This window comes from Tuber melanosporum, assembly GCF_000151645.1.
Source record: "Tuber melanosporum whole genome shotgun sequence assembly, scaffold_45, strain Mel28".
NCBI lineage: Eukaryota > Fungi > Ascomycota > Pezizomycetes > Pezizales > Tuberaceae > Tuber > Tuber melanosporum.
This window is the reverse complement of record NW_003299090.1, coordinates 1-61,683: the sequence shown is the minus strand read 5'-3', so window position 1 is coordinate 61,683 and position 61,683 is coordinate 1. Positions and strand designations below refer to the sequence as shown.

The 61,683-nt window shown below is 48.5% G+C and overlaps 7 protein-coding genes; 5 read left to right on the top strand and 2 right to left on the bottom strand.

Moving 5' to 3' along the window:
- Positions 1–341: 341 nt before the first annotated feature.
- GSTUM_00008325001 (uncharacterized protein) lies at positions 342–5,182 on the bottom strand. XM_002839987.2 has 11 exons: positions 4,283–5,182; positions 4,092–4,203; positions 3,783–3,919; positions 3,679–3,724; positions 3,448–3,598; positions 3,271–3,383; positions 3,078–3,212; positions 1,528–3,026; positions 1,277–1,437; positions 1,062–1,165; positions 342–903 (listed from the first exon to the last, which is right to left on the bottom strand). The coding sequence occupies exons 1-11, from the start codon at positions 4,691–4,693 to the stop codon at positions 863–865; spliced, it is 2,910 nt and encodes a 969-aa protein (XP_002840033.1). The 5' UTR covers positions 4,694–5,182; the 3' UTR covers positions 342–862.
- An 8,036-nt stretch (positions 5,183–13,218) lies between these two features.
- GSTUM_00008324001 (uncharacterized protein) lies at positions 13,219–15,668 on the top strand. XM_002839986.2 has 4 exons: positions 13,219–13,465; positions 13,541–13,839; positions 13,905–14,054; positions 14,116–15,668. The coding sequence occupies exons 1-4, from the start codon at positions 13,403–13,405 to the stop codon at positions 15,515–15,517; spliced, it is 1,914 nt and encodes a 637-aa protein (XP_002840032.1). The 5' UTR covers positions 13,219–13,402; the 3' UTR covers positions 15,518–15,668.
- A 19,406-nt stretch (positions 15,669–35,074) lies between these two features.
- Positions 35,075–35,989, bottom strand: GSTUM_00008323001 (uncharacterized protein; the record flags this gene model as incomplete). XM_002839985.2 has 3 exons in its annotated part: positions 35,075–35,238; positions 35,299–35,405; positions 35,465–35,989. The coding sequence occupies 3 exons, from the start codon at positions 35,987–35,989 to the stop codon at positions 35,172–35,174; spliced, it is 699 nt and encodes a 232-aa protein (XP_002840031.1). The 3' UTR covers positions 35,075–35,171.
- Positions 35,990–36,999: 1,010 nt separating this feature from the next.
- Positions 37,000–37,924, top strand: GSTUM_00008322001 (uncharacterized protein). XM_002839984.2 has 1 exon: positions 37,000–37,924. The coding sequence occupies exon 1, from the start codon at positions 37,142–37,144 to the stop codon at positions 37,805–37,807; it is 666 nt and encodes a 221-aa protein (XP_002840030.1). The 5' UTR covers positions 37,000–37,141; the 3' UTR covers positions 37,808–37,924.
- A 946-nt stretch (positions 37,925–38,870) lies between these two features.
- Positions 38,871–40,397, top strand: GSTUM_00008321001 (uncharacterized protein). XM_002839983.2 has 5 exons: positions 38,871–39,474; positions 39,544–39,714; positions 39,780–39,984; positions 40,069–40,138; positions 40,227–40,397. The coding sequence occupies exons 1-5, from the start codon at positions 38,992–38,994 to the stop codon at positions 40,327–40,329; spliced, it is 1,032 nt and encodes a 343-aa protein (XP_002840029.1). The 5' UTR covers positions 38,871–38,991; the 3' UTR covers positions 40,330–40,397.
- A 1,058-nt stretch (positions 40,398–41,455) lies between these two features.
- On the top strand, positions 41,456–42,581 carry GSTUM_00008320001 (uncharacterized protein; the record flags this gene model as incomplete). The annotated part of the gene is made up of 3 exons (XM_002839982.1): positions 41,456–41,711; positions 41,815–42,014; positions 42,081–42,581. 3 exons carry the CDS (start codon positions 41,456–41,458, stop codon positions 42,579–42,581), a joined length of 957 nt encoding a protein of 318 aa, XP_002840028.1.
- Positions 42,582–44,266: 1,685 nt separating this feature from the next.
- Positions 44,267–45,329, top strand: GSTUM_00008318001 (uncharacterized protein; the record flags this gene model as incomplete). XM_002839981.2 has 1 exon in its annotated part: positions 44,267–45,329. The coding sequence occupies one exon, from the start codon at positions 44,267–44,269 to the stop codon at positions 44,450–44,452; it is 186 nt and encodes a 61-aa protein (XP_002840027.1). The 3' UTR covers positions 44,453–45,329.
- Positions 45,330–61,683: the final 16,354 nt, after the last annotated feature.

Genomic DNA, 61,683 nt, shown 5'->3' with positions numbered 1-61,683 from the left:
GAGTGGAGTGGAGTGCCCGGCACCAAGTACGATAGGTCTACGTGCAGATAGACTTGTGCTTTGATTTGCTTTGCTGTGCAGTGCGGTCGGGCCGGTGGATGGGTACCGGTACTCGAGTACCGTAGATGGGTGGGCGGGCTTGTGCGGGGGCTTGCTTAGCGTATCATACTGTATGTATGATAATGGTGGAGTCTCACAGTAGTCTACTCGAGTGCTGCTGTCATAGATTTTTTGTTCAAGTGGCTAGGCGGTGGGAAGGTGGTTTTACTTTACTCGAGTAGTTCAATGTCGGATGCATTGTATCTTACTTGTACTTGTGCAGGGGTACATGAGCATTTGTATGGTATCCGAGGAGCCTTTTGGGCGCAATTTAATCGGGTGCTGTTTGGTTCAATTCGTTCAGGTCTGCTCACCCACCACCATTCCGCACCCTACCGTCCCCCGCACGCACAAAAAGAAACGAAGGAAAAAAATGGACCGAAATCCCACCAAACGCGCATGCAATCAAGGGAATAATAACTAGAAGCAAGGGATCGGCCCCCCTCTCTCTCAAGCTCCCTCTGTCCCACCGACCAACTTTTCCCCCAACGTCAACTTACTGTAACTTGCACCTGAATGAACCCTACTGAGATTCCCTCATAAAATTACCGTATACGGAAAGTCCACCACCATACATGTCTAGTCCATGCCCGCTTCGGGCTTCCTTTTCCCGAATAGACTAGCAGTGAGAGAAGAAAAGAAAAAAGAAAGCCAGGCAGGCAGGAAAAGGAAAAAAGATGTGAAGGCACACCGACCGAACAGCCGCCCTCTATTGGATAGGTTGACAGGTTTATACCGTATCATAGCGACCTATCGAATCGAATCAAATCATGAAGGGAACAGATCCTTCCACAAGTCCATCCGCTAAAAATCAGAAAAAAAATCACCGCATCTCAATTAGCATCCGAAAACTGGTTACTGAGGGGTTTGACCCAATCCAAATCCTCCCCAGGTACACCCTTTTTCCTCATTTCGGGGAAAAAGGAAAAACGAGGGGAAGAGAAAATGACAACTCAACTCACCCAACTTGCTCGCAATGGCCCAAACTGGCAGATACCTCCTTATTTCGTGCAATGCAGGGATCTCGTCAGACACCTTATTTCCATCGCTCCACAGGCAAACAACTCTACCATCTAGACCTCCTTTAGAATCGCCGCTGCCTTCGCCTTTGTTTCTGTCACCGCTTTGCCTCTTCCGCACCGACCTCAGCTCTGTGATTGCGACCTTGTTAGTAGACATAGCTGATGAATGGCTATCCTTGTTTTCCTCCTGATCCTCTTCCTTCTCCCAAGTCAGCTCCACACTCCACCCTCGTTCCCAATCTCTACTCCAGAGCCGCAGCTCTCTAGTATTCGGGAACCCCGGAATGGGGTTCCCAAGGGTGGGGGATTTGGCAAGCTTCGACTGTCTGTTATTCTGCCCGATGGGCATGCTTAAGTTGCCATATGGGGGCTGTTCTCCATGGCCGTTCAAAACCTCGATCCCGACTGGCTTGTTAAACAATAGTTTGCATGCCCGGGTATTTCTCCCCCTGAGTTTTATCGTCGCTTTTCCGTCCCCAGTCTTGGTGACATTGTAAGAGATCCAATCACTGAAGCCGTATTCGGGTGGCATGCCACCAGGCGCTTGTGGCACAACTCTTGGTGCTATCCCCTTCCAGGAACATCTGCGTAATCCAGATTTGAGCTTGTCGGCTTGACATATATCAACTTTACCTTTTGCGCTAGGAATGTGTTTTGACACAATTCTGTCGATATAATCCGGATGTCCGACGAGATGGACATTGTTTTCTCCTGTTTGAAGATCTACTGTTTGCTGAAAGTAAACCTTCAATCTCGCGTTTGGCGAGAAAGGGGGCGCTGCTAGGTTGTAGATAAACGTCCCAACGAAGATCACAAATATAAACAACGTGACGTGGTAAGTGATACGGTGCAAAAAGGGCGCCACGGGTAGTAACAGAATTATCGAAAATACCCCAAAACCTAATAATACTGTAAGCATGTCGCTTCCATCAGCCCCGGTCTGCGCCAGCGCATTCCCAAGAAGGAGCGCCACCGAGCCAGCCAATACTAGTTGTAAAGGTACTGTCGCCAAGAATTGTAGAATCCATGTCCATGATGGTAAATCCTTGCTCCACCCTTGTTCACCCCCATAGACCGCCTCATCCTTCTCCTCAACAAGGATATCCCCACTATCGTGATCGCCATTGTCGTATCGAGGGTTCCTGTGGGGAGCAAAGGACAATGGTCTATTGGGTCCACGAAAAAGCGGTGTCTCTTCAGTAGCGTGTTCGCCGGCATCGTCATCGTCGTTGGCGGCGCGGTTAGAGATATTGCCCGACGCTCCAGTCTGAGAATGTTCTTCCGGGGGATACGCCTGATCATCTCCGCTGACAGCAATCTTAACTTCACTCTTCTTCTGAAGTGCGGCCATCTCTAAAAGGGAGATAAAAGCAGAAGTAAAGAACCCAGAGTAGAAGACGAGCACCCAGTATCCGCTGCCCAAATGCGACTTTCCGATACTTATAGCGACCCCGATCATAGCCACAAGCCATAGTAACCATTGCTCAAGGAATCCATAGCCCCTGGCCAACGCCGTGGGTCTAACTGCATCTGCGCCCCGGAGGATCACCCACGCGATGATCCACCAGGTGGATAGGAAACAGGTCCAAACGGTATATTGTGAGGCATAAACAACCATTGGATTAATCTTATTGATTAGGAAGGCCATTCCTACAACACCGGCACTGGCTGCGACGAACGCCACTGGAAAACGTAGTACCCCACGCCATCCCTGGGTCGTTCTCGAAGCGATGGAGTGTTCTGGTGGGGGTGGTATATAGGCTGTGTTTGAAAAAAAGTATAACTTGTCGAAATGCCCGAGAGCCCACATGGCTACTAGCACCACAACAAATGGAACAACAATCAACGTGATGGTGAAGGCAAAAATTGTGTGTAAATGAAGTACCGAGAAAGCTCGGCCGAAGACTAATGATCGTTAGAATTGACCTGAACTTTGGAATTCGGCTGAGATCATACGATCAAACCAAACCGCGTTGTGACCTTTCCCGGCGCTTCCATTTGGTGAATCAAAGACTTTGCTAGTATCATCGGTCATGCCTCGTAGCGTAGCCAAAGATCCGCCAAGCATGTGCCAAAGTGACCTTTTGCTTGCTGTAGCCGTCGTCAGTGGGTTACTTTAATGTGCAATTTCGCTGTGGAGGAGGCTTACAGTGTCTGGCGTCATCTTCTGTAGTGTGGTACCGACTCCTGGGTTGATAGAATGCTACATCGAGACCCCTCATTCCAAGGTTCTCGACGAAAACAGAGTAGTCTGTACCGCTCCTGCGGGTAGGAGAAATATATTTAGTAATTCCTGATATGCCTTTAGGAGAATGAAATCTTATACCTGATAAGTCCGGCCTTAAAGCCATCACCGCTAACGATGGTTCCAAAAGGTCTTTTTGCTCTTTTGTAGTATTTCGTCACCTCGGCGTCGGTGGATCTGAAGAGCGTTGCTCTCCCACCAGCGCCAGCGCCTTCCAAATTCAAAAACGAATCTGGAACCCCAGATTTGTTAATAATTGCAGCTCAGGGGCGCCACTGCGACCCAGCTAAGACATGGGGAATGGTGTCGTACGTGGTAGTTTGGCCACGGGATGCATGGCAAATGCTCTTGCTCCGTTCTAGACTCCTGGAATATCAGTGAACACTCTGTCAGGCATTGTAATAAGTTCTACCAACCAAGAAATCCTCTTCTCCATTATTCAACAAGGCTACCAACCCACGTTTAGGTCTCTTCCCTCCCTGGCTTTCAGGGCGAGTAAATGATTTGATTATCTGTAGAATCGAGACAACGGCAGCACCATCGTCGGTTGCACCTGAGGTAAACAAGCCAATCATTCAGCATACATCTAATCAATTGACATCACAGGAGCCGTGCATAGAAGTTGTGCCCAGCGCAGAGAGTCTCTACACTTTGGTATCGCAGGTTGATATACTGCAATAGTTCAATGCATGGCGGTAAATTGAAGGCTGAAAGTAGGTACAAACCATAACCAGTGGAGACACTATCATAATGAGCACTGACAAGTACGGGTGACAATTCGTCGGCGGGCCGTTCTCCGTGAATATAAACAATTATATTGGTTCCTTCAAAGTATACCTATCGTGATGTCACCACAGATGTCAATTTCTGCAACACACCACCTCGGGCGAATTAAAAATACGGGGGCCTGGAATACCGTGAGATCTTCGCTCCCGGCGCCAACAAACGTGACATTACTACCAGGCTTTCCTGGAATTCCATCATCGAATAGATCTACCGTTCCCGAGTACCCGGACGATTGGAGTTCGTTCCCAAATCCTGAGACCCCGTTCCGACTTAATATTTCCTGAACCCTCCCCAGTAGATAGGCTCGAACATCATCATTCGGTCGACTATTGTACGGATGAAAGTCCCTCGTCAATACCTCTAGATCACTCCAGGCCTCCTCAATATCTACTCCCCAGTAATCCAATTCTCCCTTCTTCGCCACCGCTGGTGGCTGTCGATCGATAAACAAGAGAGCAGAAAATAACGAGACGTAAGTGATAACTGTGAGGAGTGTCACCGGAATGGGACGGAATCCGATGATCGAGTTGACGCGCGTCATTTTAGGCCTAAAGGAATGCTGTCCGACTCGGAGGGGATGATGATATACGGAGGCCGTAGTGAAGGGGAATAAAAGGTCGGAGGAGAGACTTGAAACGGTGGGAAGAGTGGCAGGACTCGCGTATGGAGTGTGTGGATGAGGTGTTGGTGCCAGGGTGATAATGCAAGGGGCAAGAACAGCTCGGGACTATCGAGCTGAAGGCTTGCGGGATATTAGAAACGGGAGGCCAAGAAGACCATCCCGGGATGGGTGACTGGGAGAACTGGGGTATGGTTTGGGTGCCTCGAGATGGCGGATGTTGTGGTTGGAGTGACGATAACAAGGGCAATATGGTATGGATGTAGTAGAGGAGAGGTGGATAAAGAGCTAAAGTGGAGAAATAGACAAAGAGAAGGGGGGAAGAAGTCGAGATGGTCAATACTGAAGGAAGGGAAAGAAAGGGTCAAGGTTGTTTGATCAAACACAGGATGAGGATGGAGGAGAATTGGGTGTGACGTCTGCAAGCATCTCACCTCTCACCTCTGAGGGTTGAGCTGCAAGCCCGATAATCCTCCGCTGTGATCTTATTCGTAGTAGCAACCTAAGCGAGAAAGTCTACTCGAGCACGTTATGGTGCACGGTCCTTATGCCAAGACTTGGATATAGTACCGCTATTGAAAGGTAGAGGGCCATTGATAACTTTGATTGTCAGAGTTCCTTGTCTATCGGCCCTCTCGGACACTGCGGTGCTGGGGAATGTCGGGTACGATATATTGCCATTCTACTCTTTATCTGGTCCGGGGAAGTCCATCCCTCTGCAGTGCAACCCCGGCGCCCGGTTGAGATCCGAGTGATGGTGTATGTTACCTCTAGCCAGCTGAGAACGAATGTTCTGTTGAGATTATCCCCGCCTACAAGTACTTGTAGTTATGTTTTGGGCTCGTGGAGTGCCGGTATATGTAGAATTTGTGACAGCTTGTACCACTAATTTACCGGTACCCCAAAGAGTCGAGTGGCTCCGAAGCACTTCCATGATCACCACCCTTCAAATGAGACATGTCTGACATCGAACGTGGGAATAGCGGAGACCGTGGTAGCGAGTGTTTGGAATATGGGAGGTAAAATGACTTATGCGGTGATTGCGTTAATAAAATATCCGGAACCTAATAAATCTATGTGAATACGCCTATGAGTGTAAGGAGTATGTACTCGAGTACAAATAAGTTACCGGCGTAGTGGACAATCGTACATCATATTATGGCGCTCGTTTGGAGATAAATTGAAACCGGGGTCTAAAGGGCCTGGAAATAGGGAATCAGGATGCACATGGAACTCTGATTCACTTTAACCTCTACGAGAAGTGTCAGCTGGAGATAGCTAAGATTAAAAAATATATTGTTCCCCTTCTCAAACTTGAACAATCTACACTTCTTCACAAACAATTTCTTTAGTTATGTCGGGAGTTCTTTAAACCGGTCTTGCCTCGAGAAAACTTTAAATGCACCTTCCACCCACAAAAGAGAAAAAGGTGTAAAGCCATTCGCCCTTTTTGCCCCATCTGGTACGTTGACAAGTGGTCTTGTTTGTAGGGTCATAGGTCCAGCAACACTAACAGGTCATGCGAGGTCCTCGCTATACCCAAAATTATTAGAGAACAAAGTTTTCCGTAAGTGGTATCGACTGTATGCCCATAATCTTGGTATGATATACATTTTATTCCAGGAACAGCCACCATACCAGTATTCCTAATTTTCCTCCAGCAGTAAGCGGAGAATTTGAACGGTTTTCCATTTTTTCCCCATTTTCTTTCTCCCTCGTATGGCAATGTGTTCCTCCGAAAAAAGTGTTTCTAAACCCTTTTGGTGCATGGGGAGCACGCTACTGTTGTCCAAACGGACCATATCCTTTGCCTCTTATCCTATACATGCCTTCCCATTCGCTCAGCGTCATAGATTCCATGAATCCATACAGCTAATGGGCGGGGATGCCGGTACTTCCGCCTAATTATATTTATGGTAGGATTTGCTTCTCTTTCCTTTTCCACCCTGTACTTGTGGTTTTATGATTGGTTGCGGAATAGCCCTCTTGGGTTAAGTTATGGTATGATAATGGGTGAAATTAGTTGGGCTTGGAACTTTTCTTCGCCCTGGTCTCATGGGTTGGCAGATTTAGAGGTACCGTGGCGAAGGTGCACTCTCCTGTATTACTCGCTTTCGTTTGTTCTTAATATCAAGCTCCATTCATGTTTTTGTGGGATAATACCGCGCCCCACCAGCAGATTAACGTTGCGGTATGACTTCGTCAGGGACCCGGAAGAAATACCCGTCCGGCGGCAAACTTGCTGTGGTGAGCTTAACAACCGTCACCCTTTTTTACCATCCGGAGGTAGAATACCAGAATTCCTCTAGGATGTAGGGGACATGTTTGTTTTAGCGTCAGGATCACCGATGTATCATGTAGTATCACTCGAACTCTCCACTAATATGTAATTTCTGTGTTAGGTTCTTTTTGGTATCCTCAGGTCTTCCTGACTAACGATTTCCTTCGCTACTTAAACGCTGATTTCTCCGTCGAAGGCCAGGACTTGATCACTATAGTTTTTAGACCTGTAAAACTTTGTCTGAATGTCGTCTATCTTCCCTTCTCTTTCCTTGAGATGTCTCCTGGGTCTTAGGTTGGGACTCGCCCACGTGTACGTCCGTTGCGCGATTAGATTTCGCGTCTCAGTGGTTTATTGTTCAGGGTCGGTTCCCTTCTATAGCTCACATTATTCTATCTGGGAAATAGGAATATGGACAAGTTTATTGTATTGGAGTCCTGAAATTTATAGCATTGAAGTCCAAGGGTATTGGTACGAGCCAAGCCCGGGTGGTTGTGGAAGTTTTATTTGATTCGGCGGCTTTCTCTGAAGAAACTAGTATGACTTATCACGCCGACTCTTGAATGTGCCTCGTTTGTCGCGAGTTGTGTCCCCAACACGATTTCGGGTGTTTATGAAGTGGGGGGCCTGCCTTCCTCGCTCATCCTCAACCATTTGCTCTTGTCACTGACATATAATAGACATTTATACGTGATTGGCACTCCATAAATCCTGGCTCTACTCACGTTACCTCCTCAAGTAATCAATCCTCATGGTTTCTCACGTCGGTGGCTTATGTCACCTGGTCCCATCGCTCCTCATTGCTTGCATTGCGACTCGTGGCCTTTAGGCGGCTGTTCTACCCCCCGGCCACACCCTCGTTACCTCCACTTTTCCATCCCTGGCTTCCAACCCACATCAACAAAAAGAGCATTCGCTCACTTAAAATACGCCTCCTCCCACCTCGAAATTTCCTTGTCGCGTGTGTACCAGCCACACTACCTTGCCCCCACCAAGAACATCGCCCATCAAAGCTATCAACAGCGGTCGCAACGAAATTAATACAATGAGAGTTGCATGTTCTCTGGAGAGTAGGAACTCCTTAAAAAGGTATCCCTAACCCTCACCCCTCATTTAATCAAGAAAGGACTTGGAAGGTTGACTATCAACGACCTCACAGCGTATCCGAGGACGTGAGGAGAAGCAAGAGGAATGACTGCTCGGATAACTCTTTCACAATTTTATCATATGTTGTGCCGCCCCTCGATCACGATGCGCGGGGGGATCCTGTTGTGCCTAGAGGGTATGAGGATCCCTTCCCAGGATGTTTTAATCAGGGGCCGTTGAGTACTGCTCCAGTTGGTCTGAATCCAGAGCAGATTGAGGCCGATCTTAGGGTAATGAGGGAGGGGGGTGGATAGGGTGTTTGTGCGGTGATGTGAATGCCGAGGCTCCAGGATCTCAGAGGAGGACTTTGTCGATGGGATTGCGCGTGGTGTTGGGGGTTTATGGTCGTGCGGTCGGCACGAAGAATGTTAGCTTGAAAATTTGGTGTTATTGTTCTAGTTTCCAAACATGGAACATAGTGTTTCCTAACACCTAGTTAATTGGTTCCGCTCGGTATCTTGTTTTTTACATACGGTGGTTGAATTGTTTTGGTGATGATCATGTCATCTCACTCGGATTTCTGAAAGGGGTGTAAATTAAGCGACATTGGTCTACTGTACTCGAGTAGTCTAAGCCTCATCTCTACTATTACGCTTATCGTTACTATCGTCTAGTTGAAGACAACGCACTATCTCTTTCATTGTGGCAATATTTTCCTGGCCGTACAGCCCCTTTTCTCTCTCAACTCCCTTTTCCACCTTTCTCTCCTACAACCTTGATAGCTCGCTTCCTGGCCCTCGCGACTTATTCCATACACCCCCCCCCCGTTTGACTGGGGGTCTGGGGGCTTCCACACCACTTGGAATGTGGGTTGAGAGGAGAGGGGAATCAGAAGGTAGAAGGTGCTAAAATGTTAAGTTATGGTCTGGCCACTTTGGTGATAAGTTAGTCTATACTCCTACTCCGTGCGGTGGTTTACAACTTCACGGGTATCCTAATCTGCTGTAGGGTGTTAGTGATTTCTTGTATTCGCCTGTGCCATCTGCTCGCAGCTTGTAGTTTCAGAATCCAAAGACGAATGAACACCTGGGAATTTCGCTTTGCTCCTACATTAAAAACTCTTAAAATCTGTCCGTTACCGCCAACTCCCCCAGCTCTATAATCCCGGGTCCGGGGGCGGAAGCCCCGGGACAGGATTAGAGTTTTCCTGGCATGCCATAAGAGCATTCGCAATTTCGTCAACCTGTCAAACTAAACTCGTGAGCTGAAACGTTGATTTCCACTTACAATCTGATAGTAAACCTCGAAAATTTTTGTGGTAATGATTGAGTGGCTCCGGGAGGACCAAAGCGTTATTGAAAACCGGTTGGCGTGGGGCGCGGGGGGATAACCGGGCGGAGATAATAGTCGTTTGGCACTTGTTTTTTCGAGTCACCGTTCATGCGAGCTATTTTTGTACTGTACACTCCGAGGAGTGAGAAGTTCCAGCTCGGAATTTAGATTTTTCGAATATCACACAGCAAAGAAAGTACAGGTGGTGCCAAATAATCCTAATCCCGGAATCAGTTTTCTTTTTTTTTTTAGGGCTTTTCATAGTAGCTTAGTCGGGCGGTAACGCTCTCGAAAACAGTGTGAATTCCGCAGGTTGGATTTCGGCAGGGCTTAGCAGATATTCTGCCACGGTGTACGGATGGTAGCTCTGGTAAAGTGGGTGATTTGTCCTTGGAGTCTTCAATACCGGTACTATTATTATTATCCTGGCATCGCCGAACCGGCTTACGGCCAGCTCTACGACTGCCCCCATTTTTCTTCTTCCGAATTTAGAAGAGGGTTCGGGCGGCTTACCGGTAGTGGGTGTGGGGAGCGACCTATGGGAAATAGAAACTGTACCATAGCCGACATTGTTCGTTTTGTAGGATAGGATGGGTAAATGTGATGCTGGAGGGCGTGGTTGAGTTATGGTTTTGCTGGTGCGGCGGTAGTAGTAAATGGGAGTTTAGGTTGGCACATGGTTTGGGGAGGCGGTAATGCCACTGCCGGGAGACAACACTGCACCAAGTTAAAAAACATGAAGTTTCGGCATGAAGATCTCGTGTTATCTACCTGCCGATCCCAGAAGCATCCGGGAATCTTGGAATTAATTAGGCTCAAACCGTGCCATTTTTTCTGGGTTCTCTTGAAAAGCCCATCTACTCGGAGTCTCGAAGCGTGTTTAAAAAGAACCGCCGTCGCGGGCCACCAAAATTTGGCTCTTGAGCTCGGATCTGAGTAAGTTAGTATCGTATGCAATACCAATTCTTTTCAAACACGCTTCGACACCACGAGCACCCAGGGGACTCGGGTACGCCAATGGATCGGCCAAAGGTCGGGCGATCTGGGACTCTAAAATAAGGTATTAATTTATGTGGGACTGGGGTGTTGGGCCATCGGAGGATAGCAAGGGCCGGGTTGCATATCACAGCCCGGCTGCAACACACCAATATACTCGAGAAATAGCTCCGCTCGCGCCAATTGGGAATGGTCTCTCCAATGATGGTGGAGGGCCACCGTCTGCGGCATATCGAATGTTAAAGTGATGAATTTCCTCTTTGCGCTTCTTGGCCATAGGATACGATAGTAGTTATTAACTCAGCTGTTTATATTTGTATGGGAGAGCTACCGATGGTGCATTTTTGCTGAAACAGACCTAGGAGAGTTGTGCGGAGCGGTGGGGCACAAAGCGCTGGATAATTTTCGGCGGCGCATGTCCGGAATCTAGGGCCGGAGGAGGGCTCCTACGATATTTTGCTCGGGGCGTTCGTAAAAAGTCGTGGAAATGTCGTGAAGAAGCACATTCCGCTGCGCATGATAAATGATTGGCCTTTCATTGTTCGTGGCTTGAGGCAGGCGACAAGGCTCTCAGATCTTAGTTTATTTGACTGGCCTTGAGTTAAATAGGGTGTATGCTGCGGAACCCTCCTCCTTGGAACAGGCAGTGTCACCAGGCGATGTTGGGCGAGGTGTGCGGCGGGATGGATGGTTCTGGATGGAGAAAGTGCACAACTGCATGCACTGGTGCCAGAGTCTTCCCCTCAGACGGTAGTTGGATCAGTTTCTGCCACGACGAGGTGTTTGAAAACCAATCAGGAGATCGAAACTGAACTCACACATGACAGCCCGACTTTTGTGGAGATAGTCTATATCAGCTGGGCAAGTGGGTTGGAGCTGATCGAGTGGGATGTCTGGTACAAGTAAGCACCCAATTATTGGTTTCCCTCCAAAACGGGTTAGAAAGTGGTCTGGGTCGGTATTTGTTGCTCTTGTCACTTCCTGCACTTCTGTGAAACTTCTGCGAGCCTGCAGTTAGTCAATGTTTTTGCGCCTCATATCCCAGTGATATGAATGGAGGTGATACCCGGGAATCTTTCGTACTTTTGGTATCATAGTCCCAATGCGGGTGAGGATTTGCCGAACGGTATGATACTTTGCTAATTTATTGGTCTGGGGTTTAGAAATTGAGGATTCTAAAGAACCTATAATTCACTAGCTTATAGGGTTAGGGCTACGAAAACACGGAACACCCTTTGATTTCACACACTTGCATAGATATCTGGGGTTCTTTTTCTACTAACTTTTATGCTACAAGCGAAGTATACGGTTGGGAAATAGAGATTGCCCTTGACTTCAAGCCTTTGCACAAGGTCAAATTTTAGCTGAACAGAGCCGCGCAGGCGTGCCGCTTATTCTGACTTTTCAGAAACATCTTATGTTACCCGTAGGTATACCTTTTTGGTTTTAGATTTGGTTCCGTTGGAATCTCTGTCACTTTTGACACAACATTAAGTGATCATTCCATCGCACCGCAAGACTAGGCTGAGATGTTGGATTCCTTTGGCAAAAAGGTTATCCTAATACCGGTACCGCAAGGTATGCCCCGGTTTCCCGAAGGCAATTTGTGTGGCAGCGCCTGTGCCTCTCCGCCGACAATACTCGAGCATTCAAATATCGTACGTGAATCTGGATCCCGGGTGGCCTTGGTGATTGCTCGCCGGGTGCCTTTGGTGGTGCGGGGATGTGGGCTCGATGAGGGAGGTCTTGTTCCTTTTTTTGACATGTTCTAGTCTGGGTGGGCCATTCACTGTATGACCTTGGCTTAATGGTGTGATAGGGTCTGGCTGAGATTTTTAAGCTGCATCGTGGAATTGGCTGCATCGGGGAAAGTCGTGCTTACGCCTTTTTAATTATTTTCGTTTCTTTCTTTTGTGAGGCGATACAAGTAGTTTAACTCGCCTCACAGGTTTTTGAATTATACTGGGGGTCGGGGCCGCCCACGATGTGTCTGTAATGAGTGCCTGGCAGTATCGCTATCGGGTATTAACCTGGTATAATAGATTGCTGCTACAAGCTCATGGAGGGAGAGTTCTGGCAAGTTTCTGGGACGGGAGGATTTTTTGTGCGGTCACACATATCAAACACACGGGAACCCCGATTTACCTGTCGTACAGAGAGTGATTTAGGTTACCGAAGGCCTAGTATAACATAGTGGGGTGGGTAAGTAGCGGGGTAATGGGTAACAATAATGGCCTCTAATAATTCCAGGCGCAGCTAGGTAGTACTGCACATGCTGGTCAAAGTGCTTGAATGAGCTCGATCCAACACCCTGTGGGATATCGATATTCTAATGGTTTTTTTTTTGCCTAGATTGCACTTGGGGATCAAGATGAAGAGGAGAGTTGTGCTCGTAGGAAAAAGTGCTTTTCGAGAGCAGCTGAGGAACAACATTTTAGTGTTATCTTTCGTAAAAACTTATTCAATTACTCATCAATCCTTCCAGTTAGCGACAAGTCTCATTCACCCCCCCCCCGCCAGATCTTGACCTTTGCTTCTTTTTCGTAGTTTCGGCGGGTACCGGTATCGCAACTACTCGAGTACGAGTAGAGTTTGGGGCATTTATTTTAAGTTTTCTTCCCACATTGCTTTTTGAGAGTCAGCGGGCCAAGAACCACCATCGTGGCAAGCAAGGCTCAAATACCCCACTGGGCCGTCCTCCCAATGGGGGTGCGCATAGCCTAGCTAATGGTATTTAAACTCCCCTAATAGGCGTCCGCACAATTTGTAGGGATGAAGTGGCAGGGTTTTATTAACTTTTGATAATCTCCCTCTATAGTAGCTGTGCTTCCTCACTCTATTTCCTAACTTTCTTCCGCACTTGGAGTATCGCAGCGAAATCACCCGATAAAGGCCATCGAAAGAGAAAGAAAGCAAACGAAAAAAAGAAAGAGAATATGGAGCAGTATGATCCGTACCCGCCTCAAGGAGATGCAAATGAAAGGGCGCCCTCCCCAATGGTGATTACTAGTGTTGAGCCCACAGAAGATTTACTACGATCAAGGACGATAACTGACGGTTTACCTGATGAGAAGCGAGTTGAAAGAGTTATTAGTGGTGCAGGATCAGTTGCTTCAAACGCTTCGACTGGCTCTCGACTACGTGAACGAATTCGCAGGGATATGGAATGGGGGTCAAAGCTACACTGGTTCCTTCCGAGTGCGATGATAGGATTATTCATCTTGGGACTGTTGGGAGCATTGCTGCATCACTGGTTCTATGTTTCGTTGCACGGAAAAGGTGCGAAGGATCAATTGATAATGGTCCGGTTTGGGACAGCGTTTGCGTTTTTCACGAAGGCTGCGTTGGTCGGGAGCATCGTTTTGGCATATAGGTTTGTAGAGTCTAGTGGTTTGTGGTGGCGGTGGTAATGATGGATTGTGATGCTGATAATTATAGGCAACGGATTTGGTACACGCTAAGAACCAAACCTATTACAGTAAAGGGGATCGATAATTTATTTGCGTTGACGGAGGATCCCACAGGCTTCTATTCCAAGGATGGTGCAACCAGAGCGAAAGTTGCAACACTCATGGCACTGGCGACGTGGTTAGCTGAAGACTATTCATCCACCTCATATAAAAGGGATAATTGCTGAGAATAATTCTAGGGTTATACCCCTCGCCGCTGTCTTGTCCCCTGGTGCGCTCACGGCGCAACTATCTCGTGTGGAATCTACTGCTGATTGCACTGTACCGGCTGTCAACACCTCGGCGCAAAATGATGCCGTTCAGGATCAACCCAAATACGGGGTTTTAGGGTACGATCTAGTGTACTTCAATAACTCCGACCCCCCAGGTCATGACCAATACTTCGGTGGTACCGGCTACCTATTTACCGAAGCAACTAATTTTGCATTCACTTTGAAAAAACCTCGTGATATCTCCTCTCCTTGCAAAGGGTATAATTGTACTTGGAACGCCGTTTTCGACGCGCCATGGTATGAATGCCATGAGAAAAGCGTCAGCGAGGCGAGGAATGCTTTTGACACGATGGACTGGGTCGACATAGAAAGCCGACACTGGGCGCCCCGGAGCCAAGTAACATTAGTCGCCGTGTGGGACGGAGAGGAGTATGCTTCACAGCAACCACTATGGAACGGCTCGGACAATATGCAGGGCTATTTCACGGGGGAACCGACCATAAGAGTCGGGTACGTGGTCGACACCGGGATCCCCGTGGTGGAAGGGTCTGTGGACTCAGACAGCGGCCTCTGGAAAACCGTCTTGGAACCTCACTGGTTAAGTTGCGATCTGTTCAAGGCGTCCTGGAATGTAACCTTCAACTTCACCGGGACTCCATCCGCTAGAGTCAAAACTTCGAATAGAAGGCGCTTATTCGAACCACCAAAAATGGGCCCTACACATCCAAACTATCGCGAGAATGCATTGTACTATTCTTTCGGAAAGCTCGTCCGGGAAAAACTGAGGGGGGGCTTAGGTGTTAGGAACGGGACCTCAGACACAAGGCGAATCTCGAGCTACAACCCTCTGGTCAACGTGACCACGCGTATGGCAATAAACGATGTCAAAGGCGGAGTCGAAAAGCTAGTCATAGACCTGGGTTTAACCCTCCTCACCTTTCCATACCTCGATATCGCCGTGAATACATCTGTCGGATGCACGAAATGGCGCTATGAGAACCGCTTCCATTATTCTCCTCAGGGCCTCTGGATCGGGTACACTCTTAGTGTCATTGCAACTCTGGCATCTGTGCTCGTCGGTATGCACTCTATTTACGTTAACGGGATTACTTCCGATACCCTGTTTTCGAAGATTCTTGTGACAACAAGGAATCCGACGCTGGATAAGCTTGTTAGAGAACACGAAGGGGTCTGTCTCGGAGGTGGCCCATTCCCGGAGAAGTTGGAGAATACGAGGTTGTTGTTTGGAATTATTGATAACGGGTCGCATACGGCTTTTGGAATTGTTGATGAGACGACAGTCATGCTTGATCCCGTGGGGTATAGGGGCTTGATTAATCCTAGGTGGGGGCATTCTACGGGCCCATAGGGTTGGAGGGTATAGGGGGTAGGGGGTTGTACTATATAGGATTGCGTATGATGGATGGGCGTGAGACTAGTTATAGAGGGGAGGGCATTGTGTTTTGATCTTTCCTTCCTTCTTCCTTTGATTTCCCCTCTATTTTTATCCGATTTTCTTTGTGGTGCCAGTGTCGACAGAGTATCCATGACATTCAAAGGTTTGATGGGATTATTATTTAAAATATTGATATTGTTGTATCACGGATTTGCACTTCTATGATACCATAGATCGCACTGCAATATTGAGGGTTACCGATATCGTCGCTTGCAGAAGGGTAGGCCCCGGGAGCGCCACAAGCAATTTCGGGAGCAGTGCGGTTCTGCGATTTTGCTGCTGCGAGCTAGGGGATAAGCCTAGAAGTATGATATCTCTGCGGAAACTATTGAGCTCCGATTGGCTTGAACGTGAGCTAGTCAAGAGCCTGTCGTAGCACTACAGATAGTGTGGGCTGGGCTAAGCATTATACCAACTCATCGGGGGGGTATACAGTAGTTCTACTCGTGATATCATACTTAGCGAGGTTTGGTTGAAAAAGTGAGACCCCCCGAAAAACTTTTCAAAGGAATGAAAGCAATATATCTATTCATTGACTCCGTAGCCAGAAACCATATGTGCCAGTTAGTCTTTTTGTTCGTTTAAACAAAGAGGGTATGGCGGTTTGAAAAAAAGGAATGTAAACAGAAGTATCATAGGCAATGACCGATATGCAGAGAAATTTTTTCGAGGTGAGGGCAGCTTTGTTCGGGGCTATGATATGATGGGGCAAAGTGCTATAATCATGTGATCTGATAAGATCTTCCCAAAATATGAAAAAGCTGCTCAGATAAGGGGTTGACGCCTGAATTATCATACCTTAGTTGCATATCCGCCCCCCCCATGTACCGAACAGTATGGTGTAGGGTTTAAAATAGGATATCGAAACGCAGAACCATTCTTCGGACTTACACAATAGTAGCCGTACTGGGATCCAATATAGAAGTCAGCGACTCGAAAATCCCTCGTGGAGACAGTTTTTAATTGTATGTATGTATCAAATTACCCTTTTTGGTTTCTCTTCCGGGCTACAATGACCACCAACCCTGCCTTATCGTGAGCGGAATCGTATCATATGGTCTTTTTTAGTTAGCACACTGTTACCAAAATTATCATACTATGGTAATTTGGCCCGTGCGGCGAAATAAATAGGTCTTGAGTGCAGTCGCCCCCGAGCATCCGGGTTGGGGCGAGAAGGAGTAAGGGCTGGGCAGCATTCGAAGTGTCAAGCTTTGGGTGCCCTCCCGGTCTACTACCGGTATATGGATCTGCTGTTATCAAAGCTGGTGAGCACCAAGTCTGTGCCAGGACAAATTTGGGAAGAAAAGCTTCGAATTTGTGGTCAGAAACCACCACTGCTGGTTCTCAAGGCTTCAAGACTATGTGTTGTAGCTTGCTTGCTCTATCAAGTGCTAACGTGAATATACATGAATAAACTGGACTCTGCACGTATTTAATGGACGCCACAGGCCAGGGAGACGGGGTTAAGTGATAGAGTCGGTGTTTTCCAGGTTAAGGATGTTGTTCAGAATGTATTGTTATCAGGATAGGATGGAAGTGGCTGGAATTGGCATGGCGGTTCTGGGATAGCATTAGAATGTTGGGGCATCTTTGGTGGCCGGAATTGTAGGAATGGGAACCGATGGGTATGGAGTAGTAGAATCGCAAAATTAGGATAGTAGCATTCCATATTGAACGTGCATATATTGAGCATTATGGTTGTCGTTCGATTATGAGATATTTGAAGAACTGTTTTCAGATTTCATTGAAGATGTCGGATATCGCGACCAAGGAATCAATGATTGAAGGAGAGCCGAAACTGATATGAAGATACAACGCTTTAAGGGAAAGAAAAGAGAGTCGATTGCCTTGTTTGTCCTACTACTCATCGGAAGATCCAAAGCTGTTCTTATAGCAGCCAGCAGGGTCTATATACAATATCATGACTCTTGTCCATTTCTAGACTCCGATGTTCCAAGAACCCCAGATATCCGAAGTATATGTACTCGTCATCATTATCCTCGCATTGAAGTCATATATCCGACAGAATTGTTGTAATAATTGGGATAGATTATATCCTCAAGCGATCCACTTTCCAAGTGGGATAAACAAGTCCCTTAAATACATAAAAAAACCTCCCAGATATGCCATACTATGACATATAGACATCTCTATGGCACAACCTGGGGTAGGCTGGATGTCGATTTCCAACGAGAATAATCAGGAAATGTCGAGTGATGTTTGATGATGGGGGACTGATGGGGGTGGGGGGGAAGTCTGAGCATTTCTGCTAATGAAATACCGATACCTGAGTTAGAAACTAACGGGGAAGGGTATTGATGAAACTGAGTTTAAATGTTTGTACAACTGGTATTCCTAGTGGCTTTAGGAAGCCTCCAAGGAGTCATGATGTTGATTAGTGGATGTATCTGGAGCCGGGAGATTCGTTTGGGGAATTTGTTCTGCACAACATGTCGATTAGGAGGAAATATGGGTACTGTGGGAAGCCACTCCATTTTTGCTTTGAAGGATAATCCCTTGAAGGTGCAGAGAATAATTTGTTTTATGGGCTGTTTAGATGCACTGGAAAGGGAATTCCTTTCCCACTTAACCTACCCAAGTAAGGTCTTCTGGTCGGCTGTTACGTTTCTTGTGTTTGGTGTTGAATTGAAGGTATTATTATGCCCTGGACAGAGTAGAAGCACAGGCAATTCCTTATCCATACTTCGTGTCTTGTGATCAATATCAGTATTTTGGTACCCTGGGAGGCCCGAGTTATGGGAATTAGAGTAAATCAACATCGATAGTTACATAACGTTACAAAACATATAGAAGTAAACTTATTTCAACTTCGTAGTTGGTCAGGCACTCAACCCTCTCCTCTCAGTGCTGAAGAGACCACTAGGGTACTACTACAGCTTGCTTAACCACTCGGCTCTTAAAACTCGTTCCTAGGATTAGAAGGTTTCTTTCGATAGAGCCTAATAATGAAGATGTGGCTAAATATCACTATGCGTGGGTTTCACCGATTCTCTTAGCTCGGAATGATCACTAGCGTTAGGACATTCTCACGGGGGTGTATGGTCGACCTTTGGCTTTCGGATCACAAGGGTGGAGGGGACTCGGAACGGATAAACTCCAGCATCAGGTTTCTGTTCCTTTAAAGTCCTCTGATTTATTTGAGTTCCTATGATATCATACCAGCCTAGGCTTCTTGGCAATAGGCGTCCGACGCATCAAAATTGATATCAAACGAGCCCCGGCTAATCCTCGAATAGGTGTTATGGTCAGGTAAATTTGCTGCAAGATTTATTGCTGAAGTCTCTCTTGAACTCGCCGGCAACGTAGTGTGGGTTCTGGCCCAGTATGCGAAGACGGTTTTGGAAGCCAAAGATTACTGCTAGCAACTCTAGGGAGGAAAGAGAGTTGTGATTCGGGTAGGTCTTAAAATATCTTTGGGTGGTAGAAAACAACACGAAAATTGCTGCAAGAGGTATTATCACACTTCAACTAAGCCGGATAGGGAGTTAACTAATGCCGCTCGGCAGAAGTGTTTGTGAAACATGTCTCGCCTTCCTAAGTATCCTCTCGAAGGTCCAAAACTCACGAAATTGATCGTGTTTTTTTTTTTACACCCTCCAGCAACAGCGCCGGTGCCCGGGCCGATTGGTCTATATTTCCTCATTCTTCCTCTCGGAAATGGAAAATGTATCTGGAAATGTATCTCCAATAACATCTAGAAGAGACATGAGTGCAGTTGGGGAGAGTTTGATATGATAACTTCCCTTTTTTTCTGCCTCCCGAGAATTGCCCTAGTCGCTCGAATTATTGGGCCACCTTGGGCGGTGGTTAAAAATTCCCAGGTCCCGGCATGTGAGCGCCTATCACTTGGCAATATAGGATCCTCTTCTTGATAATACTTCTCTTCTCTTGGGACCCTTGATAAATACTAGTAGCACAGTGCTGTGAGCGGAATAGAATAAGAATTGAGTGTTATGAAGTGGTTATAGGAAATGTATGATTACAATCTTCGTTCCCTTATCGGGCGCTCTCTGAACCAACAGCACTGTAAAGGTGATTTCACATATAAAACATAACAAAATCACCCTGATCCTTCCATAGATACTACTTATATCTCTCCTCTTCTATGCATGTCCTCATTTCCTTGTCTGGCCTCATGACAACCAAGGAATTGCAGATCTAGAGGACCTTCTCGAAAAATCATAATATCTCCAGAGCAGAAGGAACCACCTACAACATGCATGTCACTACCACTATCTTCCTTCAACTCGAAGATATCCCGAGCAATGAGTAACACCGCATAATTAGAGAGCATTTCTCCTCTTAGTTTCTATTTGTCTTATTTTAATCCTTTCACCTTTCCGCTCTAATAAGTTAGTCAATCTCCGCTGTTTCCACAGATCGACTGTGACAATTCCAAACCCCCCACGTACCGCTACCTCCCCACCTGGCCCCTATTCAGTGATCCCAAGTGGCCGGTCCGGACCACGGCCCCGACCATAGGTTTGCAGTCCGGCCGTGGTTTTGGAAAGCCTGGATCAGTCCGGTCGAAATTCTCAGAAGCAGCCAGAGCCCGGCGGTGCCCAGGAAACCGCAGGGTCTTATCTTGGAGCAACCCAAGCCAAATCTGTCAGATCCTCAGGTGCAGCGGTCAGATGCACAAATCGCGATGCCAAAAGCACTGGATTCAACGGCTGTAATAACTGTCCGATGCTAATTTCTGATCGGCGAAACGGTCTTATCGACTTTAATAATAATTTATTATATTAGTGACGATGCCATTGAGGTAGTAGAATGTATGAAGCAATGGGGAAGGTAGCACTGCTAGATATAGTGGAATTGGATCCTGTAGAGGCATGGCTTGAAGGACTGGAGAATTAGTGTGTTATGGAAAGTTAGCCCGGCTTTCCTAGCTAAGGAATATAAGTTTATCTGCTGAAACCTTGACCCGCGGGGACCCGGGCCGGGCCCGGCTTTCGTTTTTAAAAGCAGCTTTCCGCAGTCTGACTGGGCCGCCCATGAGAAAGCCTAGGTCACCCCGGCCGCTTGGGATCACTGCCCCTATTACGTAACTGCAAGGTCTTAGATCACAAGTAGTTCCGCCACACCTGTATTATCTGAATCCTTCTCGTTTCTCGTATTACACCTACAGGTACTTTACTATCCCGTCACCTCACAATACCATATCTCCTAACCCGGCAGGTAACCTAGAAACCATCTCCATTTAGACCGCAACTTCTCACCTGCAACAGCATATATAACCGGGAAACTGGAGATGTAAAACTCACCGCCTATCAGAAGGAACATAAGCGTATAGGCAACAACGAAAAACTAGCGGAACATATAATGACGGAGTAAATCCTAGGTGTTTGCCTTTCCGAAACAGTACTTGACCATTTAAAAAGTTTCCGGACACCCCGCATCTATCAGCACCCGTATTGGCATAAAAGCTTACGGAGACTTTTTAAATTGCCAAGTACAACCTCATCCAGCCCAGTCCCCTTGTTCACTACAAAATCTCAATAGCCTCCTATCCACCTATATATGTGAGATTTGCGAAAGAAGACTCGCTGATAAAAAAAGTCACATTACAATACGCTACTAGCATTAACTAAATTTAACACTCACTCAGCACAGTGATCTCGAGGCATGTCTCAGATTAGTCATGTACTGTACCATGCCCAAATGCCCGGGTATTATGATATGTGTCACAACAAGCCTCATCTCCCCGCTTTCTTCAGCTGTGCTTATGGAAGTTTATAAACTCCTCCGATAGCCTTTCAAATTATTGTCCCATCTTTACTGGACTTGCACTGTTGACGGAATATCATGGCCCAGACTATACATGTCAAGATCGGTGACGGCAATGCCCACAGTGGCAACATAACAGGTTCTTTCAACAAAACCATCTATAAGTCTGATGAGGATGCGCAAATTATGCGTTGGCTCTCTCCACTAGAGCCAAATAACAGACATCAAGATGTGCGCAACGAGCGGTTTGATGGTGTGGGGAATTGGCTATTGGAAACGAGCGAGTTTCGGAAGTGGAGAGGTAGTGATGGTGGAGCGGATAAGGCTGTCTTGTTTTGCAGCGGGAATCCAGGAGTGGGCAAGACGTATCTGAGGTAAGTAACGGGATTCCTTAAAAGAAAAAGAAACTTGCTGACAGTCGGAAATTCTAGTTCGCTGGTGATCGACAGCCTGTGCGATCAGGCAGGGAAGGAGGATATTGCTGTTGCAGGCTTGTACTGCGACTTCCTTGTTCAGGAAGAGCAGACGATCAACAACATGATGGGAGCGATCTTGAAGCAGTTGGTAGGAAGAGGGGACATCCCGGATTATCTGCGGGAGGCGTTTTATAAGGCGAAAAAGGAGTTTGGTGGTAGAGGGATGCGGCTTCCGGACCTGGTGGGGATGCTGAGAATCACTATTGCTTCATTGCCCCAAGTTTTCATCTGTATCGATGCGCTTGACGAATGCCTACCCAAGCATCTGCCGGAGCTTCTTGAGTCGCTTAGAGATATTGCCCGGGAGTCCCCTAAGACGCGAATCTTCTTCACCGGCAGGCCTCATGTCAGGGAAGATATTCAAAGATATTTCACCAAGGCGGTTGTGATACCCATCAGTCCTAACAAAGATGACATTAGGAGTTATGTGGAGATGAGGCTGGGCGGGGATCCCGATCCTGAGGCGATGAACGATGATTTACGTGCGGATATTATTCGAGTTATCCTGGAAAAGATATCTGATATGTAAGAGAATGTATCATTCCATTCAATCGTTGATCAATACTCACTTACGATAATGTGTAGATTCCTCCTTGTTTCGCTAAACGTCGACGCCATTCTGGGAGAGATAACAATTCGTCAGAGAAGGAGGAAACTTGAAGACATGAGAGAGGGCAATGGATTGAGCGATGCCTACAAGGCAACTCTAAGCAGACTGAAGGCACAGAAGGGGAATAGGTCAACATCCGGGCTGAAGGTCCTAATGTGGGTGTTGTATTCGGAGCGGCCATTACGGGCCGACGACCTCTGTCATGCCCTGGGAGTTGAGGTGAGATCTTCAGACCTGGATGTTGAAAATGTTCCCGCATTGCGGACACTACTGGCATCTTGTCTGGGTCTTGTCACGGTCGAGGCATCTTCGTCTACTATCCGACTGGTGCACTATACTCTGCAAGAACATCTCTTGCATGATCCGATATTATTCCAAAGCCCCCACTCCACCATTGCGGAGGTTTGCTTGACATACCTCAATTTTGGAAATGTCCGGGATCTTTCACCAACACTTCATTCGGCCCCCTCGACAGTGCCGCTTCTAGAGTATGCTTCCTGTTATTGGGGGAAGCACGTGAACAGAGGGATGACCGAAAATGTAAAAAGGCTTGCCCTAAAAGTTCTGGATAGGTTTGATGAGCATATATCCGCTCAACTGATGTTATTGCACAATAATGAAGATCCAGACTGTGTTTGTTATTTTTCCGGGGAGCAGGGGCCTGCAGGATTTACAGGACTACACGCAGTAGCATTTCTCGGGATCGTGGGGATAGTTACTGCGGTGTTGGAGATGAAGGAATGGGATGTTAATGCAACTGATATCCAGGGGAGTATAGCTCTTACATGGGCAGCTGGGCGCGGGCATGAGGAAGTAGTCAAGGTGCTTTTGGAACGAGGGGATGTCAATCCTGACCGGGCAGATACCCAATATGGCCAAACTCCACTCTCGTGGGCGGCTAGAGGCGGGCATGAAGGAGTAGTCAAGATGCTTTTGAAACGAGGGGATGTCAATCCCGACCAGGCAGACACCTGGTATGGCCAAACGCCACTCTCCCAGGCGGCTAGCGAGGGGCATGAGGGAGTGGTCAAGATGCTTTTGGAACGAGGGGATGTCAATCCCGACCAGGCAGATACCTACTGCGGCCAAACGCCACTCTCCACAGCGGCTGAGCGCGGGCATGAGGGAGTAGTCAAGATGCTTTTGGAACGAGGGGATGTCAATCCCAACGTAGTAGACGCTGAATATGGCCGGACGCCACTCTCCTGGGCGGCTAGCGAGGGGCATGAGGGAGTGGTCAAGACGCCTTTGGAAGGAGGGGATGTCAGTCCTGACCGGGCAGATACCCAATATGGCCAAACTCCACTCTCGTGGGCGGCTAGAGGCGGGCATGAAGGAGTAGTCAAGATGCTTTTGGAACGAGAGGATGTCAATCCCAACGAAGTAGACACTGAATGTGGCCGGACGCCACTCTCCTGGGCAGCTAGCGGCGGGTATGAGGGGGTAGTAAAGATACTTCTGGAACGAGGGGATGTCAATCCCGACCAGGTAGACACCAAATCTGGCCGAACACCACTTTCGCGGGCGGCCAGGCACGGGCATGGGGGGGTAGTCAAGATGCTTCTAGAACGAGACGATGTCAATCCCGACTGGGAAGACACCAAATATGGCCGAACGCCGCTCTCGTTGGCGGCTTGGTGCGGGCATGAGGGAGTAGTCAAAATGCTTTTGGAACGAAGGGATGTCAGTCCCAATTCGGCAGACACTGAATATGGCTTGAAATCACTCTCGTTGGCGGCTCTGAGTGGGCATGAGGGAGTACTCGAGATGCTTTTGGAACGAGGGGATGTCAATCCCGACGAAGCAGACATCAAATCTAGCCGAACACCGCTCTCCTGGGCGGCTGAGTACGGGCATGAGGGAGTGGTCAAGACGCTTTTGGGGCGAAGGGATGTCAATCCCGATAAAGCAGACATCAAATGTGGCCGATCACCGCTCTCCTGGGCGGCTGAGTACGGGCATGAAGGAGTAGTCAAGTTTCTTTTAGAACGGAAAGATGTCCGCACCGTTACATTAGATAGCGATAATCAAACACCGCTGTCAAGGGCTCTCTCTAACGGACATGATCGAGTTGTTAGCATGCTGCTTGAACGGGACAGTGCCAATTCTGATACAACAGATCGCGCTGGTTGGGTATCCCTCCAAGCCTTCTCTGGGCATGGGGGCGATTGTGCGGTGGGTTTGCAATTCAGAGGTGGTGATATTGATACCCATCCCACAGACATTAGTGGCCCACACGCACACCTATCGACACACCCTCATGTGCGGGAACCGGTATCGGACCTCAAAGACTCTCTCTTTAAGTCCGCAGATAGTCTCCTCCCCTTAACTGAGCAGCCCAGGCTGTCTCAACCCCCTCCCAGGCGGCTGCCGAGCTCCTGGTTCCCGCACAGGAAAGCTGGCGCCCAGCCAATCAATTCTCCCACTTCCTGTCGATCGCTATTTAGCCATCGCCTCGTTCGTTTGTCTTTTTGCTTTTCTCGCCTACCTTCTTCGTTCTCCGCTAGCTGAAATATTCCCGCTCTTTAAATAATTGCCGGGTGAAGGGTTGGTGTAGGCATGGCCCCCGTCGATTTAGGCGTTAATAGGCTTTGATTCATGGTGCTTTCTTCTTCCGGTTTTAGCTCATTATTTACTATCCATCTTCTTTTCTCTTTTTCCCTTTCTTTACCCTTTCCCTTCTTGGAGTTCCGGTTAGATTTGGTTCTTATTATATCCTTTCTTGCTGTTCTCGCCCCTATTCTCCTTCAATTTCTGTCTTCAACTTGTCTTTTCCAGAGCGATACTATATAGTACCGTACAGCCCATTACGACGCTCCTGTCATACGTTTGCAAATTGTCGGTTTATCTCCTCCCACTATTTTCCTTAATACCACAAAGTGATCACCGGTTTATTTTGCAATCCATTTATCGTGCTACGATACTACTGCTAGTTCCGCTCTATCACCGGAGGTGCCCCAGTCCGTGAAAAACCCTAGCACCAGCCTTCTGAATATTTATGTTTTCAACACCAGCGAATGGCCATTCTTGTATCGCCAAGAGGGAAAGGATGGGCCTGGCCTGTGGTCCGTTGTGCAATAATAAGTACAGTAATTGCCCCAAATCTGTCTAATTCCGAAATATCACACGACCAGAACAAGACCTAGATTTTGATGCTCTATAATCCTTAACTATCCTACAAGCTATCGCCCTACCTAGGTTTATAGTAACGATGGTAAGAGAATTCCAAAAAGACCAGGGCATGGCTCCAGCGAGCAGGAGATAGGAGATGGATGGAGATTATCCGGATGAGGAAACGGGACAGCTAGGAGAGCACCCATGCTTCGTTGTTGTTTTTTTACTTCTGAGTGCGAGGCTGATATCATCGACCCAGGAGGGCTTATAGATAAATTAATTCGGTACAGAGCACCGTGCTCGGTTCGTGATTTCTCTCGACGAACACCCCCCCCCGGAAGCGTGGAAGGAGAAACAAAATAGAAATTTATAGAATAGTGGTTCTAGAGTTGCCCGGCGATTCCTCAGTAATCCTGGACCCCCCGGAATGTGCTTTATGGCCCCAAAAGCAGCAAAACAGCCAACTACTTAGCATGCCCCGTTGGCACCAAAGCCGTTTCTCTTTCTTTCCCGTTTATTAGGCCCCGTAACAAAGACTCAATTGACAGTTTCCAGCCACTACGTAATTTCCCCACCGTTGAGACTAACTTATGCCCCCACTATATTATACGGGTTTGCATGCTCAGCTTTGACCTGAGCCGCCAATTACATACAATTGGAGAGCATAGAGTAAAGCAAGTGGAAATGAAGGGCAGCCTTGAAGTGCACCGGCCCCTTTTAAGATATATACTGTACTCGTACTATTCGCTCTAAGGTGGATAGTTGGACATTCATTCCCAAAACATACGGGGCAGTGGGACAGCCGCTCCCGCGCCGTAATTTGTAACGCGGTTCGTATTTTGGGCCTGTGATATAAATACGAAGTCGGCTTATTTTGCTGGAGGGCAGCAGGGAGTAGGGGGTAACTTGGAGGTTCGATTTTACCAAAAATTCGTGATGAAGATTCACTCTCCAAGTCAGCAGAGACCGACAGCGACCTCACCTCAACGGAGCAGTCTAAACTGTCTCAACTCCCCTCCGCGTCCCCCCTGAGCTTCTGGTACCTTCGCGGGAAAGCTTGGATCTACCTTGAAAACACTCAATAGAACTTCTCTCATTGTCCACTGTAAGTCCTTCGCTCGCCTATACTGAACTCGCCTAGGGAGTTAGGTGTATCCCGGCCATAACACATAACAAATTGCGACGACACCTACTTGAGTATTTCCCTTTTACACTTGCTGCCCGCGTACCGTGCGCGCTCCTCAAATCATCCATGGGTGGAACAGTAATTGTGGCAATTGAGCTGCCTTAGGGAGGTCTGGAGCTACATTTTTAGTCTTGAACGGGAGTTAGTGATGGCTCTGGGTGATAGAGTGGTACGATATAGACCAGCGCCGCCACCATCAACACCTCACTTGGTCGGACCGAAGCCGGTGTCGTTAAAACTACAATGATTCCCCCTCCACAGCCACCCCACAAGCTTCACCAACCTTCCTCATTTACAACACCCCAGGTATTATTGGTGGTCTGGATTTTTGTGGTTTGGTATGTGATGGGTGTTTGCTGGTGCGGTTAGGGAGCGGACATCAGTGGGCTGTAGGGCAGGTTACCGTAACCAGGGTGCATGGGTGAGTAGGTGTATATGATACTTACAGCAGCCTCGGGGTGGGGATCCTGCTGTGAGTACGGTCTGGGGAGTCACGCTGTGTATCGTGTACGATATAGTTGTCTACAAAGCACTGATCGAAGGACCATACCGTATTAGGGGAATAACGTTATATTCGCGTAAACGGGGCGGTATTTGGTGAAAAAAGAAGAATGGAAAGGAAAACAAATATCATACTGCTGTTTTCAGAGAAGTCTTTAGCTCATAGATATACACCTATCCGGGGACCCTGACTGCGAGCAGGCGTAAACCAGTGCCTCAGACGAACCGACGGTCCGGAAGCGAAAGAAACATCCAAAAATCCAGTTGAGGAATAAGTAAGGGGATATTTGGAGCAGCATGATTAGGCTTCCAGACCACAGTTGGACTCGTCTATATACGATAATATTATGATATAATATAAGGAAACTCGCGTCCCACAACGGATTCCCTAACCCTGCCAAAACACAACCATGACGAGGCCAATAGTCCCTGAGTCGAAGGCAATTACCATAATTCCCAGAAAGCCCAGAGGTCACTGTAGCTTCTAAAGCCGTCATGGCAGGCACATTTTGGCATTGAACCCAAACATTAGCCTTGGTGACATCACCAAAGACCGAACTCTCTTCTCTTATCAAGATTGGGAGGCGCTCACAGCCGCTTTCCCACATTTGTCAGATCTCGCTGGGGTCGCTTTGCTGGGAGGTTCCGAGCTGACATCTTTCCCAAGCGGTACCATGCTATACCCGGTTCTCGAGATTCCCTACGATAGGCTGAGTACTGTCAATAAAAACAAAATCTATGCATAATATATCACTCGGTTTACGGGATAAAGATCTTGGGAAGAATTGTGGTGCAATCAGGCTTCTTAATAGGATGTGCAAAGATCCCTGGATTTGCGGAAATTCTGCAAGAAGTTGAACCTCCAATTAGTAATGTTAATGTGTTGAGACAATTTTAGCTATCATACCAATCCGCATCTCGTGAGGGGCCACAATTCCCACTCCTACACGGGACCCATAGTGGGGCAAGTATCCTCAGAAATCTCATGGTAGGGGATAACACCACTATCTGTTTCGATCTCTGGAGACCGCTGGTGAGGGGTGGCAGGTATTAGCTCTTCCCAGAAGCGATCGGAGCATGTGAATGTGGGTGGTCCTTGGCTGGAAGTGTTTGGGGAGGTAGAATGACAAAGCTTGGCCCAGGTTATTAGTTGCGGTCAGTTGGCGGGCTGAGGTCTGAACTCTTCGCATAGGAGCGGGAGTGAATACTAGGCCAATATTATTCCGAAGCAGCAATATCCAGTTCCCCTCTTATTCCGCGTTGCTCATAGTCAGGGAAACCAAGTGTGACGGGAAACCAAGTGACTCAACTTTTTTTTCCTCTCCCAGGATAGGTTTCCATAATACAGGTTATCAACTACACATTACTCAATATTGTTGATATAATTAATTCTCAGTTACAAGATATTATGAACGAAAACCTGCAGTTGAAAATATATGAAGACGAGAGCTGATTGGAAAGAAAATTCAAGAAATATATAATACAGAAAGAAATAGACGGGAGTACGACTGGGAGTCATTGTGAGGATTTAGTTAGTATGGTTCCAGTATTAGCGGAATCACGGCATCCCGCTTCTCGCCGCTCACCGCTCTCAACAAAAGGTAAGAATTCTGGGCTATTATGTTTGCTTTACTACTTTCTTTTCCTTCTACCATTTCACGGAGTCCACATTCGTCGGCTGGTCGCCATATAAGAGCAAAAATCCGTTCCCTGCGGGGATAAGGGAGATGTTATTAGGGAGGCTAGCATTCGCTTAATTTCATTTCGACAAAAATTTAAATATAGGTATATATATCTTTGTCCTTCCCCTCTTGATCCAGGACATGAACCCACTCTTACACACATGCGGCACACAATTACCAGCAGGCCTCTTTTGCGCTTGCTCCCGCTACAAACAACTAGATATTATAAAGCCAGAACCATATGTCGAGACCGGCATTTCGACAGTCTTCCCTCACAGTGGGTTCATCTCACAATGGATCTGGGAGGGTGGAGATCACCCTCGAAAAATACAATTAGGGTACCGGCCACAAGGGCCGTGTTCGGATATTGTGATGTCCTGAGCTCCGCACCATCCCCCAACATTCAAATTCTATAACTCCTGTATTTGCTAGATTTTGGGTCACCGATGAAGTCACTTTGCCATTTGTCCTTCCAATCTCATTCCCGCACAAAGCAATACAAGTATCGTAAAGTCCGGAAACACACTCGGACGTCCACAGTTCCCCCCCCGCCCCCCACTTGGACAAAAGGGGAGAAGGGGGACACAGCGAAAATGTTCTCTCTTTAAGACCTCCGGTGGGTGAATAAATACAAAGAAAAATCCAACAGACCATCCTAGGAGGGCAACTCAGTCGTCCCCCCCCCTGGGATTCTCAACCATTCCAGTTTTTTTCTATAGCTCGTCAATACTTAGGACTGGTGCAAAGATGTAAATTTACTGTGTAATACTGTAGAATAAAGTCTATCACTTGTGCTCGTAGCGGGGAAGAAGCGCCGTAAAAAATAAAAAATAAAAAAACAGGGATTCAAAATTTATATGACAAAAAGGTCCCTGGATATCCGAATGGCCACTTGTATACAAATTCACTACCCCTGTTCACGGGTAACCGTTACTTCTTGCCTACTACGAGTACCCATATCGGTACTGTATGCCTGCGGGCCACCCTCCCCGGACCCGAGCCTGTCTGAGCCCTGGAAAAGGCCGCTTTCCCGCAATCTCGCCCGCGAGTCCTGGAAAAACGCCCCCTGGTCAGTCCGGCCATTCCGGTAGCCAGAGTCGAGTGGGGCTTGGGGGCTTCTAATCGCCATGAAGCCTAGGCGAGTACCAGCCACACAGCAAACCTGAACACTACTAACTAATCTGTAGAGCAATGATGTCGTTGGTGGTGTAAGGATTCGTAGTGATATCTAGGCTCAAATTTGGCGAAGCTGGGAAAAACGGAGAGTTTCGATAACCGAGGGACCAACACAGACCTTAAAACCCGCAGTTCTGGAGAAATGATCTCCGGAAATAATAATATGATAGTATTATTATATTATCACATCTCAGATGTAGCCTCCCAGAAGGTTTTTTCTTTCTTTCTTTCTTTCTTTTTTTGAAACAATTTAAACGAAGACCAGGGAGAAGGAAAGCGTGCTAGAGTGCCGGTGGGTGGTAGGATAGACATTAAACTCTCCCCGACCATCCATGGGGAACAAAAAGTCAGATATAGATTCTCCTGGAGCCTCCAAAACCACGACATCACGAGAAAAGATAAACCTTCAGAAGACGATCATGTCAGTCGAGATACGGTGGGATATTTATTGAAACACCTGCAAGATCCCCGCAACCCTCTCATTCACCTACGAGTCTACCCGGGGCGACTGCGCGCAGAAGCGCACAGTTTAAGCTCAAATAAGGGATTCAGGAGAAATGAAACAACGGCTCTGGCTGTCAGTAGGGTTTTTTGTTCCCCCCGGAGGGGGGGGGTCTTTGATATTCGGAACATTGAGATCTCGGTAAAGGGTTGTACGAGTATCATACAAGGAACCCAGATTTATTGAGATGATTCCTTTTTCTTTCTTTTCGTCTCCTTTCAATTTCTGAAAGTTGACAGCAGGCCGTGGTGGGTCTACACTCACCACCAACACAGCTTCTGTTATACCGTCAACTTTCTTAGCAACTATGTTACATGTACTAGCACGAGTACAGAGCAGGTAGGTCACAGTATGCTACAACCGAGGTAAGAAAAGTGCGAAACCTCCATCATCATTTCTCCAGGCTTGTGGTGGGGTATATTGATCTCGTATTCGCTTGTTATCCTATTAAGGACGAAGTTGAGGATAGTTATACGATAACAATAATTGGGGGGACAACGCCAAGACCAGGGAGTAGAGATGTGTCCATTCAATGAAATGCACTCAGATCTACGTTCGTAGATGAAAGTGCTGTATGATTGCTGACATACCAGTACATGTATCATACTCGAGCGCCGTACTCGTACAGTACGGTAGTCTACCCCTGAGACGACCAACCGATCACTCACCTACCAGCACGAGCACTATCACCATCACCCACGGCCTGCATCAAATGCCAAGATATAAAACGTCCCAGATGAGAGACCAGGATGTCAAACCCCTGTTCACCATCCGTCTTGGCAAAGCAACAAAGTGCGAGAAATCGAAATTACCATCCTTTCGCCAGCAGGGAAATACGTTCCCCAATCAATTCCCACCTCCAATATCCCACCTTCCCCCCCCAATCCCCCCCTCCAAGACACGGCTTCAGGGCCTCCCGGACTAACGATTCTCCTAACTGCTTAGCTGCGTTACAAGTGATTTACCATAAAAAGCGCACTTGCACTCGTTCGCTAGAAAGTACCCCTGCAGTAATTAGCTCTATTCTAATAATTACTGGACATGACTTAATCAGGGTACAAGCAGCAAGTACTAGCACTGAGTACAGTACTCGTACACCGTTCCACACGCAACAAACACCAATCAAGGTGGCGGAAAAAGTAACCATCACTTAACTAAAGCCATCCATCCCGGCCGACAGTCCATCCGACAGGTAAACCAACCGCCACGCCTAAATCCCAAGCAAAAGTTTAATTTCCACAACTTTTTCTTTCTTTTCTCTCTTCCACCGAGTACCGTTTGCTGGCTGGCCTGCTACTTGTAGCTTCGTGCCCATCGGGTATGTACCCCGTACGGATGAAGGCCCAACCGTGTACCCGCTCCCCTCCGATCCCCTACGGGGTCCATTCTGTGAGGGGGATATAAACCGATACTTTGCCCCTCCTTTTGTCTCCTCATCCCCAACAGGCATCAAGAAGGAAAGGAAGGAAGGAAGGAAGGAAGGAAAAGGAGGGTAATCGTCAACCAACGCGTCAACATCTTTCCTTTTACCAACAAAATGAAACTCACGATCTTTGCCCTCTTGTCTATTGCCTCCACCCTCGTTTCCGCTAGCGGTGGGCTCGCGTTGAGAGCTGGGAATTGTCCAGCTGCTGCGTCCAAGATTTGTGGGAGCGGGGCTGGTGGATTGAAGGATTGTTGTCCACAGGGCACGATCTGTACTGTTGTTGGGCGGAAGACTTACTGTTGTTTTCCTGGTAGGGTTTTCCCCCTTACTCTACCATTTCCCATCTCGTGGAGTCGTCTTTTTTTTTCCTTCTTCTCCAGGCGAGCCAGGCCGTTAATCATATTCAGGAGATGAAATGTGTTCTCAGGGCCGCATAACCACATGCGCAGTATCCAGTTGGGGCACAAATTCGACAGGATATTGTACTCCTCCTTCTTCTCCCCCTTCTACCGGTAGTACTGTTACAAATGTATGATTCTTCCTACATACCTACCCACCTGCCCATCGGCCGATGGCTAATCCCTCGCAGACTACCGCGGCCCCAACAAGCACTAGAACCGGCTACACCACTATAACAGCTATGCCAACGACGACGGGAATAGTAACGGACTCGGCACCGATACCGAATATCACAATGACAGGCGCCGCTGCAGGGCCCCCGGATTTCCACCGGGGTGTGAGCATTGGAGGCTGGCTTGGCGCTCTAGTGTTGGGGTATCTGGCTCTGTAAGCAGGGACGGGCTGGGTGAATGTGAATGAATGCATGGAGGATTTTAATTTGAGTCAATAGAGCTGTTACTATTACTTTTTACTTTACCTCCATACTCGAGCACATCTCCAGGGCCGCTGAAAGCTTGAAAATTCTGTGCCGTGCCCGTCAACTTCCGAGTTGAGGGTTAATAAGCCACTCTTCGCTAATGACTAAAATTTCGCGGATGTGCACAAATGTCACACTTCAGACCAAAGCCTAGACATGTGATCACACCCACGTTCACAATGGCTGAGGAATGCTGAGGGTGCCCTCCTTAGTCATCCATGCCTTAGAGACTGACAGGGGCGACACTATAATATATTATTATCACGGCTAAGGAGACAATTAATTATATCATCTAATTTGCGACTCCTTCCAAACTCGGTCGTTGTGAGATGAGAGATGCTGGTGCCCACAGATTTTGGAAGGAGAGCGGATGGGGGGAAAGTGACCCGTCGAGTGATTATATGTGTTGACTGAGACCAACGCGAGTGGGCCGTGGAAGAGTTGGGCGGGAAGTGGCTTACCGGTTGTTTGTATGATAGGGGGAGGGAGGGGGTCAAACAAGCATATAATAAAAGGGATTGGGGAGACTCGATATTTATTTCCGTCAAGATTTGGTGACAATCTTACGCCACCTGCCCTCCTAACACACACAAGTCCCTCCTCGATCGCCCCGAGACCACGTATTACTACTGTACGAGTACGGGTAGAGAGGGTTATCCTTTTCGATAGATGTATTGCATCGAAGGCCCGGCACACCCGATTCGTCAATTACACTTCCTCAAGATTGCCAGAGACAAGATGCAATGGACTGCCGGTGTGCTATGATACGATGGTGTACTGTACTGTACGAGTAGACCTCCTCTCGGGCCGTGATTCCTTTCATGCAATGTACAGTACAGTACCGCTTGCGCAGAAAGAGAGCAGTGGCGCGAAGACGGTTACACGTAGAGAAATATACTGTTTTGTTATATTTGCATACGGCAGCGGATATCAAACGAGGTGCTTTTTACCCCCGAGCGGAAAACAATCAATGCTCACTCACCGGTCCCGTCGCTCCGCTCCGCTCCCATCCCATCTCCCCACGCTGCGGGAATACTTGTACGGTACAGACGCCACATCTAACCGTACTACCCAAGTACTTCCAACAGGTAATTTCGAGTAAAAGTACCGGTATGGTATGTTAGAAGCCAACTCACGGTACGGTAGAAGAAACGCTCCGACCAGTTCATACTTGAACGCAACTTGACGAGGATTGGCCCCGGTCTGCCATGAAATAAATTTACCTGTACGAGTACTCGTACTGATCGATCGACGATTATTTCATTGCGCACACACACCCCCGTTTTTTCCCCTTCCTTTCCTTTCCTTTTCTTTCCTTTCTTTTTTCGTGGAATGGCGTTGCGCCACAATCCCTCCCTACTCGTCTCGTACACATCCATGGAGGTAGCCACTATTCATGAGACCATCGAGCAATAGTCTAATGAAGGGCTGTACGAGTACAGTACTGTACCTCAGGATAGAACTCCGTCTCTAAAAATGTCCCCTCCTTCAACCCGCTTGCTGTGCCATGCCATGCCATTTCGGCCGAGTGAGGGCTGCGGTATTTTTCATCCCTAGAGTTACATGCTGGCGTGCATTCAGCTACGAGAATGATTGTGCTTGTATCATACGCGCACGTGTAGTGTGCGGTACAGTACCGAACTAATTGGTCAAAAACAAAGTGTGCCTCAATTTACTCGTAGGCCAGCGAGATTTTGCGAGAAAGTTTCCCGAGAGAAAGAGAGAATCAGGTTCTGACCATCATTTGGTGCGGCGTCTCACTCCAAAGTTTTCACCCACCGGTAGTCGAGAGAGAGAGTTTCCAGTGTTCTAGAGGGTTGCTCTGGCTCGACTACTGGGCTGCTCTTCATTTGACCACTATAGCGCTATTTCTAGTTTAACCAGTTTATGAACGCGAGTACAAGTACTATACGCGAGTACGCTGCAATCACCGTTAAGTTAATCTAAAGTCGGGGTGCCTGCCTCTCCCACGTTATTCGTACCTCGGGATATGGTGGATCCATGCCAGTGAGGCGTTGGTCTTATCCTTATCCCTATCCCTACAGGTCTTAACTCAGGCATCACCCGGATCACCTTGCAACAGATAAATTAATCCCCGAGAGACGGCAAAAACACTCGGGCCAGATGCTCTCCTTTGTTCTTAGGACAAAGGAATGTCGTACCAGGGAATGTATAATGGTATAATTCAGGTATAAACCGTGCTATCTAGAGTCTATATAATGAACCAGGAGCTCGACGACAGATCTATATCATATCCTTGACGATTTTATTCCCCGGGTCTGAAGGTGCCGCCAAGGAGGAGTGCGGGCTCGTTGACGTTGTTGTGTGCATAACTGGTGGGTAGGTGGTCAGTTTTACCATGCATTGAGAATAGAGGGGGTGAAGGAGCATACGTAAGTGTGGCAATTCCACCAGGCTCAAGAACCATAGTCAAGGGAAAATCCAACGAGAATCCAAGCCAGCGCTTCGTGAAGGCCCTCAAATAGTGACCATGAGAAACCTAACGACCACCACCGCCAGGTTAGCCAGAGCCCACTAACCAATAGACGAAAAACCAACAATCAAGATGTCCACGTCCCCCCTCCCCGCCTCTATCCCACCTCCCTGAATACCACGGATCTCCTTAATAATCTCATCAATCCTCGCTTCAATCCCCTTGGGACTCTCCCCCTTCCCAATCCCAAACCCATCCACCGAGTCCTCGCACCCATCCTTCCAAATACTAAACCCCTCAACAACCAACCCTCTCCTCCTCCGGTCCGCCAGTATCTCCTTCGGCCTCAAGCCCTCATACCGTCCATAGCCCCATTCCCTCACCCGCTCGTCGAAAATCACCTCCGTAGCCCGGGTATCCGGAATGAGCAATTCGGCCGTGCGCCGCGCGCGGATCCGCGGGGAGATGTATATTTTCGTAAGGTTTGCGGGGTCGATGTGCTTCGAGGGGCCGATTAGGGCGGCGGAGGAGAGGGTAACTTGGGTTTCGCCGTGGGGGGTTAATGGTATCTCGCTTACGCCGGTGTGCTGGCCGGTTAGGGTCCAGGCGGTTTCGCCGTGGCGGGCAAGGAAGAGGCGAGGGGTTGGCATTGGGGATGGTGGGGTATCGGTGATGAAGCAATGCGGTGGAAGTTCAACGGGGGACGGGTTAGACTATGGCTTTCGATGATTTGAGTGGTTGGGGTTGCGTTGGCAGGAGGTGGGAGGGTTAGGGTTCTTGGGAGGGGTAAGTCTAGACGTCCCTTCGTATCCTATCGTACCGGTCGATATCACACCTTTTTCGAGCACATGGACTACTAGCAATAGCGCCGCTAACCTGCAATGTGCGGGGGGACAGCCTACAATCGCCTAAGGGCCCGTTTGGTTGATGGATTTCTCCATGCGTTGCGGCCCCTAGATGTTGCACGTAAAACCCGAGACGACCTCCAATCCATGGATATGAAAAATACTCTAGTAGCGGTACTGCACAAGTAGACTACCGTGCGACCGTCTGCTGTTTGGTTGTGAAATCTATTAGAAAAATAATTATCCCTAACTTTAGAGGTAATTTTTCACATGGATTCAGAGGACTCAAGCACAACACCACCAAATTACCCGCTTTTCAAGCACTGAGTTGCATGAATCAGGACCGGCCAATTTCACCGTCGCAGCCAAAAATCTTCCCCTTGTTTAGCGTCCTGAGGAAAAACAATCCATGGGTTGAAAATCTATGGGGAATATTCCATAGAATCTCAATCCGTGGATCGGCTGCAACAAGTAATCAGTAATCCAAGCAGGCCTAGTGTTGCGAAAAATTATTGGCTGGGTCATAGTGAAGATTAATGGCTTTTCCTATTTATCGTTGGATGTTCGTGTCGGGATATCCACCTTTGTACCAGGTGTATGGAAAGTGAAGAGATGGGGAAGAGTTAGCCAATGCTTGGCGCCAGATGCGGGCGGTGCAACCTTGGCCGATTTTTGGGCGAGTTGGGATCTGGGGAACTGCCGTAGCCTCATCTTTTGAAAGTTGGATGAGTCAAAAGCCAGCCTTATGATTTCTTACTCCCCAACACCTTATATTCCCCTCTATGCAATATGTTCTCCTGTAGGCTTCCTTACACGAACAAACCCCGCCATCCTGGAACACGAGGCTCGAGATTATTGAGCGGCTTCATCTTCAGGTAGTTGTTTAGACACGATTCGAGGTACACTTTAGCATACCACACAACTTCCCTCCTCCATTCCTCGCTTCACGAAGCCACAATGACTACCACCCTCTTCCCAACAACCTACCCAACCGGCAAATTCATCCTCGCCGCCTCAACCTGCACCTACCACATCCCCACCTCCTCCATCGTACTGGTGCACAAGCACCACTCCCCCTCAACCCCACGCACCTCCTGGGACTGGTTCCTCCCCCGCGGCCGCAAAGACATAAACGAGTCCATCCATGCCACCGCCATCCGCGAGACGAGCGAAGAATCCGGGTACACCCCCACGCTGCTCGCAACATCGCACAACACGCTACAGCCCGGCTCCGACGAGGAGCACGCAGAAGCATTCCACATGCAATTGATCCCGTACTTCAAACGCGCCGGGGTGTGCATGTATGTTGCGTTTTATTACCTGGCCACCATTGCGGACGTGGTGCGTGCGGAGGATTACGGCGACGGGTTCGATGGCCGGCACGAGGCTGGGTACGAGAGTGAGGTTGTGAAGATTGAGGAGGCAGTGGAGGTGCTGAGCGGGGGGAAGTATGTACTTAGGGACGGTGAGGTGTATGACATTGTCGAGAAGAGGATGGTGGGGGTGGACGGGGTTGTTGACAGGTTTTTTGAAGTGGGTGTTGTGGTCAGAGGGTGGAGGGAGGTCCAGAAGCATTTTGCGAAGGCCGGGGGGCAGGGGGTGCAGTTAGGAGACCACATTTAAAGACGTTAGCTTAGACTAGGGTAAAGGGGGTATGTCTTGATCATTATAACGATTTCTCCATCAATTGGAGACATGCGAGGCACCTAGTGCGGTTGGAATTAGGTAGTCTTAATATCCGATATCTATAATCCGGGCTCACCACTTGCAGTAATAATTCTCCCAAAAATATGATTCCGTGAGATGTATAAGTGGATTGTGGATGGTTGATGAGTAAAATACGGCGGACGGCCCTGTGATACGCGTCCCGAAAGGACCCCATCTACTCGAGTAGCCAGCTCGTCCCCGGCCGAAGCTCTTTCCGATTAACCACGAACTCGGCTCTCCTTTCCCCCCCCCCGACGACAAAGCTCCAATTAGCCACTAGGGAACCATACTACGGGCCACGCCCAGCCTACACTCCCTCAAACAGTCGACCAGTGTGTGAGCGAAAAGTTCAAAGCTGCAAAGCATCCCTATCGGAGCATACCGGTAGCGTGTTTTCGGGATTCAGCACGCCGGACCACATGCCGCAAATCACGGTTGGGTAGCGTGTAGTAATCATGTGCGGTCACTCGTAAAGATGACCATTGGCCACGGTTCCGTAGTGCCAAAGGCGGGTCCTGGGGAGATCCCTGGGTGGGTCCGCCAACTACGAGAGTTCGGGTCGTAAAGACCTGTTAGCAAATTTTAAAGGGTCGGAATTGACCTTATAATATAACTTACTCGTACAGTACACGCCAAGTGCTCCGAATAATATACCGATACGATGCAGGAGCTACGGTATTCGATTGGCGAAATGATGTCCGGGTCTTGCGATCCGAAAAGTGCTGTATTATCGAGTAGATGAGCGAATAATGAACACTGGAAGATACCGGTGCCAGAGCCGGATTACAGACATAGCGGGAATATTCGATAGCCCACAGAGCAACCGGCCTCAGTGACCACAAACCCCACCGTGTCGCACCCCTTTCCTCGCATTATCACACATTCTATCATCGTCATCGCCCGATGACACCCCCGAACCCTCGGTTAAGCCGCATCACACCACAAACCCAAGACCTTCCGCCGCGGGAAAAGCCGAACGAGCCATACCAATCCCCCGCAAATTCGTCCTTGCGGGGTTGTGGGGCCCATCATCGCGCCGGTACAAGTACCCTACGATACCAGCTCTCGCACGTCAATACCAAGATAACCGGTAATCCACAATGGCAAAAATCTACCGCCCAAACGACGCTTCGCTTTCACCGCTATCCTCAAAGACAATACTGTTCGCAGGATACGGAAACCAATCACGCTCCCAGGCTCTCAATCTCCGTGACACGTTCGCCTCAAACCCCGACGTCTCCGCGCCAAAGATATTAATCGCCAACCGCACGGATTCGTATCACGAGACTGCGATCGCGGATGGGTTTTCGGTGACCAGCTTCGCGGAGGGGGCGAAAGAGGCGGATGTGGTGTTCCTGCTTGTGCCGGATCAGGTTGCGCCTGCCCTATACAATTCAGAGATAGGGCCCAACCTGAGGACGGGTGCGTTGGTGGTCGTAGCGAGTGGGTTTAACGTCTTTTATAAAAGGTTGGAGGTTGAGGGTGTTGATGTTGGCATGGTTGCGCCGAGGATGATTGGTGCGGGTGTTAGGAGTAGGTTCCTGGAAGGGGGAGGGTTTCCGTGCTTTGTTTCTGTAGAGAATGTATGGTACTTCTTTCACTGTTGTTACCCCTTAACTTTGAAAAAGTGGGGCTAATAAGGGGTGCGATAGAATTTCAGTGGAAGGGCGCTGGAAATGATCTTGTCCCTTGCCTTGGGGATAGGAGGGTTAACGGCTGGTGCTGTCGAGTGCTCTGCTCGCGACGAGACGCTCATGGACCTATTCGCTGAGCAAGCGGTCTGGCCGAGTATTATCGTCGCATTTAGAGAGGCGTATTCCACTGTTCTCCACCATTCCGCTCCCCCTCCCCCTCCCCCTTCACCTCCCGCTTCGGCTAACCGTCATAGTTGAAAAAACTCGGCTGCTCCGACGAAGCGCTAGTTCACGAACTCTGGCTGAGCAAAGAGCCCGCAGAAGTATTCGAGAAATGCGCGGAGGACGGCTTCATCGCGCAACTAAAGTACCATAGCACCGTCAGTCAGTACGGCCAACTCAGCACCAGTCTAGGCATGGACGCTACCAAATTGCAAGAATTCTTCAAGAACGTTGCAGGTGCGTTGGGCATTTTTAGACGGGCAACCCACTGATTTTTGGTGGCGGTGACTTACGATTACCTGCATGAGTTTACTTGAGCAGAGAAGCGAATTCTGGGCGGTGAGTTTACGAAGGAGTTTATCGACATTGATAAGGAGGGGGGCGGAAATGGGTTCGTTTTTCTTTCCCTCCCTTCCATCATACCTGGGGTGCTATACTTTGGGCGAAAAGGCGCTTCTAACGAAACTCATGACGGATAGGATGGAGAGAAAGCTGGGAGGGTTATACGCAGCAGCGTCGACTTCGGAGCTGGCGGTTGGCGAGAAAAAGGTCAGGGAGAGAATGGGATTGGACAAAGTTTGATTAAAGCTTAATCTTCGCTGCCACGCCGAGCAAATTTATGAGTCAACAAATTCGATGCCATCCACTCATATCCGCTTACCGTGCCACATCGTAGCTTTGTGGCACTGTAACCCGACTCGTGATACCTTCTGATGTGAGTTTAAATTTACCAATGTAACGCTATTATAATAATGCGATGCACTGTGGCCATGAATCCTACCGTACGAGTACTGGAGTAAAGCACCCGCAACTATGGCACAGCCCCCGAGTGATCACCCGTGTTAATAGAAATACAAGTAGTATTGTTAGTGGCAATCTGATTCAGTGGAGAGGTGTGCCGCGGCCAATCACAACGCATCTCATGCCATCCCATACTGTAGATGATGACAGGGATTAACTTGGCCATCGATTGGGGAACCCTGACTTCACCCTCACACGGAGCCATGCACACACTTGTCGAAAGGATGAAACAGACTTGGCCAGGGCATGGTTATAAATTTTTTAGGATTCGGATTCGCGAATGGTATGATACCGCACTAATCCGACATCGATGATCCTCAATAATCGCAAAAAGTAAGAGAGAAAGGCTTGAAATTATTTGTCGTGCTTTTTTTCCCCTTTCCACGACCTTGTTTATTCGCCCCTTCAGAGTCTTGCAAAAACAGTGGGTGGGCATCTCATTCAACCAGTCAACCCCTGACATATATAGCGTTTTAATACATTCCAAGAAACCCAAGCGACAAATGCGGTCCCAACAAGCGAATAAGCTTAAACAATGGCGTAGTCCGGGGATATGTATTGGTCGAGAACAAGGGGTTTAATCTCAGCCCCGATTGCCTTTCTCTTCCCAATCATGCACTCGCTTGGTCACACAAAACACACACACACACCCTGTGCCTGAAAGATGAATGGAACGGGCGTAACGGGTTGGGTTTTACCTTTTTTTTTTTTTTTGGTCGGGTTTCCGCTTTATCCCGTTTTAGCTTTAGTGTGACTGGCTCTTGATTGAGCACGGTGCTATTGGCATCGTGGGTATATCTCTCCTTATTCCCCCCTGATATTCCGGGTCTTTTGAGCGTTTTCGGTTTCCTTTCAAACTACGACACGTTCTTTACTGTGTGATACTTGTACAGTACCCGCATTCACGATGCTCGCCTCGTCATCCTCTCTCCTTGTCTTGTTGACCCTCATTACCTCTTCCCTCACGGGCACTAGGGCGGAGCCAGTCCGTGCAAAACGCCTCCTGTTTCCCCGTCAGAACAGCTCGTTCGGAGGATGGGGTCTGAGGATGATCAACTGCCCCGCGGAAACTCAGAAATGCACTGGCAATAGTGGTTGTTGTCCGAAGGATATGGTCTGCGTAACGAGCAGTCTTATGGGAGCGTTGGCTTGCTGTCCTACGAGTATGCCTCCCTCCCTCCCCCCCTCCCTTCCTCGCACTCTCTGCCCTTCGGATCGGGAGGAAGGAGAGCGGGTAGGTTTGTCGGTGACTGACTTGGGAAACAGAGGAATCCTGCGCGGAGGTGATAAAGACACTCCCCGTCTGTCCGGACCCGAGCTGGACGCTCTGGCAGAACGAGGACCAGGAACCGTTCTGTTGTCTGCCCGGTCAATTCGGGTATCAGACCGCACCCGGCACGTTCGGCCCCGGGTCCAGTTGTGCCGACCCCGGGATGCCGGTTGCGGCGAGTTTGTTAGCTAAGAGTGTTTGTACCCCCTACGGTCTACCTTGCCCCTGAGAATCAGAACCTGACATGCGGTGGACGAAATAGTTGGCCCCCGCTCAAGGCAGCGGTTCAGCAACCGCCACCGGAACCGCCCGCAGCGGCGCAACGACCACGCGAGGCCGCTCACCAGCAACCGCCACCCCAGGCTCTTCGGAAGTGGACTCCGCCGGCGCCGCCAGCGAGACGGGGGGAGGGAACTCGTCACCGTCCACACCAACAGATTCTAGCAATACCGCCAATTCCGGACTATCCACCGGAGCCATCGCGGGAATCGGTGCTGGCGCGGCCATCGTCGGAATCGCCTTGATTGGGGGTGGGATTTGGTGGGGCTTCAAGAAGGGGCAACAGAAGGGGAGGGAGGGGAAGGTTGTTGTCGAGAACTTTGTGCCTGCACCGGAGTACACTGTTGGTGGGCATGGTGGTGGCGGTGGAGCTCCGGGCACTAGAGGGGTTATGGGTGTTGGTGCGCATGAGAAGCCCGCCGGGATGACGCAGGCTGCGGAGGTGTATGGTACGGCTGGGAGGAGGGTAGAGATGCAGGCTTGATCTTGACATCAACTCCTCCTTTTGATTTTTCCTTTCTATTTTGGTTCTTTACTTATTTATTTAGTGGCTTTACCTTATGGCTATGGGGAGATGTGTGTGTGTAACGTAGCGTTGAGAGCGGTTGAACGAGTGATCCTTGATGACTCCTTATATTTATACCATAACTAAATACAGTAATCAGAGATATTGGATGAAGTCCCCAGCCAGGTATCATATCTAGTCAAAGATGGCAAAAGCACACGTGACAACACCAGTCTCCTTACAGTCCTGTAAAATCAACCCGATATCTCTTTGCATCGGCAATCAACCCCTAACATGAATTGGCCAAAGGAAACGCCCCGTAACAAACCTACCTACCCACAGACACATTGACCGGATAAACGCCTTACAAGAATATACAGTACTAGTACACACACCCCGACGCCACTCCACCGAAAGCGTAGGCACCAGGCAAAGAGGAAAACACCACGCATGAATCCCCCGCCCTCATCCGCGCACTCCGGTCCATGAGCCATGGAACATACACGGCATCAACCAGGTGCCGGATGACAAATTCCCATGCAAAAGTGCTGCACTCATCCCGAGAATCTCGACCGCATGTTGGATGGGTGGGGAATTCCTGGTATCGTGCTATACTCGACGCTTCTCGGGGCTGTGCATAACCTACTGGCGCTACTGTACTATATAGCTCTTCCGAATCCCGATTCGATCCGATCCGCTCTCCTCTCCACAGGCTTTGCGCGGGATCGAAACATTCATACCGCGAACTCGGATATGAGTACTATATTCCGAACCCCACCCGGCCGATATCATAGTTCAGTTAAGGTTTTCAAACCCCCCCTACACCGGGATTTACCCGGAGCTCCTGCCCTTGCCCTCATCAGCGAGCGAGTGCGCACAATTATTCACAATCTCTTCGTAAAGCGCTAGAGCGTCTGCGCCAATTTCTTCTCCGAGGTTTGAGTGCTGTAGAGTCTGGCGGTTCGGGCTGAACTCGACGTTTTTCATTTTCATTTTTTTTTTCACAAAAGCTACGGTGTTTGCTGGAACTGGTGCTCATCTTGGTATCATAGAAACTGCCGTGTTGTGGGGCGGGGGAGTGGGGGACTTGACTGGATGGAACTCTTGTGTGATTGCCGGTCCGGAGTTGGGAATGCAGAGCTTGTTTGGTAGTGGCGGGAGGACCTCGGGGTGGGTGGGGGGTTATCCACTGGGTCTATAGCGTCTATGGAAAACTCGTGTTTTTAAGGGTTAGCGGGGGGGAGTAGCGGTATGTGAACGTCGGTGTTTATCCCATTGCACTGATGTGTATAGAATTGTGCTCTGGCAGGATACTTACGGAGCCACAGTTTAACGTTTCCCGGTGAAATACCGGTCCTCTTTCGTACTGGGTTCGTGGAGGGAGGGATGGATTCACGGAATGGTGGATTCGTGAGTGTGGCTTTTGATCACTGGGTGTGTCGGGGTGTAGTGGGGGTGTTGGGATCTTGCCCGCTGGCGATTGCTACAGTGCGGTACCGTAAGGTAATATAAGTGCTTACAAGGCCATCTCTTTAGATATCGAGGAAGAGGTGTTGATATACCGTACTCGTTGTCGCTCGGCAGGGAAATTGTTCCCTAGAGACCTTTGAAATACGGGGGGGCAAACCAGAAAGTGAACTCATCAAAGTAGGGTAACAAAAAAAATGCCTGTTACTGATCCCTCCTGTTCATCACCCGTCGGTTCCATGACCCCCTTGAAGACTCTGCCATCTGCCTACTTTCTCCCAAACCACTTCAAAACCCCCTTGGCCTTCCCTTCCTTTTCCTTCTTCTCCACCTCCACCTCCTTCACCTCTTCCACGTTTTCCCTCTCCTCCTTTGCTCGATAATCCTTCCTCGCACTCCCTTCCCACTTGGAATTCAAATCTCTGCGGTCAATCGCATTCGCAGGTCCCCCAACCGCCAGCACCTTCCCCTCCTTGCCAAACCCCCAGCTGCCCCTTCCGACCTCCATGTTTCTAACACGAGCCTTGCGGTCGCAAACCCGAAACAAAAGCCCAGCGGGAACACTTGCCAACTTTCCCACCATCCCCTCACACGCTTCCAAGCCTCTGTTAACCATCTCCGGCCCAAGCACAAACTTCATACCAACCTGCTCGTAATCCACCGCCGCGCCGCACATGATATCTCGACAACTCTGGTACGCTCTTCGGGCCGGGCCGAGGTCGCCAAAGTGGAGGTGTAGCGCCCCGAGCTGGTATTGTGCGACGGCGAGGTAGGGATCTATCGACGTGGCAGTGCGCAGGGAGGAGAGGGCTTCCCGTGGAGATGAAAGAAGGAGGTGGATTGCCGCAATATTGAAGTGGATTGTTGCGCAGGGGTGGGGGAAGAGAGCTAGATGCTCATTGTAGAGGTTTTGGGATGTTATGAGGTCGTAGGCGTCAAAGTGGGATTCCGCGAGGACAAGAAGGTTGAGAGAGGAGCGGGTTGGTGCTAATTGCTGGGGAAGTGGAGGTGAAGGAGTGGTGGAAGTTGAGGGGAAGTGAGGGTGTTTAATGTCGGTCATTTGATTTTGATCCTTATAATGCTTTGGGTGAGTGGAGAGGGTGGGTTTATGTGGTGAGGTAGAGGTTTTTTTTTTCGGTGTGGTGTTGTAGAGAAGTCTGATAGAGATCTCGGTGGTTACGTTTTGGGAATGATGTACTCAAATAGCATGTATCATACTATGAGAAGCTTCTATTAGGGTCACGCGCTCCTTTGAACCTATACTACCCAAAAGTCTACGGTCCCCAATAATCCCGAACTAAATAAGCACAATAACCTGCCATTCCAGCCAAAACTCCCTGGGAAGCGAGGGATCCTATGACCCGACCTCTCCCCCAGGTGCCCTTCCTCATAAACCCAAACTTACTATCAAACAATTAGCCCCCCGGTTGCCCCGTCACCGTTCTCAACCCCACACCCACAGGAAAAACTCACATCTGCGATACCTTTCCCACAAACAATGCCCCCAGGGCATAATTCACCAACCTTCGATTCCCCGCATTCAACTCCGCAAGCGCAGCGAGGATCATAGCCATTGGCACCGTCTCAAGGTAATTCCCCAAACACCTTCCTGCCGAGAATAGCGGGTCAGGGTTCTGCGGATCCTCACCGCGAGATATCTCGGTCTTTCCGAACTCTGTCTTTCCCAGTTCGGTTTTATTCATCGCCCCGAGTTCGTTCTGGCTCACGGCGACGTGGTCGCTAACGTATGTTTTTGTGCTGTGACGGACCAGCGCGACTCGTGTGGAGAGGAGGAATAGGTACGCACCAAATGGGAGGGTCTAGGCAGCTGTCGCGGCTGGAGAGGTCTGCTTTAGCTTTTGCTTAAAAGTATAGGGAGGGGGAGACTACGCGTCTGTGACAGGCGTACGGGGATGAGGCCAATTGTGTGCGCGTGGGATGCCATTGGGGATTGAGGTGGGCGGAAAGGGGATGGGTAAATGAGGGGAGAGAATTCTAGGGCGTTGGGCGCATATATGTGGTTTTCATACTGGTTTCCGTACAAATGAAGTTGAGCGCTGAGAATTGATATTGTCTCATGATTACCGGTGATGGACTGGGGTCACTACTATTCTTCCAAAAGTGGTTAGCGTCGTTAGAACTTGTGCTTTGCTCGTAGAATTCCATACTAAAATAAATTTTAGTATTATAGACTAGCCGTATGATACCCTACAGATTTGGATATCGTAGCGCAACTTGGGGTTCATTTGGGTAGTTGAGAATTCTTAAGCCGCAATAATGTCAAGCACTTCTGCGTGTTCGCAAGTGAAATCGCACATGTGCCCAACAGCCATTTTTGAAGACGTCACTAGCGCGGTAGAGAAGAGCCGCCTTGTCGGGAGACCCGGGGGACGGGGTTGTGGAGGGTGGGGTGGGCGGAGGTGGAGCTTGATATTGATGAGCCGGGAGCTCCACACACTATGTTCTGGAGAGGACGGTTGAGTATAAGAGTTAAGTCGACATTACAGCACCGTACAGCGGAGGAGTCTTGTGCATGGTGCAGGGCTTTAGCTGGGATATGCAAGCTGGACGAAATGAAATGCAGGACCACAATCAGCAGGAGAAGATGATCGAAAGCGAAAGCCTCAACCTGGATATTATACAAGCGCCGCCCCTCTGGAATGTTGCGACGGACGCCTTAGCCTCTGAAGGGGTGGGGGGGGGGGTTCCCCGGGGCTAGCTCTGGGCGAATTTCTTAGCCAGCAACTCTCCCTGGTTATGCGGGAGGGATGATAACATTAGGGAGGAGGAGGTTTCTTCTGCGCTCTTGGAGTTTTTCGAGAGGTGATGAGGGTATGCTGTCGGCAGTTTTGAGAGTCGGCGGAGGGGTGTATTCTGAGTTGGGCTTTTTTTATTTTATTTGGCCCATAGTGTAATCTCGATTATTTCGTGAACATCTTCAGGTCTTCGAAGGTGTTTATTTATATGACTAACTCCGCTTCATACTAATACTGACCATTCGTGATACAAACTTGGGCATGGCCCACAGAACCCGGATAAGAGGGGGAAACAGGGCTCTAGGATTGTAGGTGATGTTTTTTTGCGATATTCCTCCCTTATTTGTCGACCTCTTTTGTGTTTTGCCAAAATCATCATGTTAGTGATCAAGTTATCGCTCTGTCTTCTGCCGGCCTCGTCTGTTGTGGACGCAACGCACGGGGTGCTGTAGAATATCATACTCGATTTGACCACTGACCGGAAATGTCACTGGAAGGCACCATGGGTGTTTTTCCCGACACCCCCTCCCATGTTTAGTGCCTGAGCACGACTCCCGCTCTGTCATTTGACAGTGGTTCCGATTTTTCGGTTGGCGAAGGGAGGAAATGCTTCCGTAGATACTATACCGGTAACAAGTTGTTAGGGTGATAACTAGGATACGATACAGGTTGGTTCATTTTCTGCCGGGATATGCAGGCGTATAAACCCTAAACCGCGCGCGCCTCTGACTAGGAAGCTCCAATATTTCACCTCCGGGGTACGATAAGCGTAAAAGCTGCCCTAAAAAAAGTTGATAAAGGCGCTGGGTTAGGCGAGTGCTCTCAATATGCAAGCTACCGAAAACTACTCGTAGAGTACAGTACAAAGTGGACAATCTTTTGTCGGCTAAAAATTTACCTCACATTCGGGTAGTGGAGAACGGGGAACAAGCAGTAGCCATTGACACGAAATCCCGCGGGGCAACCATGTTTTATCCACTTCGTCCATCTTTCGGTGCGAAGTGGTAGGGGAAATCGAAAGTCTTATATAGTTGGTAGCCTGGTTGGGAGGGGGGGTAGTTCCTTTACAGAGAATTTTCTGGAGTTAAAAGATATATCATAATAGGTCGGATTTCGAATGGCGAATTGAACGCAGTCTGTTATTGTAGAAAGCGCCAGTTGGGATTAGGGTTCTGCTGGTTACACATACTCGTAGTGAGTTCAGGTCTTACACTGAAAAGGATGAAGCCAAGCGTTTAAAAATAACTTGAAATGGCGCCGCTCACTGGATTCGGCTCTAGTGTGATACTGTACTGTACCTACAAGTAAGTACTCGTAGGGGGCGGATAGTTGTCGCGTTGGATTTTCTCGCTGCGGTGCTGTTTGGGCAGATGCTCCAAGGAGGGCATTATGATGGACGAAAAGCTGGTTGGGTGACTGCCAAAATAGAGACAGGGAGATGGAGTGATTGTCTGCAGTGAGGTTAATATCCAACTACTCATATCTGCCCCTTTCCCCTTTTTCTTTTCCTACACTACTGGTACTGGGACAAATAATGTTGTGCATCGAGGTGTACTAGTACTTGTATCGAGCCAACTCCCGGCTTTAGCTCGGCTCAAAGTATATCTTGAATTTGCCTTGGAAGTGTATGATAAACCTTCTAGGCGATTGATTGTGTTTGGCCTGCTAGAGCTTTACAAGTAGTTGAATGATTTGGGATTATGGTGGCGATTAGAGAGTATCAAATTTGTTTTTGTGAATTCCGTGGATCGGATCGGCGGATCTGGTGGAGCAGCGGGGAGTTTTGTAGTGTGGTAGCTCGGACTGAAAGCACTGTCTCCCGAAGATGAGAGATACGATAGTGGCCTTGAAAAGTACAGGACATAAACTTGATAACGTAAATCTCCCGACCCATAGAAGACATCCAGGTCTATCACATGTTCTGGGATTAAAGTAACCCATGACTAGCAACCCCATCGGCCGGCCATTCTGTTCCTCCCCCGGTTTTTTTTCTTCCCTAGGCATCGTATTATATTTTCCGTAAAATGAAATAATTGAGCGTACTGTACATATCCAGTCAGGTCTCAGAGCATGGTAGCCCCTCTACCAGTGATAGAGGAGTCTGATGAATTCGCCTTGCTAAGTATTTTAGAGGGCAACGATTAAAGCAAATGAAATACGCCTTCGATCGGGAGGGGGCGACTTTTGGGAGGAGTGTGGAATTCCGTTTGTTCCCATCCGCTTGTCTAACTAAACGGTAGAAGACAGGAGTATTTTTTCTAAATAAATCAAGGCAAAAAACGTCCACACATATCCGCTACTGGACGTGCCTCCCATTCCCCTGCACCCGCAAGAATGGAGGAAAAGACATCATTCACAAAGACTCCCACGGTTCATAGCCTTCGTGCAGTCTCCTTGACTTTCCTGCTTTTGACCTTGTTTCCTGCGGCAGATGCATTCATCCAAGGAATATCTCCGAAACATTTGTCCAAACGATGAAATAGCTACCTGAGCATGCCGAGTAGCCTCCGTGATTTCTAGCGAACTATGGGGTCATCAGGTTCTATATTTTTGGATCTTCCTTATCGTACAATTCTCAGCAATTGAATGACCTTCCATAATCCCCTGGAGCCCTCGCGTTAACTCCGGGTCACCAGGCGTTGGAATGAAGCTTATCAGCGAAGGAGGTGTCAGATTTCAAATTGAAGGTTGTCACAGGAATCAGGATTTTTGTCCTCGACCAATTTTAACACTCGTAGCAATACAGATGGAAGCTGCCGCCCCGGGTGGTGGGTTAGCAGAAATGAGAGTTGGATGGTGGTGCACCACCTCCTGCCCCCACATGGTCCGAGTGAACCTTTTCAATACCATGCTCTTGGCGAAAAAACCTTCCGGATACCATTGACCGAGAAATATACTAGCATGGAAAAGGTGAAACCTTCGCACAGAACCACATCGGTCTGACCTCGCTTAATAGTAGTATGTTCTTGGTGATTTTTTGGGCCAAGAATCCTAAGAAAATTGCTAAAAAAAAAATTTAGAAAAATATTAGCAGGTCTCAAGTAGTTCTGGATTTTTTATAAGATTTTTTACAATATTTTTGGATTGTTTGAGGGGTAAAAGGACTGGGGAACTCTGTGCTAGAGTGAATATTTTGTTGATCGTTGCAATGTGAAACCTTGTGATGGTATGCTTTTGCCAAGAATAGTATTATAAAGGTACCCCCCCCGTTTTCCATGGTATTTGAAAGGTTTTCTCTGTGCTGGCAACTCCCATGCAAAGTGCCAAACTCGGGGGGGTCTAGGGCGGTCAAACGTGAGGATTCCTATGCGGGATGAATAATTGGATTATCGGTATCCGAGCATTTGAGGTAAGAGCAGAAAAGCGCATACTCGAGTGTGCATGCAGATGCGGCCAAGAAGACATGGGTGAATTGATTTGACAGAAATTTTGTCTGCGGGAATGGGGTAAAAAATATCGTATCTCCGTTTACCACGACGATTAAGGCTACAAGTATGTTCTCATCTTAGCTTTTCAGTGTTTCCTGACCCACAACCTCATTCCTTGGGCGGTCTGAAACAGTAAATTCATTGCCAGGCAGGCTGACTCTCTCCTGTGGTTATTCGAACTCTGTGAACTGCTGCCAATACTTAAGCTCACCAAGAGTGCTGGGTCGTTTGGGCATCGGAGATGCCGAAAATTAGATTTCCTCGCCAAGTCTAGCTAAATTACTCCCTGTATTGTATTGTCTTGGCGAACCTGGTAATGTATTGTATCATACTGTTTTAAGACAGTGGATGGTAGCCCTGCCGTTGAGAGCATGGTTACAAAGAGAGGTAGGCTGGGCAGGCAGCTCGTCAGGGAATTCAGCACTGGGGTCAAGGAAGAGGTTTTCGGGTGCCCTGTTTCGGATGGATCTGACAGATTTGTTGGGGTGGGGCAAGGTTAGGCGCGCCGCAAGTCATTGAGCTGAAAAAACTTGCATAAAGTGCATTCAGCCCCCGGGCTGAATGCCTCCACTCGAGCATTTGGGTCTTCTGAAATTTGCAGGCACTTCAGAAAGGGAGTGTCCTGGAACGTCAAGAAACTCGGACTCCCCATCCTGCAAAGGCGATAGTACCTCTGCTTGTGCTCGAGTATTGACAGTATTTGAGGAACTTGAGCTTCCCAGAATTAAAAATTATATTCTGCATGGCTGTGTGGAATGCCAAGGTGTGGAAATTGATCTTTGGGGTGCGAAGATGTACCAGTACTCTAATCGAGTATGATTCTGTCCTGGGGCGGTATCTGCCGGCCGGTTGGAAGGTTAGCTTCAGCGGGTTTCATATAACTTATTTGTAGCCGACCACAGGGCATCGCCGAGTCGGCATACATCCATACAGTATTAGGCCCAAGAGGCAAGCTAACTCCACACCTCCGTATACCATACTTGTACCCCGCAGTACCGTACATCTTGGAAGTACCACTAGCAGGTGCAGATACAGCATCAATGACTGGTTGGGATTGGTAGCTCTATTGTGACGCACACAAATCGGTTTGGGGCCTTGAAAGAGGGTAGTTTCTAACCGATCTGACCCTTCAGTTTCTTCTATGCTTCCTCACCCTGCTGAAAACTATCTCTACTTGTGCCAAGAAACATATCTGACTCCCACGACGACAAAACACGAGTTCTCGCACCTCAAGGACCCGTCCCTAAGATGAGCAATCCAGAATTAAGCATCCCTTTGTAAGTCATTTCTTCACCCCAATGGTATTCCCCGAGATTGTCGCATTTGCTGGCTGTTCAAATCGTTGATGCAACCACCCTTCTAGGTCGGCAGCCACCACCAGTGTTCAAGGCGACTTTAGCAACAATCGTGGTTCTCATAATAGACTCAACTCTGATAACATCACAAACATTCACTATGGCGGCGCGAACTTGTCCTCGGGCTATCCCGAAATTTTGCAATGCCTATACACGTCTGGATACCAGTCTCATAAAGACCAGGTTCGACAGCCAGTTGGTGGAACGTGCATTTGGGTTACAGAAAACCCAAAGTATAAGGAGTGGTTGGGGAAAACAACACCCAGTCTCCTCTGGCTATCGGCGGACCCAGGATGCGGGAAATCCGTTATCGCTTCATTCCTCGTGGACCATCTGAAAAGCGGAACGGGTGCCATCGTTTGCTATTTTTTCTTTAAGGACGGCAATGAAGAACAGAGAAGGGCAACATTTGCTCTTTGCGCAATCCTACATCAGCTTTTTTCGCAGAGAAAATATCTCTATAAATATGCTGTAGAAGCGTTGAGGGCAAAAGGGAAGAAATTTACGGAGGAGGTGGACACATTGTGGAATATCCTTGTTACGGCGGTGGCTTCGGGGGGGTGCGGCGAAGTAATTTGTGTGGTGGATGGCCTGGATGAGTGCGAGGATGTGACTCTTTCTCAGCTTATCCGTCGCATCTCCCTTCTCCCTGAATCGCAGACCTCTGATATTCCTTTGAAATTTCTGGTCACAAGCCGCCCGTACTATAGAATCGAGAGAGATCTTGGCTCACCCCCACGGACGATCCGATTGAGGGGGGAGGATGAGATCAGCGCCATTACGACTGACGTTCTTCTTGTTATAAACGATGGGATTAGGGGCCTAGAGTCATTTTGGGGACAACCTGGGGAGCTTGGATATTTGAGAAATCTACTCGAATCCTCCGCCGATCGGACATTCCTCTGGGTTTCTCTTGTTCTCGAGGTTTTGAAGGATAGTGTGGACCAGTCGCGGGAGGTGCTTAGCGGCATTGTCTCCAATGCTCCGCGCGATCTACCGGAACTATATACCAAGATCCTGGATAAAAACACAGAGCCCGACACAGCACGACGAATCCTACATATAGTGGTAGCAGCAGCAAGGCCTCTAACACTCCAGGAAATGCATATCGCATTCAAAATTAGGCCAGACCACAAAACAAGCAAGGACATCGGGGATCTTCCGGGTGGATTTGATAGGACAGTGAAAAATTTGTGCGGGTTTTTCGTGCGAGTTGTTGATTCGAAGGTCCACCTCGTTCACCAGACCGCGAGGGAGTTCTTGATTAAGGGACGATTATCGGGTCAAGGAAACTGGCAGTACACCCTGTGTTCCGAAGAGTCTAACTTTATATTGGCTAACATATGCATCTCATATCTATTACTGGACGACTTTGAAACCGACCCATTAGCGATAAATTCTCCATATAGGGGGAGAGACTCTGAATATGCTGCTTATGTACGGAAACATGGCTTTCTGGATTACGCCGCGAGCAATTGGGCAGGCCATTTCCGGGAATCGGGGACGCAGCAGATGGAGTTATTCGAGATCACGCGGCAGATTTGTAAAGGTGGATCAAGAAGATTTCTGACCTGGCTTAAGGTGTACTGGGGAACAAACCGACGGTATCGTCCATTTCCTAGTGGTTTTACGCATTTGATGAGCGCCACGTGGCTAGGGCAGCAGACAGTAGTTGAGCGATTATTGGATGACGGCGGGGATATGAATGCTCGATCCAAACAATACGGCACGGCAGTGAACGTAGCAGCACTCCAGAAAGATGAGATTATAACCAGAATGCTGGTTGAGAGGAACATCAAAGCCTATATACGGGGGAAAGAGTACAACATCTTGCAGGTACGTAGGGCTCCGGGCTTGGACTATCTAGTGCACGACTGATAAAAAATTTGCGTTGTCTTTTAGACGGTGTGTCAGTTTAGAGCTATTAGAGGGAGATAGAGCTGATTCAGAACCTGTGTCGCATTGCAGAAGGTAAGCAGAAGTCCCTTATCTTGATGCCTTACATCGGTGTATTTCTGATGCCAGAGATTTGGGGGATACAGAGAGTAAGTGAGCTGTGCTGGGGATGTTGGGCAACCGCCACGGCTAACCCTGGATTCCCTCGGAGCGTAGAGCGTAAGTTAGAATTTCGAATATTATGGAATAAGAGAATAAGGTGGGCTGACTTGCGGGGAGATATAGGAGGTAGGAGACTTAGTAAACAGCGCAATTGAAGAAACCGATGCCTAATTGTGGGATGCGGAGGTGCCACAGCTTGTACGTTACTGTGCCAAGAGGATTTGTGGGACCGGGGAAAGGCTGACGATAGCTCGTGGGGTATGGCAGGAGGTAAGTGGATAAGGTTAACAATAATTCTGGAAGGAGAGAATTGCTGACCTTCCGCTCGCTGGGAGCCGTAGGAGGTAAATGAATGGAATCAACCGTGACTCGGGGAAGGGGGGGATTGCTGACCTGTGGCTTGCCGAACGTTGCAGATTGTTAGGGAGCAAAACAAGCCAGATTCTGAGTTGGGAAGGTTGCTGACCTCAGGAATGCTGAGCGCTGTAGATTGTGGGTGAACACAAGCAACTGTGATTCGGGGAGATGGGAAAATGCTGACCTTTGCTGGGATGGGTGTTTCAGAATGTAAGTAGGAGCAGCCATAGTTCTGGGATGAGAGAATTGTTGACATCTGACTCTATCGTATGACAGCCGGTACGCTAACAGGATCACCCATAGTTCTGGTACGAGACAATTGCTGACCTCTAGCTCCCGGAGTGCTGTAGCGAGTAAGTGGGCAGATCGGCGGCGGATTGGGGACGAGAGAATTTCTGACCTTTGGTTGTTGGATTGTTGTAGGGTGTAAGTAGAGAGGTTAGGCCGCGATTTTGGGGCGACGGCGGTTACTGACCTCTGGTCCTTGGTGCTTTATAGCTTGTAAGTGAACAGGATACCACATTTCTGGGATAAGGTAGTTTCTAACCTCAGGCTCATTGAGCGATGCAGTTGGTAAGTCAACAGGAACGGTCATGGGCCTGGGGCAGGAAGATCGCTGACATCAGGTTCGCCGTGGGTCATAGCTTGTGAGTGAATAGAGTCGGTGGCAATTCTGGGACTGGACAATTGCTGACCGGAGTCTCCCGGAGTGTTGTAGCGAGTAAGTGAAGAGGATCAAGCATGGGTCGGGGGGGAGAAAATTACTGACATCTGGCACCCTTACTGTTGTAGGGTGTATGTAAAGGGTTCAGCCACCCATCTTGCACGAGGGGAATTTCTGACCTCTTGCTTTCTGAGCGACATAGGGTGTAGGTCAAGAGGATTAGCAGCTGTTTGGCAGGAGACGATTACTGACTTCTGACTCTCGGAGGCTTATAGTCGGTAAGTGGAGATGACCTTCGGCTCTGGCACGGGACAATTTCTGACCTCTGGCTCTCTGGGTGCTTTAGGGTGTAAGCGAAGAGCATGAGCCCCGCTTTAGGGACAAGGCAGTTGCTGATATCTGGTTTACTGTTTGTTGTAGGAGGTACGTGGACATGTCCATCGTTAGTTTTGGCATCGGGCTAGGGGCAAGTACTGAAATCTTGCTCTGATTGTTGTAGCCGGTGGGTGGGGGTGACATCCTAGGGTTCCGTGACGGGATAATCGCTGACCTCTGGCTCGCTGCCTGTTGTAGGGAGTACGTGGACATGACCGGTCCCAGTTCTGTGGCTGGGCAATTACTAATATCTAAGCTCTCTGAGTGCTGTAGTGGGTAAGTGGATATCATTATAAACTACGATTCTAGTGGTGGGGGTAATTGCTGGCACCTAGCTCACTGAGTGTTGTAGGCGGTAAGCGGACCTAATCACTAAATCACTATGGTTCTGGAACGGGGCAATTACTGACACCAAGCTCTCGGAGTGTTGTAGTTTGTAAGTGAACCTGACCCATTATGGTTCTGGGAAGGGGCAATTACTGATATCTAGATCTCCGAGTGTTGTAGCCGGTAAGTAAACCTGATCCATTATGGTTCTTGAACGGGGCAATTACTGATATCTGGCGCTCCGAGTGCTGTAGTTGGTAAGTGAACCTGATTCCTTATGGTGATGGAACGGGGCAATTGCTGACACCAAGCTCTCCGAGTGTTGTAGTTTGTAAGTGAATCCGATCACTATGGTTCTGGAACGGGGCAATTACTGACACTAAGCTCTCTGAGTGTTGTAGCGGGCAAGTGAACCTGATCCAATATGGTTCTGGAACGAGGAAATTACTGACATCTAGTTCTCCGGGTGTTGTAGCGGGCAAGTGAACCTGATCCATTATGGTTTTGGAACGAGGCAATTACTGACATCTATCTCTCCGAGTGTTGTAGCGGGTAAGTGAATCTGATGAAATGTGGTTCTGGAACGGGGTGATTACTGACACCAAGCTCTCCGAGTGCTGTAGCCGGCAAGTGAACCTGATCCATTATGGTTCTGGGACGGGGCAATTACTGACATCTATCTCTCCGAGTGTTATAGGCGGTAAGTGAATCTGATCCAATATGGTTCTGGGCCGGGGCAATTACTGACCTCTAGCTCTCCGAGTGTTGAAGCGGGTAAGTGAATCTGATGAAATGTGGTTCTGGAACGGGGTGATTACTGACACCAAGCTCTCCGAGTGTTGTAGCTGGTAAGTGAACCTGATCCATTATGGTTCTTGAACGGGGCAATTACTGACATCTAGCTCTCCGAGTATTGTAGGCGGTAAGTGAATCTAATCACTATGGTTCTGGAAAGGGGCAATTCCTGACACCAAGCTCTCCGAGTGTTGTAGTTTGTAAGTAAACCTGATCCATTATGGTGATGGAACGGGGCAATTACTGACACCAAGCTATCCGAGTGTTGTAGTTGGTAAGTTAACCTGATTCCTTATGGTTCCGGAACGGGGCAATTACTGACATCTATCTCTCCGAGTGTTGTAGGCGGTAAGTGAATCTGATCCAATATGGTTCTGGGACGGGGCAATTACTGACATCTATCTCTCCGAGTGTTGTAGGCGGTAAGTGAATCTAATCACTATGGTTCTGGAAGGGGGCAATTCCTGACACCAAGCTCTCCGAGTGTTGCAGGAGGTAAGTGAACCTGATCCATTGTGGTTCTGGAAAGGGGCAATTACTGACATCTAGCTCTCCGAGTGTTGCAGGATGTAAGCGAACCTGATCCATTGTGGTTCTGGAAAGGGGCAATTACTGACATCTAGCTCTCCGAGTGTTGTAGTTGGTAAGTGAACCTGATTCCTTATGGTTCTGGAACGGGGCAATTACTGACACCAAGCTCTCCGAGTGTTGTAGTTTGTAAGTGAACCTGATCCATTATAGTTCTTGAACGGAGCAATTACTGATATCTAGCTCTCCGAGTGTTGCAGGAGGTAAGCGAATCTAATCACTATGGTTCTGGACCGGGGCAATTACTGACATCTAGCTCTCCGATTGTTGTAGCCGGTAAGTGAACCTAATTACTATGGTTCTGGAACGGGGCTATTACTGACGCCAAACTCTCCGAGTGCTGTAGCGGGTGGGTGAACCCAATAAATTACGGTTCCAGAGCAGGGAAATTACTGACACCTGGCCCTCTGAGAGTTGTAGTCGGTAAGTGGACATGACCAACTACGTTTCCTGAGCATGGTAGTTACTGACCTCTGGTTTTATAACCTTGTAGCGTGTAAGTGAACATGGTCAACTACACTTTAGGGCGCGATAATTGCTGATGTCTGAATCGCTCATTGTGTTAGATTGTAAGTGAATTGATGGAGCCATAGTTATGGCGTGAGACAATCGCTGACCTCCGGCGATTGTAGGTCGTGAGTGAATGGGATAAAATCCAGTTCTAGGAAGCTGCGCTTGCTGACTACCGGCTCGTGGAGTCTGGCAGAATGTAATTGAACACGATTACTCACGCTTCTGGGATGAGATACTTGCTTACCTCTTGGCTGTTGTGTCCTATAGGCTGTAAGTGAGCGGGACAAGCGGCGGGTCCTCGTTGGAGAGAATTACTGACCTCTGTCCCCCCTTACTGCGATAGTGGGTAATTGAGCAGGATCAATCATCGTTTTAGAACAAGGCGATTGCTGACCTCTGGTTCACGGAGTCTTGTAGAATGTAAGTGAACGTGACCAAGCATGCTTCTGGGACGAGACATTTGCTCACCTCTGGCTCATGGAGTCTTGTAGAATGTAACAGGACAACATTAACCATGTTTTATGACAAGGAAATTGCTGACCTCCTGGTGGCTGGGTGCTGTAGCGGGTACGTGAATAGGATGAAATACTGTTCCCGGACGGGGAAATTACTTATCTCCGACTCTCTATGCCTTATAGATTGTTAGTACACATGGCCAATTACCGTCCTGGGGCGAGGTGGTTGCTGACCTCTGTGCCTAATTTCGCAGATTGTAAGTCAATATGGTAGAGCAAACGTGACGAGGACGGGGAATCTGCTCACCATTGGCGTTCTGAATGTTGCAGGAAGTATGTTAAAATGAAGAACCACGTTTATGGGACGAGATGTTGGCTCACTACTGGCTGCTTGGCTTTGCAGGAGGTGAGTGAATATGCGGGACCCCGGTTCTGGGGGGGTGACAATTGCTAACTCGGGCAATTGGAGTGCTGTAGGATGTAAGTGGCTAGGATCAATCGGTTTCTTGGGCAGGCATTGCTTACCTCCGGCTCCCTGAGTCTTGCAGGAAGTGAGTGGATATGCCGAATCCCGATTCTAGGGGGAGACAATTGCTAACCCCGGTTCTCTGTGTTTCTCTGTGTCTAATAGGAGGTAAGTAGGCTTTATCCGTCACGATTCCGGGACAAGACAATTGCTTACCATCTGCTCGAGGTCTTGTAGGAGGTAAGTTAGTTGAGCCAACTACCGTTTTGTCGTGTGGCAATTATTCACCTTTAGTTTTTCGAGTGTTCTAGTGTGTAAGTTGAAAGGGTCAAGCACGGTTCTGGGACGAGACAATTGCTGACACTCGGCTCCCGGAGCCTTCAAGTGTGTAAGTGGGCAGGTTCAAAAACAATTTTTGGGCGTGACAGCTGATGGCCCTGGCTTGTTGGGCGTTGTAGAGGGTAAGTTAACAGAATCAACCACTGTTCTGGGACGAGGCAATTGCTGACATCTAACTCTCGGAGAGCTGTAGGAGGTGGGTGAACCCGATCAAACATGGTTCGTGTACAGGACAATTTCTGACTGGCTTGCTGCGTATTGTAGATTGTAAGTAAATATAATCAGCCCTGGCTCTGGGACTGGACAATTTCTGACTTTAGGCTCTCTAACTGTTCTAGGAAGTAAGTGGATACAATCAACCGCTGTTCTTTAACGGGACAATCGCTCATCAGTTGTTCGCCGTGTATTGTAGAGGGTAAGGGAGCTTGGTCAATTGCTGCTCTGGTGCTAGGAAACTGTTGACGTCTGCCCCCGTGAGTTTCTTAGGAGGTAAGTGAACAGTGCCAACCACGGCGATTCGACGAATTATATACTTATATCCGGCTCCTTGTCTTGTCTAGGTGGTAAGTGAACTTGCAATTCCTTAGTCGTTTATTGCTTCTACTGAACTCATATTTCTGCCGTAATGTTACAGATCGTATGTAGCCGATAGTTATAATATCCTCCAAACGCGGCCATATCCCGACTAATCTCCGGTTTGGGTTTCTGCACAGGAGGTAAGCATTGCGAATTACCATATCACACCTCTTGGGAAATCTAACTTATCACTGCTTCCCAATCTTAGTTTGTATGAGAACCCCTGTTCCTACCCTCGTGGGACTTAGCTGACACTTGATGCCATTTTCAGCTTGTTAGTGCACATCTGACTCAGTTATCCTACTTCCCCCACTAACACACCGGCTACTTTACACCCATTTTGGCAACATAGAAGGTGAGTAATTCGGTTTCACAACTAATATCCCTCGGAGCATAGGATATCTGTTGACCATTCTCATAGGATGTGAGTTCCAATTTACGGTCCCGCGAGTTATTATTGATCACGAGGCAGTTTTGCATCCCGGATACACCCGACCAGCGTATGCCCGACCCACGCTCGCCAGGGCTGGTCACGCTAGCGCAAAGCATTCAGAGACTACCGACACCGGAGCCGCAAACCTCTGATCCGCGCACACAACGCGCCCCGGGACCACCTACGCCCGGACAAAGCACGCATGGGCCGCGGGGACCCAACCCACAAACCGCAGACCCCCACATACCGGAGTCACTCACGCACCGACCGTGCCCGTTGTGTTGGCTCATCTGCTGCTGCTGCGGTCGTGGTTCTCGCCGCTAAATGGACAGTCTGCGAGCGGTGAGTATCTCTTTCTTTTTTTGTGACTTCTGAAATCTCTTACTAAATTTCTATCAGTCTCAGAGTCCGTAGTTGATCAATGATTGGAAACCGGTCGTTCACTAGTTCTGCAGGCTATATAGGCCATGGTGTTGTAACACATCATCGTAGTGTTATTTGCCATCGGGGTCTGTTTTTGGCGGGGGGGTATGATAGCGGTATTAGGATATAGGAATTTGTGGGAGTTGGCTGCAGGTGGCTTGTGATGTTCTGTATTCGTATCTTCATCATTATCTCCGAAATATCTTAAACTTCCGCAGCCACAGCATAGTCACCAATGCCTAAAGTGAATAAGCGAAAGTGTTTTTCTTGATGAGCTTAGTCGGCACACCAACACAGACACCGGTAGTACCGGTAGATCAGCGGGGTGGTAGTTTTATTATGGATTTGGCAACCACAATGTCTTCCAAATCTAGGAGAACAAAGGCAAGTCACTGTGAGCCAGCAGATATGAAAAGAGATATGCTACCAGCCTTTCTCAGAACGCCCCAGCAAATTTCAGTGGCTGTCCAATCGGGTAACTATCCCTATTCCGAGTAAACTGTAGTACGGAATTTACTTAACCATAACAGAGAAAAGCACTCATGTACTAAGTCATAGGTTAAAGATTTCGCTTATTCGGACCTTCAAGTCTCACAAGTGTGGCGGGTCATATCATACCTCCACCTTGCCTTGAAGAATTACTCTGGAACTCCGTATCTGACCTCGGATACATGGGTGTGTGGGCTGTCAGTGTAATCAATGTGAAAAGGTGGTATGCTTGCTACTACTAGTGGAGAGCGTATGGAAGTTGCGAAACTCTATATCTCTAATTCTATGAAGGCTTCCACGCACCCAATTTATGATTTATTTTTGGTTCTCAAAAACCCGGACGCCAGCTATTACTGTACAGTACATGCAGGTGAACAGTGTCAGTCATGGGAGCAGAAGCTGCGATCAGCAATACCACGTGATCACCAAGACCTTCGCTTGGTCGCTTTATAAGGGATGTCGTTCGGTCGAATGCTGTGGCCGATAAGGTGATAGCAACAGTCAAATGGAAGACTGATGGTGCGTAGGGAAATTTGGCGGTCGAAGAAAGCACACTGGTGGTGCACACGTCGACCTCGTGTTCTAAAGGAACTGTGTGTGGAGAAGATCGTTCAATTCGATGTGCATGCTCCAGAAAAACTCAGAGAGAAAGGGAGGATCCCAGCACTGTTAAATACAAGTTGTGGTGGCCAAGTCCACCACTGTGTGTTAACTAAAACAGCTTTCCTGCGGCATCGGACCTGCTGTGCTTCAACCTAATACTTATATCATCCCACGATGGGATTACTCCATCGTTAGGTACCTTCATAGAACGGGTGCAGCAAATCGGTACATACTGTGGGCTTGAAATGCCGTTAGTTCTGGACACTAGCATGACTGAGAAGACTAATCGAGAAAAATTGGCAACCAGGATCAAGTGACAGAGAGTTGCCACTACCCGCGCATGGACTTGCCTATCCCCATTCTGATCTGTTTTTCCCAAGCGGAATTGCCTCCGTATGTCAGTATTGTGCTAGGGATTTAATAGCAGGTTACCCAACTATTTCGCTGTCACTCGTAGTCGGTAAAACCTGGGGTGACAAATTAAAGTGTGGCGTCCTACTTGCCTCTTTTTTTTAATTGAGATACGCCCACACAACACTAGTCTAGTTATAACTCACATATTCCTGCTTCACTAGAGGTTACCCACCCTTGCGCAAAGATGCTCTTTACTAACC

Coding starts and splice junctions, on each gene's coding strand:
- GSTUM_00008325001 (XM_002839987.2), bottom strand. CDS start 4,693: ATGACGCGCGTCAACTCGATCATCGGATTCCGTCCCATTCCGGTGACA. Junction 3,725..3,782: donor ATGGAGAAGAGGATTTCTTG/GTTGGTAGAACT, acceptor CCAGGAGTCTAG/AACGGAGCAAGAGCATTTGC. Junction 904..1,061: donor GGCCATTGCGAGCAAGTTGG/GTGAGTTGAGTT, acceptor TCTGATTTTTAG/CGGATGGACTTGTGGAAGGA.
- GSTUM_00008324001 (XM_002839986.2), top strand. CDS start 13,403: ATGGAGCAGTATGATCCGTACCCGCCTCAAGGAGATGCAAATGAAAGG. Junction 13,466..13,540: donor AAAGGGCGCCCTCCCCAATG/GTGATTACTAGT, acceptor CCTGATGAGAAG/CGAGTTGAAAGAGTTATTAG. Junction 13,840..13,904: donor AGCATCGTTTTGGCATATAG/GTTTGTAGAGTC, acceptor TGATAATTATAG/GCAACGGATTTGGTACACGC.
- GSTUM_00008322001 (XM_002839984.2), top strand. CDS start 37,142: ATGACTACCACCCTCTTCCCAACAACCTACCCAACCGGCAAATTCATC.
- GSTUM_00008321001 (XM_002839983.2), top strand. CDS start 38,992: ATGGCAAAAATCTACCGCCCAAACGACGCTTCGCTTTCACCGCTATCC. Junction 39,475..39,543: donor GCTTTGTTTCTGTAGAGAAT/GTATGGTACTTC, acceptor GGGGTGCGATAG/AATTTCAGTGGAAGGGCGCT. Junction 39,715..39,779: donor TTAGAGAGGCGTATTCCACT/GTTCTCCACCAT, acceptor TAACCGTCATAG/TTGAAAAAACTCGGCTGCTC.